Consider the following 72089-nt stretch of genomic DNA (forward strand, 5'->3'; position numbering starts at 1 on the left):
GCATGTGCAAAGGAAGTGGATTTTCTGCAAATGCAAGGTGAATGTGCATGGTTGAAAATGCATGTGAAAGCATGTGAATTAAATGGATGTGAGTGGAAATGTGGCTGCAATGATGAAGTGAATGCATGTGGAATGGATGCAAAGGGAATTAGGCTCGGCAATGATGGTGTTTTTCTGTGGTGAATGGTAATGCAATGTGTTTGCATGTGAATTAAAGTTATGTGAATGATTAGGGTGAGTGTACATGTGCTTTGACAGCTAGGATGAATTAATTAAAGGAAGTGCATGTGATTGCAAAATGTGAATGATTATGAGTGTGTGTGAGTGAATTAAAGGATGGAACTCATGTGAAATGAATGAAATGCAATCTGAAATGGGATAGGAGTGCACGGCAAGGTTGTAGAAATGATTATGGATGCATGTGTTGAATGATTAAAGTGCATGTGCAATGTTTTAAAGGATGGAATGATGGAGGAACAAGTGCATGTGAATGCATGGTGATAGCATGTGCACGGTTTTGGTTGGAATGATGGCAGATTGTGAAAACATGTGAATGCATGTGTTTGATGAATGATAAGTGGTGAATGATATGATAAGTGATAAGTGGTGAATGATAAGTGATGAATGATAAGTGGTGAATGATATGATAAGTGATAAGTGGTGAATGATAAGTGATGAATGATAAGTGGTGAATGATAAGTGATATGATATGTGATTATGATAAGTAATGGGAGCATGTGTATGGTTTTGGGAGAAAGGTGGAGATGCACGGCATAAGGGAATTGGAAAGGTTTAAATGTCCTAAAACTAAAGGGAACAAAGTTCCAACACTTTGGTCTTCAATTTCGTCCAACATTTTGGCGCCAAGCATAAGCTATCCATCCTTAGCCCAAAAGTGCTCCAAAAGTCTCCAAAATGCATCTTTTTGCTCCTTTAGCCCTTTGGACCTACAAACACACGAAACTAGCTTAAAGGACTAAAATAACTAAAGAAACATAACGTAAATGCACGAGAACAAGCCATTTAAGTCGCATGAATATGCTCCTATCAAATACCCCCACACTTATCTTTTGCTAGTCCTCGAGCAAAACAAAACAACAAAAGAACACGAAACTAGACAAAACGAACAAAACACAACCTACACCTTCCAACAATCGTCTCACGGATTTCCAATGCTCATGACAAGTTAAAAATCATTATTCCCACAGATTTTAGCCATCTTTACACTTAAGTACATTCTTAATCATAGTCACCACATACTAGTTCACATTTAAGCATTTAAAACCATTTCGAATGTAGTAACATGCCTTAGAGAATTTCCTCAATTCCTTACTAGAATGCACTCTATTTTCACATAGATTTTCTGACTATACACCCTACACTAGTTATATGTGAGAGATTGATGTAAACATGAAAGACTAGTATCTCACATATGTTATAACAAAGAAAGCATTTTCTGGATTTACGATAATGACATGAATATGATCTCATGAATGGAATGCTACTACTTAGAATGAGAACCAGTGATTCCATAAGCTCATATCAATTCCAAACTCCACATATTGAACACATAACGATCAAGATAGAAGCATAAGGGTTGAAACGGGGCTAAAGGTGTTTGGCTAACAAAGAAAGGATAGGGAAAACAAACGTTCTTTAAGCAATAGTGAGCAAAGTATTGAATTAGGCACTTAGAATTCCCTTTAGAACGCAGAAGTCAACTTTGAACACCCAAGGGGAAGTCACACAAAACTTAGGGCCATATTCAAACTTTTTGGGCCCTTTCTTCAACAATCACACTTGTGAGTCCATTCTCACTTATTTTCACTCTTTTTCTTTCTTTTCTTCTTCTTTTTCTCACATTTTTTTTTCTTTTTTTTTTCCGTGCCTCCTTTAAGACTTAGGCACATACATACACACAAAAATCTCTTCCCCCACACTTATTTTCTGCAACATATTAATCAAAAGGAATTCATTTAAGTCATGCTCACTATACTTCAAGAACAAGGGTATAGGAAAGTCCTACTCTAGGCTAGGTAAGGGGTGATGTGGTTAGCAAAGAAAATAGGCTAAACGAGGCTCAACGGGGTTAAAACTAATATATACGAAATATGGGAAGTAAGGCTATTTGGCTATGGTGGCAACAACACAACTTCATCTTGATATATATTATGCAATTCAATGTCATGCTTTGAATGAAACGGATATAAGTTCTAGCATTTAGTTCTATCATGATACAATTGCATTCTAAGTAGCAACCAAGCAAGGAATAATGAGATCATGCAACAACTTTAGAAAACAAAGAATCACAGAAAATAACTCTCCAAAGAAGGTAATGGCTCGAGTCTCACAGGGTTGTAGCGTTTGTTTGAGTTCCTTCCTTCAAGCATGTTACAAAAACGAATTTTTCTTTTATGATTGCATGTGAAGTCATACATTATAACCATAACCAAGCATATACCAAGAGTAATTCAAACTTTTCTCTATGTTCATAACTCTTTTTAACAGTCATGCAATTACAAACCAAATCCTTATCATTTTGTTGGAAGGTACCCTAAGACACAAACACACAAAAATGACTCAAAACACTCTTTTTAGGCTTTTTAAAACATGTTTTTCAAATTTTTATGTGATTTTCGGAGTTATAAAACAAAACACACTAAAAACACTCTAAAACAACTTAAAAACACCTTAAAACAGCAAGGAACAACATTTGAAGTAATGGGTGATAAAATCCCACGAATTTGCATTAAATATACTTAGTTACCCCCCCACACTTAAATCAAACATTGTCCTCAATGTTTTAAGCATAGATTCACACAAAACATAAGTAAACACACAAAAAAAAACAATTTAAACATACTAAACATGGCAGAATGTAATTAACAAAGAGAAGAGTTTAGAGACGCAAATCTGGTTATAGAGTGTAAATTCCATCTTCTCCTTGGTAATTGCATTGAGGCTTTTGATCTTTGTGATTCCACATGCTTACTCTTGAACTGGTTTCTGCCCATCGTTGATTTTCCTTTGTGCTACTTCTTGAACTGGGCAGCATGATGGTTCTTTTGGTCTCCCCCGAAGGTCTGAGCTTATCCCTTTTATCTGTTTCTTTGTTCAATCTTTCCAATTCGTATTGAAAAGGGTTGGAGGATAACTCAGCCTATGTTTGTCTCCACATGCTTCAATGTATCATTTTCACTTGCCTTACTCGCTCCCCTTTGCAGAAGTGGTCCCTTCTCCGGAAGTGTATCAACCGTTGAAGATGACTACTCGAGAGCAACGCTAGGTAAACAATCAGGAATAGGTTCCAGGCAGTTGGCTCCAGATCAGAAGACTGACTCCAAGTGCCGGCTGATTGCTTCTTTTACTTTGCCATGCGAGTAAGAACAAGGACAAAGAAAAAGACAGGGAAAGAGCATGATATGAGATACTTTTGCTTTTGACCTTGATGATATGAGATACCTTTGCTTTTGAAGAAGCGGTGCATGAATCAGCACATGTATTTCCTCCTGGGTCATCTTTACTCCAGGCATCTGGTATCATCTTTGGGGAAGAAGAAAAAATTGAGTATTTCGAAAGGCTTTGCTGGGAGTGCGCCCTCAGAGGTGAGGGAGAGTTGGGCATTGATAGGAGCATATTCATGCGACTTAAATGGCTTGTTCTCGTGCATTTACGTTATGTTTCTTTAGTTATTTTAGTACTTTAAGCTATTTTCGTGTGTTTGTAGGTCCAAAGGGCTAAAGGAGCAAAAAGATGCATTTTGGAGACTTTTGGAGCACTTTTGGGCTAAGGATGGATAGCTTATGCTTGGAGCCAAAGTGTTGGACGAAATTGAAGACCTAATTGAAGACCAAAGTGTTGGAACCTTGTTCCCTTTAGTTTTAGGACATTTAAACCTTTCCTAATCCCATTCATCAACACATGCATCCACATGCATTCACCCTTTAAACCATTAAATCCACATGCTTTCCTATTCAATTAAATCAGCCACATGCATTCATCATCATAACCTAGCTGTCATTCCACTTCATTGCACATGCATCTTCAAATAAATCAGCCATTCCACATGCATATTCAACCTAGCTGTCATTGCACATGCATTTGATGCGAGAATTATACGCACACAAATTATACCCTCTTTTTATCAATTGTAGTAAGTATGTAAGTAGGGATCGTTCTTAACCGGGGATTAGGAGGGATTGCAAATCACTTGGAAACTAACTTAAAAACGTAAAATAAAGTTTAAAACACTCAACTAGACTCAAAGAATGCGAAACTAAACGCCTAAAACACTAAAACAAACCAAAAGGCTCAAACATCACCCAAAACACTCAAAACTGCATTAAAAACACTTTCTGGGCAGTTTTGAGCACTTTGGTGAATTTGGACGAATTTGTGTAATAAATTGAATCAAAACACTTATAAACACAAACTAAGACACTTTCTAACTAAATTGGACACTAAAGTAAAGGGGGATTTTGTCTTGATGAGATTTGAAATAACGAAACAAGATAACAAACTAGGCAGATTGTAAAAACGAATTTCTTAAAAACAAGATAATGGATGGATTAGTTAGAGGTCCATTCTCCACACATGACACATTTGTATATGAATCGATTCTCCAATTGCTTTTCATTAACTATGATGCTCAACACCCCAAGTTAACCGTGATGCACTAATTAACTCTCAAATTTTCCTTATGTTATTGAATTGGATGATGCATGCGACAATTCAAATCATTCTCCAATGGTTCTCAACATGAATGCATAGAAGAGATACAATGAGAGATCATGATGCTCTATGAAAATTATAAGTGTTGACGAGGCAATTGTAACTATGAATGCATGATACTCTTGCCAAGAATTCAATTAACGCGGTTGTGACTAGCAACCTGATAGGAGCATATTTATGCTACTTAGTTGTGTTGTTTCCTTACACTTAGTGAGTTAATTACTATGTATTTCAGTCTTTTAAAGTATTTTCGTGTGTTTTTAGGTCCTAATGGCAAAAGGAGCAAGAAAGTGCATTTTGAGGCTATTTGGAGCATTTTTGGGCATGGATTGGATAGCTTAATCATGTAGCAATGAGGATGGACGAAATTGAAGACTAGAAGAGCTAGGAAAGGCTACAAATCTGGTGGAAGAAGTTCTACTCCAATGAAGATAAGGAAGAAGCAAGAAACAAGGAACCTTATCCAACCTTATCCAACCTTATCTTATCCTATCCTAGAAACCCTATCCTATCCTATCTCTAACATTATCCTATTCTATCCTATCCAAATCAGATTGGGACCTAAACCTAGCTACTTAGGGAGAATCAATTACACATTTAAACACCTATTTCAGTTTCTAGAAGACTCATCCATACCATTGCCGCAAATCACCATTCCTTGTAGGTTTAGGAATCACAATCCTTTTCCTACTCCTATATCACATGTCCTAGGCCCTTTAGGATTAGGAAATCTGCCTTAAACACAGTTTCTAGAACACCTAATCCTATCCCTACATGTGTGCCGCACCTAGCCTTCTAGAACTCCCTAATTCCTAGCCGAAATTCCTATTCCCATTCCCATTTAATTTCTGCCTTAAGTTAACCTTTTTACAATAGGATTAGGCAATCCTTTTCCTTCACTAAGTGTGCCAAAATAGCCTATATAAACAGCCTTGCCGTGCCATTTAATCACCACCATCCCTTCACACAACATTCATACATCCCTTCAGAAATCAACCCTTGCCGTGACCTTGCAACCACCCATCCATCATTCCCCTACTTCCATACATCCATCCCAACCTCCATACACCACCATAACCCCTTGCCGCACCACCATATATACCTAAAACCATCCAAAATCCAGAAAATCGTCCACAAACTCACCATAGACCTTTGTGCCGTGACCTAGCAAGGAGAAGGAGAAGGAAGACCAAGCCTTGGGCGTTTGAATATTCAAGTTGGAGTGTTGGACGTGTCTAGGTGTAATCTATCTTTTATTTTCAATGTTTAAATCTATATTGCTTTGTTTTGTCATGAACATGAGAGGCTAAACTCGTTTTAGCCTAGGGATGCTTTGAAACCATGAATACAATTATAATATGATTTGATTAATTCCAGTTGTGATTTCATAAATTGTGAATGCAATTTGCTTAACCGTTTGATGGATAACTTATTCTTGTATGTTTATTAGGGAGGCCTACTTAATTTGCATGCTTGAATTTGGGGCTAGAATATAAGGGTGTTTCACATAATCGTCACAAACTTATATTCACAAGTAGTTAAGGTTGTTTTCACAATCATGTTAAGTAAATTCCTAGCATGCGTATCATGATGTCATAGTTACAAGTGCTTTGTCAATACTTATGGTTTCCATTGAACGTAATGATCTTTAACCGTATCTCTATTATGATGTCATGTAGGGGACTTTTTGAAGAATGCTTTGGGTTGTCGTATGATGTCATCCAATCCACTAACTTAAGGGAAATCTGAGGGTTAATTAGTGATGTCACGGTTAATCTGGGGTGTTGAGGTTCATGGTTTATCGGAAAAGCAACTGGAAATCAATTTATGTTAGAAAGTATCATGTGTGGAGAAGTATCCCTTGGCTATCCCATCATCCATTAGTTTTTCTTATTTTCGTCCAAAATCTGTTTTAAAGTTTTAAGTCACTTGTTTTCTTTTAAATTCGTCCAAAATCAAAACCCCCTTTCTTATTTGTTCCAAATCTGTCCAAAAGAGTCTTTTTGAGTCTTTAGAGTCAAAACCAAGTGTATTTTCGTCCAAATTAAGTCATAGAGTCTAAATTGAGTCTTTGTGGTTGTTTTTGGTTGTTTTGAGTCTTTAAAGTTTGTTTTGAGTCATATAAGTTAGTAAGAGTCTTGTGAGTCTGTTTAAAGTGTTTTAAAACATATTTTCACATCTTTGAGTCAATTTTCATTAGATTAGCAATCCCTCCTAATCCCCGGCCTAGAACGATCCCTACTTATATCTATACTACAATTGTCGAAAAGAGGGTTTAATTTGTGTGCTTATATATTTCGCATCACAACCTTCACTACTCATGTTTATAAACTTGTGACGATTAGGTGAAACTCGTTTATAAACTAGCATCGAGTTTATGCATGAAGACTAAGTATGCATCCCTAATCAACATACAAAAACAAGTTTTTAATAAACATGATAATTGAATTACAATCACAACTTAACAAATCACAATTGGAAGAAATCAATTCATATTTCAAACATGTTCATGGCTTCAAACTTTCCCCTAACTAATTAGGGGTTTAGCCACTCATGATTACAACAAACTTAGAGAGTAATAATAAAGTAAACATTGAAATCAAGGAAAGGAAGTACACCTAAAAATTCCAACAACTCAAACTTGAATTGTATGAACGTTTAGGCCTCTTCTCCTCCTTTTTGTTGTTGCGGCACAAGGGGTTTTGGTGAGTTTTGGGGGTTATGGATGATGTAGAATGATGTGTTTAGGGTAGGGATGGATGTAGGGGAAGGCAAGGAGTGTTTTTGGGCAGAAAATATGAAGAATGGTGAAGTATGGCAGTGTTAGAGAGAGGGAATGAATTTCTAGCGTGAATGAATGTGTATATGAGATGGTTTTCTGAATATGGAAGAGTTAGTGATTTGTGGCTGCAATGGATGCTTATTTATAGGTGAAAAGAGGGAACATGACAACTAGGAACTTGGTGGAAAGCTGGAAATGCATGTGGAGTGGCTGAAATTGTAAAGGGAATGCATGTGGAAATGATAGAATGTGTTGATGTGCAATGATGAATTGGGATGGCTGAAAATCTGGAGTGGGAGTGCATGTGGGTGTTTGGTGGCTGAAATGATGAAGGGGGAAGTGCATGTGGCTGCAATGGTAAAGGGGGAAGTGCATGTGGCTGCAATGGTAAAGGATGGTGGTGCAATGATGAAAGAACAAGTGCATGTGGCTGAATCGGTGGTGAATGATTATGAATGATTATGAATGCATGTGGATAAAAGAGGGGATATGGCTGCAAGGTTAAAGGGCTAAGGTTTAAGTACATAGAATGGGCCTAAAATAGGGTGGTTTGCATGGCAAGGGAAGGGGAGAAGGGATAAGCCATGGCAAGGTTATCTAATTGGGCTAGGGCCATTGTTTTGTGCCCTATTGTGCCAAAACCGTCCAACACCTTGGCTCCAAACATAAGCTATCCATTCCAAGCCCAATTTTGCTCCAAAATGCACCTTTTTGCTTCCTTAGCCATATGAACCTAGAAACACACGAAAATGGCATAAAGGACTAAAATAACTAAAGAAACATAACGTAAATGCACGAGAACAAGCCATTTAAGTCGCATGAATATGCTCCTATCAAATTCCCCCACACTTAGCTTTTGCTAGTCCTCGAGCAAAACAAAACGAAAGAAACTAAAAACAAACCAAAACACATTCTAAACCTTCCCACATGTATCTCAGGGATTTCAAACGAACATGACACAATATAGAACATCATTCCCACGACATTTAGCTTACTTTACACTTCAACAAACACTTAATCATAGTTACCACTTATTATTTCACATTTAATCAATTAAAACAACATTTTGAATGTAGTAACATGCCTTAGAGAATTCCCTCAATTCCTTACTAGAATGCACTCAATTTTCACACAGATTCTCTAACTCCACACCCTACACTAGGTATATGTGAGGAGATTGATGAAAATATGAATTCTAACACTCACATATGTTATATCAAAGAAAGCATTTTCTGGATTTATGACAATGACATGAATATGATCTCATGAATGAAATGCTACTACTTAGAATGAGAACCAGTGATTCCATATGCTCATACCAAATTCAAACTCCACAAATTGAACACATAACATCAAGATAGAAGTTGAGGGTTGTAACGGGGCTAAGGGTAATGGTTTAACAAAAAAAGGTAAAGCAAAACAAAGGTTCTTAAAGTAATAGGAAGCGAAGTAATGAAATTGACACTTAAACTCACTTTTAATGGCAGAAATCAACTTTTAAACACAAGGGAAGATTCATGCAACAACTAGGGTCAAATTCACTCTTTTGGACCCTTCCTTCAATAACCAATACTTGTGAGATCATTCTCACTTATTTTTCAACTCTTTTTCTTTCTTTTCAACACTTTTCTATTTTCTTTTTTATTTTTCCACGAATTTTTTTTTTTTTTTCTTTATTTCATTCTTTGGCCGTGCCCTATTATCTTTCCCCACACTTATTTTCTGCAATATATTGATCAAAAGGAGTTCATTCTAAGTCATGCTTCACTATCCTTTAAGAACAAGGGTATGGAAAGTCCTAATCTAGGCTAGGTAAGGATAATGTGGCTAACAAAGAAAATAAGCTTAAAAAGGCTCAAAAAGGGGTAATCCTACAATACATGTGAAAAGGGATAGGCTTTTTGGCTTTGGCTTGACTAACAACTTCATCTTATTGTATGTTATGCAATCAATATCATGCTTTGAATGAAATGGGCATGAGTTCTAGTATTTGGAACTATAATGACATGCATTCCAAGTAGCAGCCAAGCAAAGAATAATGAGATCATGCATCGACTTAAGAAAACAAAAAATCACAGATTATACTCTCCAAAGAACGTTATAGGCTCAAGTCTCTCAAGGATGTAGCTTTAGTTTGAGTTTCTTCCTTCAAGCATGTTACAAAAACTGATTTTCTCTTTGTAATTACATGTGAATTCATAAGCTATAACCATAACCAAGCATAAACCAAAGCATAAATCAACTTCCAGCCATGTTTACAACATTCTTTAATAGTCATGACATTAAAAACCAAATCCTCATCATTGTGTTGGAAGGTGACCTAAGACACAAACAAACACACAAAAACAACTTTAAAACAACTCTTTTTGGGTTTTTCAAAACTGTTTTGTAATTTTTTTTTAAATTTTCGGATTTTCTGAACAAAAGGCATGAAAACACTTCAAAACACTCTAAAAACACTTAAAAACACCTTAAAACAGCAAGGAACAACATTTGAAGTTATGGGTGATAAAATCCCACGAATTTGCATCAAATAAACTTAGTTACCTCCCCACACTTAAATCAAACATTGTCCTCAATGTTTCAAGCATAGACTCACACAATTAACAAACAAACAAACAAAACAACAACTAAACAACCTAACATGGCAGAAACGAAGTAGCAACAAAGAGAAGAGTTTAGGAACGCAAATCTGGAATTGGAGTGCTTTCTAGGTCTTCCTTTGTTGAATGCATGGGTTGCCTCCCAAGTAGCGCTTGCTTTAACGTCGTACAGCCGGACGAAGAACCCAATCACTCCAGATTGTAGCCCACGGCACCCAAGGGAAGCTCTTCCACAACATGCTCCACAAAGTTCTCATAGTATGGCTTCAATCTATGTCCGTTCACCTTGAACTCGTGGCCACTTTTTAAGCTTTGGACTTGGACTGCACCATGAGGAAAAACATTAGTAACAACAAGAGGTCCAATCCATTTAGAACGTAACTTACCAGGGAATAACCGAAGTCTTGAATCAAAAAGCAACACTTTCTGCCCCTTGGAGAACGTTTTGGTACGAAGCATCTTATCATGATAAGCCTTCGTCTTGTCCTTGTAGATGCGAGCATTCTCGTAAGCCTCGTTCCTAATCTCCTCAAGTTCATCTAATTGGAGCTTCCTATGAACTCCAGCAGCGTCTATGTCCAAATTGAAGGTTTTCACAGCCCAATGTGCCTTGTGCTCTAACTCAACGGGCAAATGACATGGCTTACCATATATAAGCCGAAAAGGTGACATGCCAAGGGGAGTTTTGTAAGCCGTACGATAGGCCCACAATGCATCGTCCAAGCGCAAACTCCAATCTCTTCTTGAGGGTCCCACGGTTTTCTCTAGGACTTGTTTGATCTCCCTATTTGAAACCTCCGCTTGCCCATTAGTTTGAGGGTGATAAGGTGTGGAAACCTTATGAGTAACGTTGTACTTCTTGAGCAAAGCTTCAATGGTGCGGTTACGAAAGTGAGAACCCCCATCACTAATTAAAACTCGTGGCATCCCAAACCTAGCAAAAATATTAGATTTCACAAAATCTGCAACAACCTTAGAATCGTTAGTACGGGTGGCTCTGGCTTCCACCCATTTGGAAACATAATCGACAGCTAGCAAGATATAAGTGAAACCAAAAGATGGAGGGAAGGGGCCCATGAAATCAATACCCCAAACATCAAAAATTTCCACAAAGGAGAGAGATTGTTGCGGCATTTGGTCCTTAGGCCCTATGTTACCTGTTCTTTGACACTTATCGCATGTTAAACAAAACATTTTAGCATCTTTAAAGAGAGTAGGCCAATAAAATCCAGATTGTAACACCTTTAGGGCTGTCCTTTGGGTGCCAAAATGTCCCCCACATGCATAAGTATGGCAGAATGTAAGAATGGAATTAAATTCAGATTCGGGCACACATCTACGCACAATCTGATCTGGGCAGAATTTCCATAAATATGGATCATCCCAAACATAAAAACGTGCATCATGAACAAGTTTATCACGTTGGAACTTGTTTAGGGTACTAGGAACTTGCTTAGACACCAAGAAATTGACCAAATCGGCATACCAAGGGGTTCTTACCTCAATGGACAGAAGTTGCTCGTCCGGAAACGTTTCTAAAATGGGGGTGGACTCTTCCTCACGCACCATTCTACTTAGGTGGTCAGCCACCACGTTTTCACACCCTTTCTTGTCTCGGATTTCAAGATGGAACTCTTGAAGTAGAAGCATCCAACGAATGAGTCTTGGCTTAGCCTCCTTTTTGGTGAGAAGATACTTCAAGGCTGCATGGTCAGTGAAAACAATTACTTTAGTACCAAGAAGATATGATCTAAACTTATCTAATGCAAATACAATAGCCAAGAGTTCTTTTTCGGTTGTGGAATAATTAAGTTGAGCATCATTCAACGTCCGTGAGGCGTAGTAGATGACATGCGGCCTCTTGTCCTTTCTTTGTCCTACAACTGCTCCTAAAGCATAGTCGGACGCATCACACATAAGCTCGAACGGGAGGCTCCAATCCGGGGGAACAATAATGGGTGCCGTGGTCAACAACTCCTTGAGTTGGTTGAATGATGCCGTGCACTCCTTAGTGAATTCAAACGCCACTTCTTTTTGTAGGAGACGGCATAGTGGTTGTGCAATTTTAGAAAAATCCTTGATAAATCGTCTATAGAATCCTGCATGGCCAAGAAAAGAACGGACCTCTCTAACCGAAGTAGGAGAGGGTAAGTGACGTATAAGATCTATTTTAGACTTATCAACTTCAATTCCTTTTTCAGAGATGATATGACCCAAAACTATACCTTGTTTAACCATAAAATGACATTTTTCCCAATTCAAAACAAGGTTAGTTTCCATGCATCTTTTCAAGATTAAAGTGAGATTATGCAAACAAGCATCAAATGAGTCTCCAAACACACTAAAATCGTCCATAAATACTTCAATTATCTTTTCAACATAATCAGAGAAGATACTTACCATGCATCGTTGGAAAGTGGCCGGTGCATTGCATAAACCAAATGGCATACGACGATATGCAAAAGTACCAAATGGACAAGTAAAGGTGGTCTTTTCTTGATCATCCGGCGCTATGACAATTTGATTGTAACCCGAATAACCATCAAGAAAGCAATAAAAAGAATGACCGGCTAACCTTTCAAGCATTTGATCAATGAATGGTAAAGGGAAGTGATCTTTCCTTGTTGCGGCATTTAGCTTCCTATAGTCAATGCACACCCTCCAACCGGTTTGAATGCGTGTAGGCACAAGTTCATCTTCTTCATTCTTCACCACAGTGACTCCGGACTTTTTGGGAACCACTTGGACCGGTGAAACCCAACAACTATCCGAGATGGGATAGATGACACCACAATCTAGTAACTTGATGATTTCCTTCTTCACTACTTCCATCATTGGTGGGTTGAGTCGACGTTGGGCTTCCCTTGATGGTTTGGCGCCTTCTTCCATGAGAATTCGATGCATGCACGTGGTAGGGCTTATACCCTTGATATCGGCCAAAGTCCACCCAATGGCTGTTTTGTGCTCTTTGAGAACCCTCACCAACTTCTCCTCCTCTTGTTCCGTGAGTGATGAAGCTATAATGACGGGCAATGTGTCTTGCTCTCCCAAAAACACATACTTCAAGTGATTTGGCAACGGTTTGAGCTCAAGGGTAGGTGGTTGTTCTATAGAAGGAAGCAACTTATTAGTTGAAATTGGAATGGAAATTGGACTAGGGGACTTACCTTGGAGCCGTGGCAATGACTCTAGGGCTGCCACGGTCTCTATTACATCTTCATCAAAGGCCACGGCATAATTGTTCATTTGTATGCCGTGGGTTGCTATGGTGCCATTCATGTGACCCTTCGTTTCCATGCCATTTGTAATGACCGTTTCAAGTGCATCGCCATGTAATTGATCAAGGTGTGCCTGCGCCAAAGAATCAAGAATATCAATAGAGAAACATGAGTGATCATCTTTAGGAAATCTCATAGTTTCAGAAATATTAAAATCAATCACTTCCCCATCGAATTCCATTGTTAAAGTGTCTTTAAACACGTCTATCTTAGTTCGGGCTGTCTTCATGAATGGCCTCCCAAGAAGAATCGGCAAGGATGGAGCATGGGTGGTTTCCTCCATTTCAAGGACATAGAAATCCGCCGGGAAGATCAAATTATTCACCTGCACTAAGACATCTTCCAATACGCCCTTTGGATAGGCATTAGATCTATCGGCCAACTAAATAATCACACCATCATTTTTCAAGTCACCAAGGTTCATTGAAGCATAAATAGAGTATGGCATGATGTTAATTGAAGCTCCTAAGTCTAACATAGCATGTTCGAACTTAGTTTGACCAATAATACAAGGGATTGTAAAGCTACCTGGATCTTTGCACTTTGGTGGTAACTTTCTTTGTAAAACAGCGGAAACGTTCTCACTTACCCTTACTACCTCTTTATGTGACGCCCTCTTCCTTGTAGTGCACAATTCCTTTAAGAACTTAGCGTATTTGGGCACTTGCTTTATGGCATCTAGGAGCGGGATATTGACTTGAACTTTCCTAAACGTCTCAAGAATGTCCTTCTCATGCTCCTCCTTCTTTGTTTGCAAAAATCTGTGAGGAAAAGGCACGTTTAGTGGAATAGAACTTGACAAAGTCGAATTTGGACTTACCTTAGGCGTGTTGGACGGTTTTGGCACAATAGGGGGTTGGGGCAAAGTTTCTTTCACCCTTGCCGTGGCCTTCTTTGCTTGTTCCTCCTCTTCTTGCAGCAACATGTCCTCTTCTTGACTTGTTTTGGATGGCCTTGAGGTGGTTCCGACCTCCTTACCACTTCTGAACATGATTGCCTTGGCAGATTCGCACCCTCCCCTTGGATTGACAACGGTTGAGCTAGGGAGCTTGCCTTTGTCTCGGAATTGTCCTACAAATTCCGCAATCTGCCCAATTTGTTTCTCCAAGTGATCCACCCTTTTGTCTTGGTTTTGCATGGCTTTGGTTTGATCCTCTTGCCCCTGAGACAAATTGGTAAGTAATTTAAGAAGTGTTTCATTGCCCAACGACGTACCTTGATTGTTTTGGGCAGGTTGTGCTTGGTTTGGATTGGGGCCGAATGGCTTGGTGTAGAACCCCGGGGGTTGTTGTCTAAAGCCTCCTTGTTGTTGAGGTTGTTGAGGTTCCCTCCACTTGAAGTTTGGATGGTCTCTCCAACCCGGATTGTATGTGTTGGAATATGGATCATTCCTTGGTTGATTGTGGCTCGGAAATCCAATGGCATTTGCACTCTCCCATCCCCCATTCTCAATCAATTGAGGGCATTTTTCCGAAGGGTGTCCTTGGATAGAACATACACCACATACAATCGGTCCTTGTATCTTCATTCCTTCGGCCATCTGAGACACAATAGAAGTAAGATTAGCTATCTGAGATTGAATATCGGATTGAGAACTTACCTCATTCAAGTGTTGCCGTGGGGGGTCCCTTTGCCCAAGTCCTTCATATTGTTGTGCATTTAGAGCACGGTTTGCAATTAGGGTCTTGGCTGACATAGGAGTTTTGTCCACCAATGCACTTCCCGCCGAAGCATCGAGCATTTGCCTTTCAATGGGAAGAAGGCCCTCATAGAAATATTGAAGGAGAAGCTCCTCCTTCATTTGATGTTGAGGACATGATGCAACAAGGGCTTTAAAACGCTCGTAGTATGCCGGAAAAGATTCTCCTTGACTTTGTTGGATTCCGCTAATTTTCTTCCTCAAGAGAATGACTCTTGAAGTAGGGAAGAACTTCTCCAAGAACGCTCTCTTCATGCTCTCCCAAGAAGTAACGGTCCCGGGTGCCAATTCATAAAGCCAATCCTTAGCCTTTTCCACAAGAGAGAATGGAAAAGCTTTCATCATTAGAATGTTCCCATCGACATTTATGGGTGTCATGCTCGAACAAACAACCTCGAACTCCTTGAGATGCTTGTTGGGATCTTCCATGGAAAGCCCATGGTATTTCGGAATGTGGTGCAACAAGCTTGACTTCAACTCGAATTCATTGGTCTTGCCTTGGGCAGCTGCGGGGTATTGAATGCATAATGGTGCGGCATTGGTCAACCCCGAGGCCGAAAGCTCTTTAATGGTCCGATTGTCCGCTGCCATAACTTCTTCTTCCACACTTTCAAACTCAGATTCGGCCTCTGAACTTGAACTAGGTTCACTAGGTTCGGGATGCCTCCTCTTTCTTCTCAAATCATGTTCAAAATCGTCGTTAAAGTCCAAGATATGTGCATGCACAGTTTGAGAACTCCGCGTCATGCACTAGTACCTAAACCAAGAAAACAAAACAAAATAAGAAAACTAGGTAAATTACACTAAAAACATACGGCAAAAACACAAGGGATTAGCAATTTTGCTAATCCCCGGCAACGGCGCCAAAATTTGATGCGAGAATTATACGCACACAAATTATACCCTCTTTTTATCAATTGTAGTAAGTATGTAAGTAGGGATCGTTCTTAACCGGGGATTAGGAGGGATTGCAAATCACTTGGAAACTGACTTAAAAACGTAAAATAAAGTTTAAAACACTCAACTAGACTCAAAGAATGCGAAACTAAACGCCTAAAACACTAAAACAAACCAAAAGGCTCAAACATCACCCAAAACACTCAAAACTGCATTAAAAACACTTTCTGGGCAGTTTTGAGCACTTTGGTGAATTTGGACGAATTTGTGTAATAAATTGAATCAAAACACTTATAAACACAAACTAAGACACTTTCTAACTAAATTGGACACTAAAGTAAAGGGGGATTTTGTCTTGATGAGATTTGAAATAACGAAACAAGATAACAAACTAGGCAGATTGTAAAAACGAATTTCTTAAAAACAAGATAATGGATGGATTAGTTAGAGGTCCATTCTCCACACATGACACATTTGTATATGAATCGATTCTCCAATTGCTTTTCATTAACTATGATGCTCAACACCCCAAGTTAACCGTGATGCACTAATTAACTCTCAAATTTTCCTTATGTTATTGAATTGGATGATGCATGCGACAATTCAAATCATTCTCCAATGGTTCTCAACATGAATGCATAGAAGAGATACAATGAGAGATCATGATGCTCTATGAAAATTATAAGTGTTGACGAGGCAATTGTAACTATGAATGCATGATACTCTTGCCAAGAATTCAATTAACGCGGTTGTGACTAGCAACCTTCACTACTCATGTTTATAAACTAGCATCGAGTTTATGCATGAAGACTAAGTATGCATCCCTAATCAACATACAAAAACAAGTTTTTAATAAACATGATAATTGAATTACAATCACAACTTAACAAATCACAATTGGAAGAAATCAATTCATATTTCAAACATGTTCATGGCTTCAAACTTTCCCCTAACTAATTAGGGGTTTAGCCACTCATGATTACAACAAACTTAGAGAGTAATAATAAAGTAAACATTGAAATCAAGGAAAGGAAGTACACCTAAAAATTCCAACAACTCAAACTTGAATTGTATGAACGTTTAGGCCTCTTCTCCTCCTCTTTGTTGTTGCGGCACAAGGGGTTTTGGTGAGTTTTGGGGGTTATGGATGATGTAGAATGATGTGTTTAGGGTAGGGATGGATGTAGGGGAAGGCAAGGAGTGTTTTTGGGCAGAAAATATGAAGAATGGTGAAGTATGGCAGTGTTAGAGAGAGGGAATGAATTTCTAGCGTGAATGAATGTGTATATGAGATGGTTTTCTGAATATGGAAGAGTTAGTGATTTGTGGCTGCAATGGATGCTTATTTATAGGTGAAAAGAGGGAACATGACAGCTAGGAATTTGGTGGAAAGCTGGAAATGCATGTGGAGTGGCTGAAATTGTAAGGGGAATGCATGTGGAAATGATAGAATGTGTTGATGTGCAATGATGAATTGGGATGGCTGAAAATCTGTAGTGGGAGTGCATGTGGGTGTTTGGTGGCTGAAATGATGAAGGGGGAAGTGCATGTGGCTGCAATGGTAAAGGGGGAAGTGCATGTGGCTGCAATGGTAAAGGATGGTGGTGCAATGATGAAAGAACAAGTGCATGTGGCTGAATTGGTGGTGAATGATTATGAATGATTATGAATGCATGTGGATAAAAGAGGGGATATGGCTGCAAGGTTAAAGGGCTAAGGTTTAAGTACATAGAATGGGCCTAAAATAGGGTGGTTTGCATGGCAAGGGAAGGGGAGAAGGGATAAGCCATGACAAGGTTATCTAATTGGGCTAAGGCCATTGTGTTGTGCCCTATTGTGCCAAAACCGTCCAACACCTTGGCTCCAAACATAAGCTATCCATTCCAAGCCCAATTTTGCTCCAAAATGCTCCAAAATGCACCTTTTTGCTTCCTTAGCCATATGAACCTAGAAACACACGAAAATGGCATAAAGGACTAAAATAACTAAAGAAACATAACGTAAATGCACGAGAACAAGCCATTTAAGTCGCATGAATATGCTCCTATCAGCATTCACTCTTTAATTCACATGCAAAACATCCCATTCCATCTCCCATTTCAGATTGCATTCCATAATCATTCACTCACCTTTAATCCACATGCATCTTCCATAAATCAAATCAGCCACATTCACCACCACATTCACTCACCACAAACATTCCACATGCATTCATCAACATATCTAGTTGTCACTCACATGCATTTCCTTCATCATTTCCAACCCACATGTCCCTTTAATCATTCAAACATACACCCATTCACCACCAGAAATCATACTTGCCATGAGTTCCCATCAGATTTCCATCATATTCACATGCATTCCATCCTTTAAAACATTGCACATGCACTCCCTTTAATTAATTAAGCCACATGCACTCCCATCCATTTCATCATTGCAGCCAACACATGCTTTCACATGCATTTTCAGATTGTCCCCTTGCACATGTAGCCACTTATTCAAAGCACATGCATTTCCACCCTTTAATCACATGCATAAATCAGCCACATGCATCTCCCATCACCATTCCAGATTTCCTCCACCCTCCTAGCTGTCATGTTCCCCCCATTTCACCTATAAATAACCCTTCATTGCAGCCACAAAGGGGGGGATCCATTCACCACAGAAATAAGGCCTTTGTGCCAGAAATTCATCCATTCCATTCATACACTTCATCCATTGCAGAAATGTAGACCATCAAACCACCCCCTTTGTGCCGTGAGTCTCCCCTACAAATCCAAACACCATCCTTCCATTCCTCCACCACTACCCAAACCATTCACACCATCAAACTATCCTTAGACCTTGTGCTACAACGAAGAGGAAGATAAGAGTGCCTAAACGTTCATACAATTCAAGTTTGAGTTGTTGGAATGTTTAGGTGTTTCTTTGATTTCAATGTTTAATTTCAATACTCTTTGTTTTGTACGAATGGGGAATGGAAGATAAGAGGGCCTAAACGTTCATACAATTCAAGTTTGAGTTGTTGGAATGTTTAGGTGTTTCTTTGATTCTCTTTGTTTTGTACCATGAGGAACTAAAACCCCCTTGGCTAGGGGGTAATTCGAAATATATGTTTATGCTTGCATTTTGATTTGATTACTTCTAATTGCGTTTCATAAGTTGTGGATTCAATTTGTTTAACCGTTTGATTGATAACTTATTTATGAATGTTTATTAAGAATGCGCGCTTAATTTTCATGCATGAATATGACGCTAGAATATAAGTGAGTTTCACCTAATAGTTACGAACTTATATTCACAAGTAGTGGAGGTTGCTTATAAACAATCGCGTTAAATGAATTATTGGCAAGAGTATCATGCATTCATAGTTACAATTGCCTCGTCAATACTTATAATTTTCATAGAGCTTAATGATTCTTGCTTGTATCTCTATTATGCAATCATGTAGGGGACTTGTGGGGAATGTTTTGAATTGTTGTATGCGCTAACCCATCCAATTCAATAACATTAGGAAGATTTGAAGGTTAATTAGTGCATCACGGTTAACTTGGGGTGTTGAGAATTAATGATTTATTGAAATGCAATTGGAAATCGTTTTATTGTGCAAGTATAACATGTATGGAGATGAACCCCTTAGCTAGCCTTCATTCCATTCATTCTATCACATTCACATTTACATTTTGCTTTAATTTACAATCTGTACATTTTAGTTTAATTTCGTATAAAACTCAATCCCCCTTTACTTTAATGTCAAATTAGTTAGAAAGTATCTTAGTTTGTGTTTTTAAGAGTTTTGATTAAATTTATTTCCCAATTTCGTCCAAATTTGTGTTTGTACTCAAATCTGCCCAGAAAGTGGTTTTTAGGCAGATTTGAGTGTGTTTGTGTTGTTTTGAGTCTTTTGGTTTGTTTGAGTGTTTTAAAGTTTAGTTTGGCATTCTTTGAGTCTAGTATAGTGTTTCATATTGTTATTTTACGTTTTTGAGTCAAATCCAAGTGGTTAACAATCCCTCCTAATCCCCAGTCTAGAACGATCCCTACTTATACATATACTACAATTTGACAAAAAGAGGGTTTAATTTGTGTGCGTATAATTCACGCATCAGGCATTTTCTTCAGGTTTGCCCTGCCATAAAAGACGAAGGTCGACATATATAGAGATAATATCAAGTGGTGGTACTTTTTACCCTTGTCGACAAACGTTTTGATCCCGCAATTCCGGCTTTTTGAAATAGTGGCGCCTCTTCGATCTTTGAATACGCCTCTTCGATTTCTGAGCAGGCGACCCTTCGATTTCTGAACAACGCCCCTTCTCTTTCTGAACGACACGTGGTAGTGCAGATGCGGCTCCTTTTGACAAAGCTGCACGCGTTTTCTGAAAAACAGAGAAAGCGTCGCCGAACTTTGCGCTTGTCGGCTAAAGACGTGTAGTTGCGATGATGGCCTCCACGTGTTTTCAGCTTTGTCAGAAATCTTTTGACAAAGTTGAACGCGTTTTCTGAAAAGCCGAGAACGCGTCGCCTAAATTACGCCGGAAATTCCGGTTTTTTGAATTGGTGGACGCGTCGCCTTGGCTTCTTATAGAGCTATCGATCACCACAACAAACACACTCTGAAGAATTCCCATTCTTGAACATCGACTCCGACCCTTTGAAAATTTACTCCATCAACCCTTATCTTTGAACACCTTTGAAAAATGGCAAACTCATCGAACCTTAGCTTGGAATTGAGGCTTACCAGTGATACGGGCGCGCCGCGTCAAGGTAACGTATGGCGCCCTTCTTTCTTATCTTCTAACGGTCTTCTTACAGGTGAAGACTCCGTGATGCAGGACTCCACAACAACTACAATAGTAGCTAGGAACCTCTTCACTCCAAAAGATAGTAGGCTGCTGTCAGGACGGTCCGATGAGTTGGCCGTTCAAGAGTCCCTCGCACTTAGTGTTCAGTGTGCGAGTTCTGTGTCCAACATGGGCCAACGCCTGCTTGCCCGCTCCCGTCAGGTGGAATCATTGATGGCAGAGGTGGAAAGTCTTAAGCAAGAGATCCAGCAGCTTAAGTACGAGAATAGAAGTTTGCACGTGCTTGCCAACAACTATTCGACGGGCATGAAAAGGAAGCTTGATGAGCTGCAAGAGTCTGAAGGTCGGATTCACAGTGACCGTCAAAGGTTTTCGTCTTTCCTCCAGAGGCACCTTTTTCCTGGCTCATCCAGCGCTTGGCCAAGTATTGAGGCCTGGAATGCTTTAGCTCCGATGCCTCCCGCTCCGATGCCTTCCGCTCCGATGCCTTCCGCTTCGATGCCTTCCGCTCCGATGCCTTCCGCTTCAAAGCTTTCTGCTTCGATGCCTTCCGCTCCGATGACTCGTAGTGGGGCTTCACGTAAACAACCTTTGTGAAGCTCCATCTTTCTCCATGTTTAGTATCACTTTTTTTTTTTTTTTTTTTTTTTTGAACATGCTTTGTTTTATTCAGTGCATTGGGTTACCTCCCAAGTAGCGCTTTCTTTTACGTCTTGCAGCCGGACGAAGAACCCAATCACTCCAGGATATGTTCACGAATCGGATGAGAACTCCGAGTCATGAACTAGTACCTAAAACAAGAAACAAAACAAGATTAAGAATCTGGAATAAAAACAAACAAAAATAAAACAATCCAAGGGATTAGCAAATTTTCTAATCCCCGGCAACGGCGCCAAAATTTGATGCGAGATTTATACGCACACAAATTAAACCCTCTTTTCGTCAAATTGTAGTATATGTATAAGTAGGGATCGTTCTAGACCGGGGATTAGGAGGGATTGTTAACCACTTGGATTTGACTCAAAAACGTAAAATAACAATATGAAACACTATACTAGACTCAAAGAATGCAAAACTAAACTTTTAAAACATTAAAACAAACCAAAAGACTCAAACATCACCCAAAACACTCAAAACTGCCTTAAAATCACTTTCTGGGCAGTTTTGAGCACTTTGGTGAATTTGGACGAAATTGGGAAATAAAATTGAATCAAAACACTTTAAAACATAAACTAAACAAATTCTAAACACTAAAGAACAAGAAAGTAAAGGGGGGTTTTAAATTGACGAGAATTGAAATAACAAAACAAGTTAATAAACTAAACAGATTGTAAAACGAATTTGATGGAATGGAATGAATGGATGATAGAATGGCTAAGGGGTTCATCTCCATACATGTTATACTTGCATAATAAAATGATTTCCAATTGCATTTCAATAAACCATGAAACTCAACACCCCGGGTTAACCGTGATGCACTAATTAACCTTCAAATCTTCCTAACGTTATTGAATTGGATGGGTTAGCGCATACAACAATTCAAAACATTCCCCACAAGTCCTCAACATGAATGCATAGAAGAGACACAAGCAAGAATCATTACGCTCTATGAAAATTATAAGTGTTGACGAGGCATTCGTTACTATGGATTGCATGAAACTTATGCCAAGAATTTGTTTAACGCGATTGTTTATAAGCAACCTCCACTACTTGTGAATATAAGTTCATAACGATTAGGTGAAACTTACTTATATTCTAGCGTCATATTCATGCATGAAAATTAAGCGCGCATTCTCAATAAACATACATAAATAAGTTATCAATCAAACGGTTAAACAAATTGAATCCACAACTTATGAAACGCAATTAGAAGTATTCAAATCAAAATGCAAGCATAAACATATATTCGAATCACCCCCTAACCAAGGGGGGTTTAGTTCCTCATGGTACAAAACAAAGAGAATCAAAGAAACACCTAAACATTCCAACAACTCAAACTTGAATTGTATGAACGTTTAGGCCCTCTTATCTTCCATTCCTCATTCGTACAAAACAAAGAGCATTGAAATTAAACATTGAAATCAAAGAAACACCTAAACATTCCAACAACTCAAACTTGAATTGTATGAACGTTTAGGCACTCTTCTCTTCCTCTTCGTTGTAGCACAAGGTCTAGGGATAGTTTGATGGTGTGAATGGTTTGGGGAGTGGTGGAGGAATGGAAGAGGAGTGGTGGAATATGGAAGGATGGTGTTTGGATTGTAAGGGAGAGCACGGCACAAGGGAGTTTTATGGTCTACATTTCTGCAATGGATGAGTGTTTATGAATGGAATGGATGGACTTGTGAAGGGCACGGCCCCAAGGGACCAATTTCTGTTGTGAAATGAATTGTGTATGAATGAGTGTGAATGAATGAGTATTTATAGGTGAAATGGGGGGAACATGACAACTAGGTTGCATGTGCACATGTTGGTTGAATGATTATGAGTGCATGTGGCTGAAATAGCATGTGGAATGGCTGGAAATGCAAGGAGAAGGCATGTGCACGGTTTTGGGAGAGAATGGGAGTGCAAGTGGCTGAAATGTTAGAGGAACAAGTGCATGTGGCTGCATTGTGGTGCAATGATGGAAGAACAATCTGAAAATGCAAGGTATGGCTGGAATGATTGTGTTTGTTTGAATGTGCATGTGATTAAATTAAAGGATGCAAAGTAAATAAATAATGAATGCATGTGTTGAATTATGAAGATGCATGTGCAATGAAGTGGAATGACAATCTGAAATGGGATAGGTACCCACGGCAATGATGATTTCTGGTGGTGTTTTGGGTGCATGTGGAATGAATGATTTCTTGGTGAGTGGATGCATGTGTTGATTAAAGGGGGAATGCAAAGGAAAAGCTAGAAATGCATGTGGAGTGGCTGCAAGGTGAATGAATAATGAAATGGGAAAGCATGTGCAAGGTTTTGGTGTGAATGATTGAATGTGCATGTGGCTGCAATGGAGGAGGAATCCTTCAATTTCGTCCATCCGCTTGGCTCCAAGCATATGATATCCATTCCAATCTCTAATTTGCTCCAAAAAGGCTCCAAAAGGCATCGTTTTGCATACTTTGCCCTTAGAACCTGAAAACACACAAAAGAAGCATAAAGGACTAAAATAACTAAAGAAACATAACGTAAATGCACGAGAACAAGCCATTTAAGTCGCATGAATATGCTCCTATCAATCATTCACATAGCTTTAATTCACATGCAAACACATTGCATTACCATTCACCACAGAAAAACACCATCATTGCCGAGCCTAATTCCCCTTGCATCCATTTCACATGCATTCACTTCATCATTGCAGCCACATTTCCACTCACATCCATTTAATTCACATGCATTTCAGATTGCATTCCATTCATTCCACCCTTTAATCACATGCATCTTGGCAGATTTAACATGCACACACAAGCATTAGCACATGCAACCTAGCTGTCATGTTCCCCCCATTTCACCTATAAATACTCATTCATTCACACTCATTCATACACAATTCATTTCACAACAGAAATTGGTCCCTTGGGGCCGTGCCCTTCACAAAGTCCATCCATTCCATTCATACACTTCATCCATTGCAGAAATGTAGACCATAAACCCCCCTTTGTGCCGTGACTCTCCCCTACAAATCCAAACACCATCCTTCCATTCCTCCACCGCTACCCAAACCATTCACACCACCAAACTATCCTTAGACCTTGTGCTACAACGAAGAGGAAGATAAGAGTGCCTAAACGTTCATACAATTCAAGTTTGAGTTGTTGGAATGTTTAGGTGTTTCTTTGATTTCAATGTTTAATTTCAATGCTCTTTGTTTTGTACGAATGGGGAATGGAAGATAAGAGGGCCTAAACGTTCATACAATTCAAGTTTGAGTTGTTGGAATGTTTAGGTGTTTCTTTGATTCTCTTTGTTTTGTACCATGAGGAACTAAACCCCCCTTGGTTAGGGGGTGATTCGAATATATGTTTATGCTTGCATTTTGATTTGAATACTTCTAATTGCGTTTCATAGGTTGTGGATTCAATTTGTTTAACCGTTTGATTGATAACTTATTTATGTATGTTTATTGAGAATGCACGCTTAATTTTCATGCATGAATATGACGCTAGAATATAAGTAAGTTTCACCTAATCGTTATGAACTTATATTCACAAGTAGTGGAGGTTGCTTATAAACAATCGCGTTAAACAAATTCTTGGCATAAGTTTCATGCAATCCATAGTAACGAATGCCTCGTCAACACTTATAATTTTCATAGAGCGTAATGATTCTTGCTTGTATCTCTTCTATGCATTCATGTTGAGGACTTGTGGGGAATGTTTTGAATTGTTGTATGCGCTAACCCATCCAATTCAATAACGTTAGGAAGATTTGAAGGTTAATTAGTGCATCACGGTTAACCCGGGGTGTTGAGTTTCATGGTTTATTGAAATGCAATTGGAAATCATTTTATTATGCAAGTATAACATGTATGAAGATGAACCCCTTAGCCATTCTATCATCCATTCATTCCATTCCATCAAATTCGTTTTACAATCTGTTTAGTTTATTAACTTGTTTTGTTATTTCAATTCTCGTCGAATTAAAACCCCCCTTTACTTTCTTGTTCTTTAGTGTTTAGAATTTGTTTAGTTTATGTTTTAAAGTGTTTTGATTCAATTTTATTTCCCAATTTCGTCCAAATTCACCAAAGTGCTCAAAACTGCCCAGAAAGTGATTTTAAGGCAGTTTTGAGTGTTTTGGGTGATGTTTGAGTCTTTTGGTTTGTTTTAATGTTTTAAGTGTTTAGTTTTACATTCTTCGAGTTAGTTTAGTGTTTTATATTGTGTTTTTACGTTCTTGAGTCAAGTTATTACTTAATTTCGTCCAAATTTGTGTTTGTGCTCAAATCTGCCCAGAAAGTGGTTTTTAGGCAGATTTGAGTGTGTTTGTGTTGTTTTGAGTCTTTTGGTTTGTCTTAGTGTTTTAAAGTTTAGTTTTGCATTCTTTGAGTCTAGTATAGTGTTTCATATTGTTATTTTACGTTTTTGAGTCAAATCCAAGTGGTTAACAATCCCTCCTAATCCCCGGTCTAGAACGATCCCTACTTGCACCTATACTACAATTGATAAAAAGAGGGTTTAATTTGTGTGCGTATAAATCTCGCATCAGTAATTGCATTGAGGCTTTTGATCTTTGTGATTCCACAGGCTTACTCTTGAACTGGTTTCTGCCCATCGTTGATTTTCCTTTGTGCTACTTCTTGAACTGGGCAGCATGATGGTTCTTTTGGTCTCCCCCGAAGGTCTGAGCTTATCCCTTTTATCTGTTTCTTTGTTCAATCTTTCCAATTCGTATTGAAAAGTGTTGGAGGATAACTCAGCCTATGTTTGTCTCCACATGCTTCAATGTATCATTTTCACTTGCCTTACTCGCTCCCCTTTGCAGAAGTGGTCCCTTCTCCGGAAGTGTATCAACTGTTGAAGATGACTACTCGAGAGCAACGCTAGGTAAGCAATCAGGAATAGGTTCCAGGCAGTTGGCTCCAGATCGGAAGACTGACTCCAAGTGCTGGCTGATTGCTTCTTTTACTTTGCCATGCGAGTAAGAACAAGGACAAAGAAAAAGACAGGGAAAGAGCATGATATGAGATACTTTTGCTTTTGACCTTGATGATATGAGATACCTTTGCTTTTGAAGAAGCGGTGCATGAATCAACACATGTATTTCCTCCTGGGTCATCTTTACTCCAGGCATCTGGTATCATCTTTGGGGAAGAAGAAAAAATTGAGTATTTCGGAAGGCTTTGCTGGGAGTGCGCCCTCAGAGGTGAGGGAGAGTTGGGCATTGATAGGAGCATATTCATGCGACTTAAATGGCTAGTTCTCGTGCATTTACGTTATGTTTCTTTAGTTATTTTAGTACTTTAAGCTATTTTCGTGTGTTTGTAGGTCCAAAGGGCTAAAGGAGCAAAAAGATGCATTTTGGAGACTTTTGGAGCACTTTTGGGCTAAGGATGGATAGCTTATGCTTGGAGCCAACGTGTTGGACGAAATTGAAGACCTAATTGAAGACCAAAGTGTTGGAACCTTGTTCCCTTTAGTTTTAGGACATTTAAACCTTTCCTAATCCCATTCATCAACACATGCATCCACATGCATTCACCCTTTAAACCATTAAATCCACATGCTTTCCTATTCAATTAAATCAGCCACATGCATTCATCATCATAACCTAGCTGTCATTCCACTTCATTGCACATGCATCTTCAAATAAATTAGCCATTCCACATGCATATTCAACCTAGCTGTCATTGCACATGCATTCACTCTTTAATTCACATGCATTTACTCTTTAATTCACATGCAAAACATCCCATTCCATCTCCCATTTCAGATTGCATTCCATAATCATTCACTCACCTTTAATCCACATGCATCTTCCATAAATCAAATCAGCCACATTCACCACCACATTCACTCACCACAAACATTCCACATGCATTCATCAACATATCTAGTTGTCACTCACATGCATTTCCTTCATCATTTCCAACCCACATGTCCCTTTAATCATTCAAACATACACCCATTCACCACCAGAAATCATACTTGCCATGAGTTCCCATCAGATTTCCATCATATTCACATGCATTCCATCCTTTAAAACATTGCACATGCACTCCCTTTAATTAATTAAGCCACATGCACTCCCATCCATTTCATCATTGCAGCCAACACATGCTTTCACATGCATTTTCAGATTGTCCCCTTGCACATGTAGCCACTTATTCAAAGCACATGCATTTCCACCCTTTAATCACATGCATAAATCAGCCACATGCATCTCCCATCACCATTCCAGATTTCCACCACCCTCCTAGCTGTCATGTTCCCCCCATTTCACCTATAAATAACCCTTCATTGCAGCCACAAAGTGGGGGATCCATTCACCACAGAAATAAGGCCTTTGTGCCAGAAATTCATCCATTCCATTCATACACTTCATCCATTGCAGAAATGTAGACCATCAAACCACCCCCTTTGTGCCGTGAGTCTCCCCTACAAATCCAAACACCATCCTTCCATTCCTCCACCACTACCCAAACCATTCACACCATCAAACTATCCTTAGACCTTGTGCTACAACGAAGAGGAAGATAAGAGTGCCTAAACGTTCATACAATTCAAGTTTGAGTTGTTGGAATGTTTAGGTGTTTCTTTGATTTCAATGTTTAATTTCAATACTCTTTGTTTTGTACGAATGAGGAAAGGAAGATAAGAGGGCCTAAACGTTCATACAATTCAAGTTTGAGTTGTTGGAATGTTTAGGTGTTTCTTTGATTCTCTTTGTTTTGTACCATGAGGAACTAAAACCCCCTTGGCTAGGGGGTAATTCGAAATATATGTTTATGCTTGCATTTTGATTTGATTACTTCTAATTGCGTTTCATAAGTTGTGGATTCAATTTGTTTAACCGTTTGATTGATAACTTATTTATGAATGTTTATTAAGAATGCGCGCTTAATTTTCATGCATGAATATGACGCTAGAATATAAGTGAGTTTCACCTAATAGTTACGAACTTATATTCACAAGTAGTGGAGGTTGCTTATAAACAATCGCGTTAAATGAATTATTGGCAAGAGTATCATGCATTCATAGTTACAATTGCCTCGTCAATACTTATAATTTTCATAGAGCTTAATGATTCTTGCTTGTATCTCTATTATGCAATCATGTAGGGGACTTGTGGGGAATGTTTTGAATTGTTGTATGCGCTAACCCATCCAATTCAATAACATTAGGAAGATTTGAAGGTTAATTAGTGCATCACGGTTAACTTGGGGTGTTGAGAATTAATGATTTATTGAAATGCAATTGGAAATCGTTTTATTGTGCAAGTATAACATGTATGGTGATACTTGAAATGATCCGGTAATGGTTTAAATTCAAGATTGGATGCCTGAATCATTAACAACATGTTAGTATAAAAGAAAATTGAAATTGGAGGAGGTGGCTTACTTATGTGCTCCGACATGAACTCAAGGATAAACACATCTTCTTTGAACATTTCAGGAACTTTGCCCTTGGACAGATTTGATGTGAGGATTGGTCCTTGTCTTGTGTCATAAAATTCAACTTCTTTGGAGTTGTTTGCCTCAAGAACGTCCTCTTTGATGAATTCATGATATTCCCTACATTGCACCTTTGGAAGGGCTTCCAAGATGTCTTTTTCACTTTCTTCTTCCTTGGAATTCATGAACCTGCAAGGAATAGGGATATTAGGTGGAATGGGGTTAGAATTAATTAAATTTGGAACAACCTTACTTGAATTAGATGGCGTAGGAGCAATAGGTGCCTCCGGCAAAGGTGTTTCCACCCTTGCCGTGGGTTGGGTGTATTCCTCTTCCTCAAATTGCAACTCCTCATCCACTTCTAGGCTATGTTTGGACATTTTTAGGTCAGCTCCAACCTCCATAGCACTTCCCAAAGTGATAGCATTATGGATTTCAAAATCTTCCTTCGAGTTTTCAATGGTTGAACTAGGGAGTTCGCCTTGGTCTCGAAACTGTCCTACGAACTTGATGCGAGATTTATACGCACACAAATTATACCCTCTTTTTATCAATTGTAGTAAGTATGTAAGTAGGGATCGTTCTTAACCGGGGATTAGGAGGGATTGCAAATCACTTGGAAACTGACTTAAAAACGTAAAATAAAGTTTAAAACACTCAACTAGACTCAAAGAATGCGAAACTAAACGCCTAAAACACTAAAACAAACCAAAAGGCTCAAACATCACCCAAAACACTCAAAACTGCATTAAAAACACTTTCTGGGCAGTTTTGAGCACTTTGGTGAATTTGGACGAATTTGTGTAATAAATTGAATCAAAACACTTATAAACACAAACTAAGACACTTTCTAACTAAATTGGACACTAAAGTAAAGGGGGATTTTGTCTTGATGAGATTTGAAATAACGAAACAAGATAACAAACTAGGCAGATTGTAAAAACGAATTTCTTAAAAACAAGATAATGGATGGATTAGTTAGAGGTCCATTCTCCACACATGACACATTTGTATATGAATCGATTCTCCAATTGCTTTTCATTAACTATGATGCTCAACACCCCAAGTTAACCGTGATGCACTAATTAACTCTCAAATTTTCCTTATGTTATTGAATTGGATGATGCATGCGACAATTCAAATCATTCTCCAATGATTCTCAACATGAATGCATAGAAGAGATACAATGAGAGATCATGATGCTCTATGAAAATTATAAGTGTTGACGAGGCAATTGTAACTATGTATGCATGATACTCTTGCCAAGAATTCAATTAAAAAGTAGGTGGATGTTGTAGGTGAAGTAGGTGGATGTTGTAGGTGATTATGAGTGATAAGTGATAAGTGTATGATATGTTAAGTGATAAGTGAATGATTATGATAAGTGATAAATGAATGTATGATATGATAAGTGGTGAATGATAAGTGGTAGTGTTTTAGTATTTAAAATAGGGAACAAAGCCCTTCCTTGCATGGCAAGGAAGGGAGACACAAGGAAACACACAACAATGTCCTAAGGTTGCTAGGAATGTTGTTTTTGTGTTCTAAAATGCGTAGGAATTTTCAATGATGCTCAAACATGAGGTCTTTTTAGGATTTAACTTTCCTACTTCAAGTCTTCAATTTCGTCCATCCTTTTGGCTCCAAGCATATGATATCCATTCCAATCTCTAATTTGCTCCAAAAGGCTCCAAAAGGCATCCTTTTGCATACTTTGCCCTTAGAACCTGAAAACACACAAAAGAAGCATAAAGAACTAAAATAACTAAAGAAACATAACGTAAATGTACGAGAACAAGCCATTTAAGTCGCATAAATATGCTTCTATCAAATACCCCCACACTTAGCTTTTGCTAGTCCTCGAGCAAAACAGAAAAACAAAACAAAAAGAACAAAACACAACCTACACCTTCCAACAATCGTATCAGGGACTTCCAATGCACATGACAAATTAAAAATCATTATTCTCACAGATTTGAGCCATCTTTACACTTAAGTACATTCTTACTCATAGTCACCACATACTAGTTCACAACTAAGCATTTAAAACCATGTTTTGAATGTAGTAACATGCCTTAGAGAATTCCCTCAATTTCTTACTAGATGTACTCTCGTTTTTCACACAGATTTTCTGACTACACACCCTACACTAGGTATATGTGAGAAGATTGATGTAAACATGTAGACGAACACTCACATATGTTATAATAAGGAAAGCATTTTCTGGAGTTAATAAGCATGTTTAGATATGATCTCATGAATGGAATGCTACTACTTAGACGCGAGAACCAGTGACACCATAAGCCCATACCAAGTTCAAACTCCACAAATTGAAATACACAACACTCAAGATAGAAGTCAAGGGTTGTAACGGGGCTTGGGGTATGTGGATAACAAAGAAGGGATATGGAAAACAAAGGTTTTTAAAGAAATAGTGAGCAAAGCATTTGAATCAACTTAGAATTCACTTTTGAATGAAAACTCAACTTTTGAACAAAAAGGGAGAGTTTAGACAATTTACACCCAGAATTGGTGTTTTGGAACCTTTCTTCAATCACTTATTCTTTTATTTTTTTCTTTTCTCTTTTTTTTTTTTTTTTTTTTTTTTCTTTTGAATCTCAAAACATCAACACTTAAACATTCTCTCCCCCACACTTATTTTCTGTCATAATGTAACTCAAAAGGAATTCAATTAAGTCATGCTCACTATCTTTTAAGAACAAGGGTGGGGATTGTCCTAAACTAGGCTAGGTGAGGAAAATGTGGGTAAACAAAGAATAAAGGCTAAACAAGGCTCAACGGGGTTAAAACTTACAACATATACGAAGTATGGGAAGTAAGGCTATTTGGCTATGGTGGTGGTCACTACACAACTTCTTCTTGAATATGTGTTATGCAAATCAATAACATGCTTTGAATGAAATGGGCATGAGTTCTAGCATTTGGAACTATATGATGAAACGCCTTCTAAGTAGTAACCAAGCAAAGAATAATGAGATCATGCAACGACTTTAGAAAACAAGAAATCACAGATTAAACTCTCCAAAGAACGTTATAGGCTCAAGTCTCTCAGGGTTGTAGCGTTTGTTTGAGTTCCTTCCTTCAAGCATGTTACAAAAACGAATTTTTTTTCTTTTATGATTGCATGTGAAGTCATACATTATACCATAACCAAGCATATACCAAGAGTAAATCATACTTTTCTCTATGTTTATAACTCTTTCTAACCGTCATGCAATTATAAACCAAATCCTTATCATTGTGTTGGAAGGTACCCTAAGACACAAACACACAAAAACGACTCAAAACACTCTTTTTAGGGTTTTTAAAACAAGTTTTTCAAATTTTTATGTGATTTTCGGAGTTATAAAACAAAACACACTAAAACAGTCTAAAACAACTTAAAAACACCTTAAAACAGCAAGGAACAACATTTGAAGTTATGGGTGATAAAATCCCACGAATTTGCATTAAATAACTTAGTTACCCCCCCACACTTAAATCAAACATTGTCCTCAATGTTTTAAGCATATGGTTCACACAAAACATAAGTAAACACACAAAAAAACATTTAAACATACTAAACATGGCAGAATGTAATTAACAAAGAGAAGAGTTTAGGGACGCAAATCTGGTTATGGAGTGTAAATTCCCTCTTCTCCTTGGTGATTGCATTGAGGCTTTGATCTTTGTGATTCCACAGGCTTACTCTTGAACTGGTTTCCGCCCATCGTTGATTTTCCTTTGTGCTACTTCTTGAACTGGGCAGCATGATGGTTCATTTGGTCTCCCCCGAAGGTCTGAGCTTATCCCTTTTATCTGTTTCTTTGTTCAATCTTTCCAATTCGTATTGAAAAGGGTTGGAGGATAACTCAGCCTATGTTTGTCTCCACATGCTTCAATGTATCATTTTCACTTGCCTTACTCGCTCCCCTTTGCAGAAGTGGTCCCTTCTCCGGAAGTGTATCAACCGTTGAAGATGACTACTCGAGAGCAACGCTAGGTAAGCAATCAGGAATAGGTTCCAGGCAGTTGGCCCCAGATCGGAAGATTGACTCCAAGTGCCGGCTGATTGCTTCTTTTACTTTGCCATGCGAGTAAGAACAAGGACAAAGAAAAAGACAGGGAAAGAGCATGATATGAGATACTCCTGGGTCATCTTTACTCCAGGCATCTGGTATCATCTTTGGGGAAGAAGAAAAAATTTAGTATTTCGAAAGGCTTTGCTGGGAGTGCGCCCTCAGAGGTGAGGGAGAGTTGGGCATTTTCTTCAGGTTTGCCCTGCCATAAAAGACGAAGGTCGACATATATAGAGATAATATCAAGTGGTGGTACTTTTTACCCTTGTCGACAAACGTTTTGATCCCGCAATTCCGGCTTTTTGAAATAGTGGCGCCTCTTCGATCTCTGAATACGCCTCTTCGATTTCTGAACGACGCCCCTTCGCTTTCTGAACGACACGTGGTAGTGCAGATGCGGCTCCTTTTGACAAAGCTGCACGCGTCTTCTGAAAAGCAGAGAAAGCGTCGCCGAACTTTGCGCTTGTCGGCTAAAGATATGTAGTTGCGGTGATGGCCTCCACGTGTTGTCTGAAAAGAAGAAATCTTTTGACAAAGTTGAACGCGTCTTCTGAAAAGCCGAGAAAGCGTCGCCAAAATTACGCCGGAAATTCTGGCTTTTTGAATCGGTGGACGCGTCACCTTGGCTTTTTTATTGAGCTATCGATCACCACAACAAACACTCTCTGAAGATTTCCCATTCGTGAAGATCGACTCCGGCCCTTTGAAATTTAACTCCATCCCTTTTCTTTGAACACTTTTGAAAAATGGCAAACTCATCGAACCTTAGCTTGGAATTGAGCCTTAGCAGTGATACGGGCGCGCCGCGTCAAGGTAACGTATGGCGCCCTTCTTTCTTATCTTCTAACGGTCTTCTTACAGGTGAAGACTCCGTGATGCAGGACGCCACAACAGCTACAATAGTAGCTAGGAACCTCCTCACTCCAAAAGATAGTAGGCTGCTGTCAGGACGGTCCGATGAGTTGGCCGTTCAAGAGTCCCTCGCACTTAGTGTTCAGTGTGCGAGTTCTGTGTCCAACATGGGCCAACGCCTGCTTGCCCGCTCCCGTCAGGTGGAATCATTGATGGCAGAGGTGGAGAGTCTTAAGCAAGAGATCCAGCAGCTTAAGTACGAGAATAGAAGTTTGCATGTGCTTGCAAATAACTATTCGTCGGGCATGAAGAGAAAGCTTGATGAGCTGCAAGAATCTGAGGGTCGAATTCACAGTGACCGTCAAAGGCTTGCGGCTTGTCTCCAGAGGCACCTTTTTCCTGGGTCATCCAGCGCTTGGCCAAGTATTGAGGCCTGGAATGCTCTAGCTCCGATGGCTTCCGCTCCGATGCCTCCCGCTTCTGCGCCTTCCGCTCCTATGCCTTCCACTTCTATTCCTTCTGCTTCGACGCCTCGTAGCGGGGCTTCACGTAAACATCCTCTGTGAAAGCTCCATCTTTCTCCATGTTTAGTATCTTTTTTTTTTTTTTTTTTTTTTTTTACATAAATAAAATCAAACGGCATGGAATTTATCTTTGAATGGGCGGTGATACTTGAAATGATCCGGTAATAGTTTAAATTCCAGATTGGGTGCCTGAATCATTAACCACATGTTAGTATAAAAGAAAATTGAAATTCGGGGAGGCGGCTTACCTGTGTGCTCCAAAATGAACTCCAGAATAAACACCCCTTCGAAAGTTATGACCTGTCCCGTGTCATAAAATCCAACTTCCTTGGGAATTGTGGTTTCAAATATGTCCTCTTTGATGCCTTCTACATCTTCTCCAGCCACTACCTTCTCTTGAATCATTCTTCTTGGTGTACAAAGTCCTTTGAAGAATTCAACACCATCTAAAACTTGCTGTGTTGCACCAAGAATTTGAATAGCATTTTGCACCTTTGGGAAGGCTTCCACGATGTCCTTTTTACTCTCTTCTTGGTTGGGAATCAAAAACCTGCTAGGAAAAGGGACACTGGGTGGAATAACATCAGAATAACATGGAATTGGGACGTCCTTACTGGTGGTGGGTGGTTTAGAGGGCTTAGGGGGCTGCGGCAAGGGTTGTTCTACCCTTGCCGTGTGCATGTCTTCTTCCTCCTCCTCAATTAGCAGCTCTTCATCCACTTCTAGGCTATGTTTGGACATTTTTAGGTCAGCTCCAACCTCCATAGCACTTCCCAAAGTGATAGCATTATGGATTTCAAAATCTTCCTTCGAGTTTTCAATAGTTGAGTTGGAGAGTTCACTTTGCTCTTGAATTTGTTTCATGAACTCCATAATCTGCCCAAATTGCTCGTCCAATTTACCCAACTTCTTGTCTTGATTTTGTTCGTCCTGCGTCAAAGAGGTTAGTAATTGAAAATTTTTATCATTATCCATGGACATACTTGAACTTGATTGGAATTGTTGTGGGGGAGGTTGTGGTGGCTGCATAGGTATTGTATTGAACTCCTCATATGGTTGCCAATATGCTTCTTGTTGAGCCTCCTTGGCTTGATTTTGTGACCCCTGCGCCAAAGAATTTATTTCATTAAGATTTTGATTATAATCTATTGGCGAACTTGAATTTAATTGAGCATATTGCATATGAAGTTGTGGTGGCTGCATAGGTCTTGAATAGAACTCCTCATATGGTTGCCAATATGCTTCACGTTGAACTTGTTGATCTTCCCACCATATAGAGTTTGAATGATCCCTCCAATCTCTTTGTGGACATTGATTGGCTTGAAATCCTTGCCTATATGAAGCACCAAATGTAGGGACACTCTGCATTGTGGTCCTTTCGGCATACGGCGACAATTTAGAAGTAAGATTTGCCAATTGAGCTTGAATGCTAGCAAAATCCATATCTTACTTCTCTAGTACCTAAAATCAAAGAAAGAGAACTAAATCAAATATCAAAAGTAACAACAAACAAAGAAAACAACACTAAGTTAGAAACTAAAACGAAAACAACTAAACCAAAAAGAAAAGAACCAAGGGATTAGCAAAGTTGCTAATCCCCGGCAACGGCGCCAAAATTTGATGCGAGTTTTATACGCGCACAAATTAAACCCTCTTTTTGTCAAATTGTAGTATAGGTGCAAGTAGGGATCGTTCTGGACCGGGGATTAGGAGGGATTGTTAATCTCTTGGAAACTGACTTAAAAACGTAAAAACAATATAAAACACTAAACTAGACTCAAAGAATTCAAAAATACTTTAAAACATAAACTAAACAGATTCTAACAAGTTCAAAAGACTCAAAACTCTTAAAAACACAAACTAAATTGATTTCTAACTAATTTGACATTAAAGTAAAGGGGGATTTAGGTTTTGACAAAATTAAACTAAATGAACAAATTGCAATTAAAACAGAATGTAAATATGAATGTGAATAAAATATGGATGATGGAATAGCCAAGGGGTTCTTCTCCACACATGTTACACTTGCATACAAGATTGATTCTCAGTTGGTCTTTCGATAAATTATGAAACTCAACGCCCCGGGTTAATTAGGTCCGCTTAAATTAACCATCAAGTTTTCCTTAAGTTAATGAATTGGATGGGTTAGCGCAACGCAATTCACCACATTCTCCAAAAGTCCTTTACGTGAACAGCACAATAAAGATACAATCAAAGATCATTAAGCATTATGAAAACTATAAGTGTTGACGAGGCATTCGTTACTATGATGAGCATGAAACTCGTGCCAAGAATTCATTTAACGCGATTGTTTATAAGCAACCTCCACTACTTGTGAATATAAGTTCATAACGATTAGGTGAAATTCACTTATATTCTAGCGTCATATTTATGCATGAAAATTAAGCGCGCATTCTTAATAAACATTCATAAATAAGTTATCAATCAAACGGTTAAACAAATTGAATCCACAACTTATGAAATTCCAACGAAAGTTAATCAATTCATATTGCAAATATAAACATAGTTTCGAATCACCCCCTAGCTAAAGGGGGTTTAGTTCCTCATAACTTTGAAATCAAAGAAACACCTAAACATTCCAACAACTCAAACTTGAATTGTATGAACGTTTAGGCACTCTTCTCTTCCATTCCTCATACGTACAAAACAAAGAGAATTGAATTTAAACTTTGAAATCAAAGAAACACCTAAACATTCCAACAACTCAAACTTGAATTGTATGAACGTTTAGGCCCTCTTATCTTCCTCGTTGTTGTAGCACAAGGTCTAAGGTGAGGTTTGGGGAATTATGGAAATGGATGAGGAATGGTGGAAGGGGGACTCACGGTTTGGATTCTAAGGGGAAGATGGGAAGCTCACGGCTAGGGAATAATGGAAGTGTTTGAGGGGTGTTGTGTTGTGAATGAGATGTTTTTGAATGAATGAATGCAAGGGTATTTATAGGAGTAGTGGAGGGAACATATGGCTATGTCATTTGTAGGTGAAGTAGGTGGATGTTGTAGGTGAAGTAGGTGGATGTTGTAGGTGATTATGAGTGATAAGTGATAAGTGTATGATATGTTAAGTGATAAGTGAATGATTATGATAAGTGATAAATGAATGTATGATATGATAAGTGGTGAATGATATGTGGTGAATGATAAGTGGTAGTGTTTAAGTATTTAAAATAGGGAACAAAGCCCTTCCTTGCATGGCAAGGAAGGGAGACACAAGGAAACACACAACAATGTCCTAAGGTTGCTAGGAATGTTGTTTTTGTGTTCTAAAATGCGTAGGAATTTTCAATGATGCTCAAACATGAGGTCTTTTTAGGATTTAACTTTCCTACTTCAAGTCTTCAATTTCGTCCATCCTTTTGGCTCCAAGCATATGATATCCATTCCAATCTCTAATTTGCTCCAAAAGGCTCCAAAAGGCATCCTTTTGCATACTTTGCCCTTAGAACCTGAAAACACACAAAAGAAGCATAAAGAACTAAAATAACTAAAGAAACATAACGTAAATGTACGAGAACAAGCCATTTAAGTCGCATAAATATGCTTCTACCAGTCCACCCAATGGCTGTTTTGTGCTCTTTGAGAACCCTCACCAACTTCTCCTCCTCTTGTTCCGTGAGTGATGAAGCTATAATGACGGGCAATGTGTCTTGCTCTCCCAAAAACACATACTTCAAGTGATTTGGCAACGGTTTGAGCTCAAGGGTAGGTGGTTGTTCTATAGAAGGAAGCAACTTATTAGTTGAAATTGGAATGGAAATTGGACTAGGGGACTTACCTTGGAGCCGTGGCAATGACTCTAGGGCTGCCACGGTCTCTATTACATCTTCATCAAAGGCCACGGCATAATTGTTCATTTGTATGCCGTGGGTTGCTATGGTGCCATTCATGTGACCCTTCATTTCCATGCCATTTGTAATGACCGTTTCAAGTGCATCGCCATGTAATTGATCAAGGTGTGCCTGCGCCAAAGAATCAAGAATATCAATAGAGAAACATGAGTGATCATCTTTAGGAAATCTCATAGTTTCAGAAATATTAAAATCAATCACTTCCCCATCGAATTCCATTGTTAAAGTGCCTTTAAACACGTCTATCTTAGTTCGGGCTGTCTTCATGAATGGCCTCCCAAGAAGAATCGGCAAGGATGGAGCATGGGTGGTTTCCTCCATTTTAAGGACATAGAAATCCGCCGGGAAGATCAAATTATTCACCTGCACTAAGACATCTTCCAATACGCCCTTTGGATAGGCATTAGATCTATCGGCCAACTGAATAATCACACCATCATTTTTCAAGTCACCAAGGTTCATTGAAGCATAAATAGAGTATGGCATGACGTTAATTGAAGCTCCTAAGTCTAACATAGCATGTTCGAACTTAGTTTGACCAATAATACAAGGGATTGTAAAGCTACCTGGATCTTTGCACTTTGGTGGTAACTTTCTTTGTAAAACAGCGGAAACGTTCTCACTTACCCTTACTACCTCTTTATGTGACGCCCTCTTCCTTGTAGTGCACAATTCCTTTAAGAACTTAGCGTATTTGGGCACTTGCTTTATGGCATCTAGGAGCGGGATATTGACTTGAACTTTCCTAAACGTCTCAAGAATGTCCTTCTCATGCTCCTCCTTCTTTGTTTGCAAAAATCTGTGAGGAAAAGGCACGTTTAGTGGAATAGAACTTGACAAAGTCGAATTTGGACTTACCTTAGGCGTGTTGGACGGTTTTGGCACAATAGGGGGCTGCGGCAAAGTTTCTTTCACCCTTGCCGTGGCCTTCTTTGCTTGTTCCTCCTCTTCTTGCAGCAACATGTCCTCTTCTTGACTTGTTTTGGATGGCCTTGAGGTGGTTCCGACCTCCTTACCACTTCTCAACATGATTGCCTTGGCAGATTCGCACCCTCCCCTTGGATTGACAACGGTTGAGCTAGGGAGCTTGCCTTTGTCTCGGAATTGTCCTACAAATTCCGCAATCTGCCCAATTTGTTTCTCCAAGTGATCCACCCTTTTGTCTTGGTTTTGCATGGCTTTGGTTTGATCCTCTTGCCCCTGAGACAAATTGGTAAGTAATTTAAGAAGTGTTTCATTGCCCAACGACGTACCTTGATTGTTTTGGGCAGGTTGTGCTTGGTTTGGATTGGGGCCGAATGGCTTGGTGTAGAACCCCGGGGGTTGTTGTCTAAAGCCTCCTTGTTGTTGAGGTTGTTGAGGTTGTTGAGGTTCCCTCCACTTGAAGTTTGGATGGTCTCTCCAACCCGGATTGTATGTGTTGGAATATGGATCATTCCTTGGTTGATTGTGGCTCGGAAATCCAATGGCATTTGCACTCTCCCATCCCCCATTCTCAATCAATTGAGGGCATTTTTCCGAAGGGTGTCCTTGGATAGAACATACACCACATACAATCGGTCCTTGTATCTTCATTCCTTCGGCCATCTGAGACACAATAGAAGTAAGATTAGCTATCTGAGATTGAATATCGGATTGAGAACTTACCTCATTCAAGTGTTGTCGTGGGGGGTCCCTTTGCCCAAGTCCTTCATATTGTTGTGCATTTAGAGCACGGTTTGCAATTAGGGTCTTGGCTGACATAGGAGTTTTGTCCACCAATGCACCTCCCGCCGAAGCATCGAGCATTTGCCTTTCAATGGGAAGAAGGCCCTCATAGAAATATTGAAGGAGAAGCTCCTCCTTCATTTGATGTTGAGGACATGATGCAACAAGGGCTTTAAAACGCTCGTAGTATGCCGGAAAAGATTCTCCTTGACTTTGTTGGATTCCGCTAATTTTCTTCCTCAAGAGAATGACTCTTGAAGTAGGGAAGAACTTCTCCAAGAACGCTCTCTTCATGCTCTCCCAAGAAGTAACGGTCCCGGGTGCCAATTCATAAAGCCAATCCTTAGCCTTTTCCACAAGAGAGAATGGAAAAGCTTTCATCATTAGAATGTTCCCATCGACATTTATGGGTGTCATGCTCGAACAAACAACCTCGAACTCCTTGAGATGCTTGTTGGGATCTTCCATGGAAAGCCCATGGTATTTCGGAATGTGGTGCAACAAGCTTGACTTCAACTCGAATTCATCGGTCTTGCCTTGGGCAGCCACGGGGTATTGAATGCATAATGGTGCGGCATTGGTCAACCCCGAGGCCGAAAGCTCTTTAATGGTCCGATTGTCCGCTGCCATAACTTCTTCTTCCATACTTTCAAACTCAGATTCGGCCTCTGAACTTGAACTAGGTTCACTAGGTTCGGGATGTTTCCTCTTTCTTCTCAAATCACGTTCAAAATCGTCGTTAAAGTCCAAGATATGTGCATGCACAGTTTGAGAACTCCGCGTCATGCACTAGTACCTAAACCAAGAAAACAAAACAAAATAAGAAAACTAGGTAAATTACACTAAAAACATACGGCAAAAACACAAGGGATTGGCAATTTTGCTAATCCCCGGCAACGGCGCCAAAATTTGATGCGAGATTTATACGCACACAAATTATACCCTCTTTTTATCAATTGTAGTAAGTATGTAAGTAGGGATCGTTCTTAACCGGGGATTAGGAGGGATTGCAAATCACTTGGAAACTGACTTAAAAACGTAAAATAAAGTTTAGAACACTCAACTAGACTCAAAGAATGCGAAACTAAACGCCTAAAACACTAAAACAAACCAAAAGGCTCAAACATCACCCAAAACACTCAAAACTACATTAAAAACACTTTCTCGGCAGTTTTGAGCACTTTGGTGAATTTGGACGAATTTGTGTAATAAATTGAATCAAAACACTTATAAACACACACTAAGACACTTTCTAACTAAATTGGACACTAAAGTAAAGGGGGATTTTGTCTTGATGAGATTTGAAATAACGAAACAAGATAACAAACTAGGCAGATTGTAAAAACGAATTTCTTAAAAACAAGATAATGGATGGATTAGTTAGAGGTCCATTCTCCACACATGACACATTTGTATATGAATCGATTCTCCAATTGCTTTTCATTAACTATGATGCTCAACACCCCAAGTTAACCGTGATGCACTAATTAACTCTCAAATTTTCCTTATGTTATTGAATTGGATGATGCATGCGACAATTCAAATCATTCTCCAATGGTTCTCAACATGAATGCATAGAAGAGATACAATGAGAGATCATGATGCTCTATGAAAATTATAAGTGTTGACGAGGCAATTGTAACTATGAATGCATGATACTCTTGCCAAGAATTCAATTAACGCGGTTGTGACTAGCAACCTTCACTACTCATGTTTATAAACTTGTGACGATTAGGTGAAACTCGTTTATAAACTAGCATCGAGTTTATGCATGAAGACTAAGTATGCATCCCTAATCAACATACAAAAACAAGTTTTTAATAAACATGATAATTGAATTACAATCACAACTTAACAAATCACAATTGGAAGAAATCAACTCATATTTCAAACATGTTCATGGCTTCAAACTTTCCCCTAACTAATTAGGGGTTTAGCCACTCATGATTACAACAAACTTAGAGAGTAATAACAAAGTAAACATTGAAATCAAGGAAAGGAAGTACACCTAAAAATTCCAACAACTCAAACTTGAATTGTATGAACGTTTAGGCCTCTTCTCCTCCTCTTTGTTGTTGCGGCACAAGGGGTTTTGGTGAGTTTTGGGGGTTATGGATGATGTAGAATGATGTGTTTAGGGTAGGGATGGATGTAGGGGAAGGCAAGGAGTGTTTTTGGGCAGAAAATATGAAGAATGGTGAAGTATGGCAGTGTTAGAGAGAGGGAATGAATTTCTAGCGTGAATGAATGTGTATATGAGATGGTTTTCTGAATATGGAAGAGTTAGTGATTTGTGGCTGCAATGGATGCTTATTTATAGGTGAAAAGAGGGAACATGACAGCTAGGAACTTGGTGGAAAGCTGGAAATGCATGTGGAGTGGCTGAAATTGTAAGGGGAATGCATGTGGAAATGATAGAATGTGTTGATGTGCAATGATGAATTGGGATGGCTGAAAATCTGGAGTGGGAATGCATGTGGGTGTTTGGTGGCTGAAATGATGAAGGGGGAAGTGCATGTGGCTGCAATGGTAAAGGGGGAAGTGCATGTGGCTGCAATGGTAAAGGATGGTGGTGCAATGATGAAAGAACAAGTGCATGTGGCTGAATTGGTGGTGAATGATTATGAATGATTATGAATGCATGTGGATAAAAGAGGGGATATGGCTGCAAGGTTAAAGGGCTAAGGTTTAAGTACATAGAATGGGCCTAAAATAGGGTGGTTTGCATGGCAAGGGAAGGGGAGAAGGGATAAGCCATGGCAAGGTTATCTAATTGGGCTAGGGCCATTGTTTTGTGTCCTAAAGTGCCTCAATTTCGTCCAACACCTTGGCTCCAAACATAAGCTATCCATTCCAAGCCCAATTTTGCTCCAAAATGCTCCAAAATGCACCTTTTTGCTTCCTTAGCCATATGAACCTAGAAACACACGAAAATGGCATAAAGGACTAAAATAACTAAAGAAACATAACGTAAATGCACGAGAACAAGCCATTTAAGTCGCATGAATATGCTCCTATCAGAACTCCGCGATCTGCCCAATTTGCTTTTCCAAGAGGTCCAACCTTTGTGGTGTCTGCATAGGCGTTGAATAGAACTCCTCATATGGCTGCCAATATCCTTCTTGTTGAGCCTCATTCTCTTGATTTTGTGAGCCCTGCACCAAACAAATTAATTCATTAAGCTTTTGATTATAATCTATTGACGAACTTGAATTTGGTTGGGCATATTGAATATGAGGTTGTGGTGGCTGCCAATATTCTTCTTCTTGAACATGTTGAGCTTCCCACCACATAGAGTTTGAATGATCACTCCAATCTGAATTGTAAGTATTGGAAAACACGTTATTCCTTGATTGAAGATCAAATATATCAACGCTTTGCATTTGGGACCGTTCCATGAGCTGTGACAAAAGAGAAGCATTATCAAGTGCCATGTTGTTCTTCTCTAGTACTTGAATTCAACAAATAAAACACAAATCAAAAACTAAAACTAAAATACATAACAGAAACGAACAATCCAAGAGATTAGCAAATTTGCTAATCCCCGGCAACGGCGCCAAAATTTGATGCGAGATTTATACGCACACAAATTAAACCCTCTTTTTGTCAATTGTAGTATAAGTATAAGTAGGGATCGTTCTGGACCGGGGATTAGGAGGGATTGTTAATCACTTGGATTTGACTCAAAAACGTAAAAACACAATATAAAACACTAAACTAGACTCAAAGAATGCAAAACTAAACTTTAAAACACTCAAATAAACTAAAAGACTCAAAACAGCACAAACACACTCAAATCTGCCTAAAAACCACTTTCTGGGCAGTTTTGAGTATAAACACAAATTTGGACGAAATTAAGTTGTAACTTGACTCAAGACTCTTAAAAACACAAACTAAATTGATTTCTAACTAATTTGACATTAAAGTAAAGGGGGATTTAGGTTTATACGAAAATTGAAATAACAAAACAAGTTAATAAACTAAACAGATTGTAAAACGAATTTAATGGAATGGAATGAATGGATGATAGAATAGCTAAGGGGTTCATCTCCATACATGTTACACTTGCATAATAAAACGATTTCCAATTGCATTTCAACAAACCATGAATTCTCAATGCTCCAAGTTAATTAGGTCCGCTTAAATTAACTTTCAGATTTCCCTAGATTCATTGGATTGAATGGAATACGCATTACAACCAAATTATTCCTAATCAAAGTCCCTAACTATGGAATACGCATGATAGAGACATTCAACAAAGATCATTAAGTTCAACGGAAATCATAAACATCGACGAGGCATTCGTTACTATGGAATACGCATGAAACTTATGCCAAGAATTCGTTTAACGCGATTGTTTATAAGCAACCTCCACTACTTGTGAATATAAGTTCATAACTATTAGGTGAAACTCACTTATATTCTAGCGTCATATTCATGCATGAAAATTAAGTGTGCACTCTCAATAAACATACATAAATAAGTTATCAATCAAACAGTTAAACAAATTGAATCCACAACTTATGAAACGCAATTAGAAGTAATCAAATCAAAATGCAAGCATAAACATATATTTCGAATCCCCCCCTAGCCAAGGGGGGGTTTAGTTCCTCATAACTTTGAAATCAAAGAAACACCTAAACATTCCAACAACTCAAACTTAAATTGTATGAACGTTTAGGCACTCTTCTCTTCCATTCCTCATACGTACAAAATAAAGAGAATTGAATTTAAACATTGAGATCAAAGAAACACCTAAACATTGCAACAACTCAAACTTGAATTGTATGAACGTTTAGGTGATGCGAAATTTATACGCACACAAATTAAACCCTCTTTTTGTCAATTGTAGTATAAGTATAAGTAGGGATCGTTCTTAACCGGGGATTAGGAGGGATTGCAAATCACTTGGAAACTGACTCAAAAATGTAAAAACACAATATAAAACACTATACTAGACTCAAAGAATTCAAAACTAAACTTTAAAACACTACAACAAACCGAAAGACTCAAACAACACCCAAAACACTCAAAACTGCCTAAAAAACACTTTCTGGGCAGTTTTGAGCACTTTGAGTACTTTGGACGAATTTTGGAAATAAATTGATTCAAAACACTTAGAAACACAAACTAAGACACTTTCTAACTAATTTGGACAATAAAGTAAAGGGGGATTGAGGTTTTGGACAAAATTAAACTAAATGCACAGATTGTAAATCAAAACAGATTGTAAAATATGAAATTGATGAAATGGAATGAATGGATGATAGAATAGCTAAGGGGTTCATCTCCATACATGTTACACTTGCATAATAAAAAGATTTCCAATTGCATTTCAATAAACCATGAATTCTCAACGCTCCAAGTTAATTAGGTCCGCTTAAATTAACTTTCAAATCTTCCTAACGTTATTGGATTGGATGATTGCATACGACAACCCAAAACATTCCCCAAAAGTCCCCTACATGATTGCATAATAGAGATACAAGCAGGAATCATTACGCTCTATGAAAATTATAAGTGTTGACGAGGCATTCGTTACTATGGAATACGCATGAAACTTATGCCAAGAATTCGTTTAACGCGATTGTTTATAAGCAACCTCCACTACTTGCGAATATAAGTTCGTAACTATTAGGTGAAACTCACTTATATTCTAGCGTCATATTCATGCATGAAAATTAAGCGCGCATTCTCAATAAACATACATAAATAAGTTATCAATCAAACGGTTAAACAAATTGAATCCACAACTTATGAAACGCAATTAGAAGTAATCAAATCAAAATGCAAGCATAAACATATATTTCGAATCCCCCCCTAGCCAAGGGGGGGTTTAGTTCCTCATAACTTTGAAATCAAAGAAACACCTAAACATTCCAACAACTCAAGGTCTAAGGTGAGTTTTGGGATAGTGTGAAGTTTAGGCACTCTTCTCTTCCTCGTTGTTGTATCACAAGGTCTAAGGTGAGTTTTGGGATAGTGTGAAGTGTTTTGGAGGGATGGGGAGTGGTTGGAGTGGTGTTTTGGATGATTTTCTGAATATGGACGAATTGAATTAGAATGAATGCAATGGATGCTTATTTATAGGTGAAATGGGGGGAACATGACAGCTAGGAGGGAATGTGGCTGCATGTTTGAATGATTAAAGGATGCATGTGGGTTGGAATTGCATGTGCAATGAATATGTGGCTGCATGTGCAAGGGGACAATCTGAAAATGCATGTGTTGGCTGCAATGATGAAATGGATGGGAGTGCATGTGGCTTAATTAATTAAAGGGAGTGCATGTGCAATGTTTTAAAGGATGGAATGCATGTGAATATGATGGAAATCTGATGGGAACTCCTGGCAAAGATGATTTCTGGTGGTGAATGGGTGTATGTTTGAATGATTAAAGGGACATGTGGGTTGGAAATGATGAAGGAAATGCATGTGAGTGACAACTAGATATGTTGATGAATGCATGTGGAATGTTTGTGGTGAGTGAATGTGCACGGCAATGAGTGAATTTGGTGGTGAATGTGGCTGATTTGATTTATGGAAGATGCATGTGGATTAAAGGTGAGTGAATGATTATGGAATGCAATCTGAAATGGGAGATGGAATGGGATGTTTTGCATGTGAATTAAAGAGTAAATGCATGTGAATTAAAGAGTGAATGCATGTGCAATGACAGCTAGGTTGAATATGCATGTGGAATGGCTGATTTATTTGAAGATGCATGTGCAATGAAGTGGAATGACAGCTAGGTTATGATGATGAATGCATGTGGCTGATTTAATTGAATAGGAAAGCATGTGGATTTAATGGTTTAAAGGGTGAATGCATGTGGATGCATGTGTTGATGAATGGGATTAGGAAAGGTTTAAATGTCCTAAAACTAAAGGGAACAAGGTTCCAACACTTTGGTCTTCAATTAGGTCTTCAATTTCGTCCAACACTTTGGCTCTAAGCATAAGCTATCCATCCTTAGCCCAAAAGTGCTCCAAAAGTCTCCAAAATGCATCTTTTTGCTCCTTTAGCCCTTTGGACCTACAAACAAACGAAAATAGCTTAAAGTACTAAAATAACTAAAGAAACATAACGTAAATGCACGAGAACAAGCCATTTAAGTCGCATGAATATGCTCCTATCATTAGGCACTCTTCTCTTCCTCGTTGTTGTATCACAAGGTCTACGGTGAGTTTTGGGATAGTGTGAAGTGTTTTGGAGGGATGGGGAGTGGTTGGAGTGGTGTTTTGGATGATTTTCTGAATATGGACGAATTGAATGAGAATGAATTTCTGAATATGGGAATGAGTTTTGTGGCTGCAATGGATGCTTGTTTATAGGTGGAGAAAGGGGTGAATGTGCATGTGGCTGATTTGTGGTGCAATGATGAAAGGAAAAGTGCATGTGGCTGATTTGTGATGCAATGATGAAAGGCAAAATGCATGTGGCTGATTTGTGGTGAGTGGGAATGCAATCTGAAATGGGAGAGCATGTGGATTAAAGGGGGAATGCATGTGGGTGCAATGGATGTTTATTTATAGGTGAAAAAGAGGGAATATGACAGTTAGGAGGTTGGTGGAAAGCTGGAAATGCATGTGGCGTGGCTGCAAGGTGTGAATGATTATGAATGCATGTGCAATGTTTTGGGAGAAAATGGGAGTGCATGTCAATGATGGTGTTTGGTGCTGAAAATGAATGTGTTTGCATGTGAATTAAAGCTAGGGTGAATGATGATGAATGCATGTGGATTAAAGAGTGAATGGTGGCTGCAAAGTGAATGAATAATGAAATGGGAAAGCATGTGCAAGGTTTTGGTGTGAATGATTGAATGTGCATGTGGCTGCAATGGATTAGGAATCCTTCAATTTCGTCCATTCCATTTGCTCCAAACATAAGCTATCCATTCCAAGTCCAATTTTGCTCCAAAATGCTCCAAAATGCATCTTTTTGCTTCCTTAGCCATATGAACCTAAAAACACACGAAAATGGCTTAAACTACTAAAACAACTATGAATTAACAATATAAATGCACGAAAACAAGCTAAGTAAGTCGCCTAAATATGCTCCTATCACGTTCTTGAGTCAAGTTATTACTTAATTTCGTCCAAATTTGTGTTTGTGCTCAAATCTGCCCAGAAAGTGATTTTTAGGCAGATTTGAGTGTGTTTGTGTTGTTTTGAGTCTTTTGGTTTGTCTTAGTGTTTTAAAGTTTAGTTTTGCATTCTTTGAGTCTAGTATAGTGTTTCATATTGTTATTTTACGTTTTTGAGTCAAATCCAAGTGATTAACAATCCCTCCTAATCCCCGGTCCAGAACGATCCCTACTTATACATATACTACAATTTGACGAAAAGAGGGTTTAATTTGTGTGCGTATAAATCACGCATCAACCACCTTCCAACCACCAAACACTCATCTACACCCAACCTACACCCCTTGCTGTGCCTCTAACCACCCCAAAATCCATTCTACATCATCAAAACAGCCCAAAAACCACCACCATCCAATCTGCCGCAAGCAAGGGAAAGGAGACAGATTCACTCAATTGTTTGGCTCTTCATTCTGAGTTGTAGAACAATTTTAGGTGTATTCTCTCTTATATTTCAATGTCTAATTCATGTAATCTTTGTTTTGCTCGGAGAATGATTGGCTAAATTCGTTTTGGCTAAGGGTGTATTCGAAACCATGATTATATATGTGAAATAAGTTGATTTCTTCCAGTTATCGTTGCATAAGTCGTGAATACAATTTGCTTAACCGTTTGATTTAGAACTTATTCTTGTATGTTGATTGAGAGTGCACGCTTAATTTGCATGCTTGAATTTGGTGCTAGGATATAAGTTTGTTTCACCTAACCGTTATTGATAGGAGCATATTCATGCGACTTAATTAGCTTGTTCTCGTGCATTTATGTTGTGTTTCCTTAGCTATTTTTGTGTTTAAAGTCACTTTTGTGCATTTTCAGATTATAAGGCCAAAGTGTGCAAGAAGATGCAAATTGGAGTCTTTTGGAGCAAAAGAGGAATGAATGAGTTGAAGACTTGAAGAAACGATGAATTCCTACTCCAACGATGAATTCCTACTCAAACGATGAATTCCTACTCCAACGATGAATTCCTACTCAAACGAGGATTCCTACTCAAACAAGGTTTCCTACTTGAAGTAGGAAAGTTAACCCTAGGTTTCCCGTTTTGGTAACCTTTCCTAATCTTAAACGTCCGTATTTTCTAGCCACTTTGAAGGCAGTTTTTCAGGCTCAAAACTGCCCAGAAAGTGTTTTTAAGGCAGTTTTGAGTGTTTTGGGGCTGTTTTGAGTGTTTTGGTTTGTTTTAGTGTTTTTATTGTTTAGTTTTGCATTCTTTGAGTCTAGTTTAGTGTTTTAACCTTTGTTTTACGTTTTTGAGTCAGTTTCCAAGTGATTTAGCAATCCCTCCTAATCCCCGGTTTAGAACGATCCCTACTTATTCATATACTACAATTGTCAAAAGAGGGTTTTAATTTGTGTGCTTATATATTTCGCATCTGTTATGAATTTATATTCACAAGTAGTGAAGGTCGCTAGTCACGATCATGTTAAGTAGATTCCTGGCAAGAGTATCATGCTTTTCATAGTTACAAATGCCTTGTTGATTGTTGATGTATAATTCCTTCCTAATGCTAGAATATATTTAGTATAATGGCACAAGCAAGGGTGTCGAATCCACAGGGACTAATTGGACCTATGTAATCACTTGTTTTGCAAGAACTTCTATGAAATGAATCAAACTAATCAAATTGAGCAGATTTGTTGTTGTTACTTGAAAGCATAAATAAAAGAAGTAAACACAACTAAATGAATCAACAACTAATAAAATGAGATAGTACCAATGGAGATGAAACTAGGGATTCGGTTTCACCATTGCTCAACTAAGTCCATGTTTGTCAAGTTAGTTTATTCTCAGCCATCTACCTATTCCTTGAGTTTGTTTCACTTAGATATGATCAACCATATGATGTGTGGATTTGATCAAATGTCCCTAATCACGAACCTAGTTGTGATGTGCAACGTTGGTTCATAATCAAGAATATGTAATGCACAAGAAACTTTCATAAAACCAAAGGGAATAACTCGGCAGGATGTTTGCAAAACATTCCCTTCATTCATTCACATATCCACCAAGATTATGCATGATGTGTGCTCTAATCTTGGCTAAACAACCTGTGGTTAATTCGAATGGTGATCAAACATTAAAATCAACTCACAAAGTCACAACTAACTCAGAGAATGAAACAAGAAATAGATGAACAAACTGAGCATTCTAACTTGGTTACATGGCAAACTTTGCAAGGCTACATCGAATCCCTAGAGAAAGATTAGTTACAATTCATGTTTACAGAATGTTTAACATAAAGATACACAACATGAATGAACATAGAATTAAGTAGAAGGGACCCTTGAAGCAAAACTGATGTTGAATTCCTTGAAGAGTGCCTTCGGTGTTGGTGCTCCCAAATGTGTTTGTAAATGAGGGTGGAGAAACTTATGTCGAATGGTTTCTGTGAGTGGTGCATAAATGGAGAGAAATGGACAGTTTCTGTGAAAGGGAGAGAGTGTCGAATGAAATGGAATGGAGAGGGAGAATGAGAGTGAATGGTCAACCGAAATTGGAGCCAATAGAGTGTGTCTAATCGAATGGATCCGAGAGAGGGAATGAGTGAGTCTGCCTTGGTGAATTTCTTAATGTGCTAATCATGGAGAACAATCAGAAATGCATGTGGAAAACTGACATGGTCCATGTGAAAGGAATTCTGAAAAGAGAATGAATGTGCACGGTATGGGCATTAAGGAGATGGAATCGCATGAAATGGTTGGATGAGTGGATTTCTGGCATGATACCTGCAAAGCATGGACATGATTTGCAAAGGTGTGGTTTATTTAATCCAAAACACATGTGGAATGTCTGCAAGCATGAAGTGGATAACCTGAAATTGGTTATAATACTCTGGGAATGGCAGAAAGCTCACGGCATGGACAAAGGGGGTTGGAATCACATGGAATGATGGGATGAAATGGATTTCTGAAATGAAGGCTGCAAGGAGTGGACATAATCTGCAGATATGTGGTTTGTTTAATCCAAATGCATGTGGGAAACTGCAAAGATGAAGTGGACAATCTGAAACTGGTTAGAATAATCTGGAATTGGGTATGGGAGTGCACGGTTTGGACATGAAGGAAATGGAAATGCAAAGGTGATTTGTTTCGGTGGTGGGAGTGCATAAGGGAGCTGGAAATGGCATAGAATGTATGTGTTTCTGAGGTGGTGGACACACGGCATGGGCAATGTCCAAGCATGTGGCTATTTTAATTGACTCATGCATGTGGATTTCTGCAAGGCTGAAATGGAGAAAGGTGATGGAATGCACGGGCAGATTCTGAATCATGCATGTGAATGCATGTTTTGGTGTTGAAACCACATAATCTGATTTCAATGCTTGTTTTGTTTAGAATCACTCAATATGGCCGAATTGCACCACATTCCTTCATTTGCCTTCCAATTGATCTTATTACACCTTGGCTGCACACTAACACAAAACAATGTAAAACGCAACTAGTTTAATCCAAAACAATCACAAAGACACCAAATAAGGAAGATATAAATGCATGCAAAATGTGACTTATCATTGATGCTTATGATTTCCAAAGAACGTAATGATTCTAACTTGTATCTTTATCATGCTGTTCATATAGAGAACTTGTTAGGAATAATTTGTTTGCGATGCATATTCATCCAATTCAATGATTCTAGGGAAATCTGAAGGTTAATTTAAGCGGACCTAATTAACTTGGAGTGTCGAGGTTCATAACTTATTGAATTGATAACTGGAAATTGATTTACGTTGCATATATTTCATGTGTGGAGAAGAACCCCTTAGCTATTCCATCATCCATTGATTCATCACAATTTGTTTTACAATCTGTTTTCTTTACAATCTGTCCATTTAATTTAATTTCGTCCAAACACAATCCCCCCATATTTTGTTAAGTCTTAGTCATTACAATCTGTCTTATTTTGTGTTTTTAAGTATTTGGAGTCACAAACACCTTCAAATTCGTCCAAATCTGCCTAGTTTACATTATTGTTTTGTTTGTTTGATTTTCGTCCAAAACCAAATCCCCAATTGTCTTAGAGTGTCTAATTGGTTCAATTATGTTTTAGATTGTGTTTTTAAGAGTTTTGAGTCAAGTTAGAACCAATTTTCGTCCTAGTTTGTGTTTAGGCTCAAAACTGTCCAGTTTGTGTTTTTAGGCAGTTTTGAGTGTTTTTAGCTTATTTTGAGTCTTGTGAACTTGTTTTGAGTTTTTTTTAAGTGAGTTAAGTGTTTTAAAGGTTAGTTTTATTTATTTGAGTCAGTTTAAAGTGTTTAGCACCCCTAGTTAATCCCCGGTTAGAACGATCCCTACTTACATCATTACTACAATTGTCACAAATAGGGTTTAATTTGTGTGTCACATTCGTAACGCATCAATCATTCCTTGGCTGATTTTGGCTTGGAAATCCAATGGCATTTGCACTCTCCCATCCCCCATTCTCAATCAATTGAGGGCACTTTTCCAAAGGATGTCCTTGAATAGAACATACGCCACATACAATTGGACCTTGTGTCTTCATTCCTTCGGCCATCTGAGACACAAGAGAAGTAAGATTAGCTAATTGAGTTTGAATGTCGGATTGAGAACTTACCTCATGCACTTGTTACCGTGGGGGATCCCTTTGCCCAATTCCTTCGTATTGTTGTGCATTGAGAGCCCGGTTTGCAATGAGATTCTTGGCTGCCATGGCAATTTTATCGACCAACGCACCTCCCGCCGAGGCATCAAGCATTTGCCTTTCAATGGGAAGAAGACCTTCGTAGAAGTATTGAAGTAGAAGCTCCTCCTTCATTTGATGTTGAGGACATGATGCAACGAGGGCTTTAAAACGCTCGTAGTATGTTGGAAAAGACTCCCCTTGACTTTGTTGGATTCCGCTAAACAAAGGTTCTTAAAGCAATAAGAAGCAAAGTAATGAAATTGACACTTAAACTCACTTTTGATGGCAGAAATCAACTTTTAAACACAAGGGAAGATTCATGCAACATTTAGGGTCAAATTCACTCTTTTGGACCCTTCCTTCAATAACCAACACTTGTGAGAGCACTCTCACTTATTTTTCAACTCTTTTCCTTCCTTTTCAACACTTTTCTTGTGACATCCCGTCCCGGGGTTATTTAAAACGCACGTGTGAAATTACCTTATTGCCCCTAGTTCGTTTTTGTCACGTTGTGGGTTGTTTTGTGTGGTGTGGCAGGTGTTGGACCACACACACACACACTCACACACACTGACTCACTCTCCCTCTCCCTCTGTCTCTGTCCCGTGTCTCTCTCTCCCTTTCTTCTTCTTCTTCTTCTTTCTTCGACGTACGGACAAGCACCAAAACCACCAAAACCATCACGGATCGAGGGAACCAACTACACCATTCAACTCGTGAGGTCGAGGCGAGCACAGCCATACCATTTTCAGGTGAGGAATCCTTGGTTTTCACGTCGATTCAACAATGGCCGAATATTGCACTGTTCATGCAAACCTAATCTAGCTTGTTTTAGGAGATTCTAAGCTTGTAGTTGTGTTTGTGAGGTTCCCAGGAGCTTGGGAGTAGTTCGTTGGACGAGTTTTGACGTCGGGAAGGCTAGGTTTGAAGTTGGCCGAACTTGGATCGTTGTTGCAGGTGAGATTCCATGGTTTTTAGGCCTTAAAACTAGTCTATCGTGATTCTACTAGTCCTAAGCTTCATTTTGGTATAAAGATCGTAAAAATTGGTTGAAAAACGAAGGAGAAAACACGGTTGGAAGTTTTCCCAGTTTTCCGGTGCCGTCGCCGGCGCCGGCGTCTCGCCGGAGAAGAAAGGGGAATATTCCGTTAAGTTTAACGGAATATTCCTAACGGCAGTTAATGGTAACAGTTGGATTTAACGGAATATTCGTGACGGCGTCTGTTGACACCGTCAGTATGCCTGGCACGTGGCCGCGCGTGGGGGGCGCGTAGGTCCGTGCCTGTGCTGGCGCGTGGGGGCGCGTGTGGGGTCCAAAAATTTTTCTAAAAATATGGTTGTGATCCTGAGGTTGTGTAGAGCACGTTGGTATATTCAATTGTCCATTTTGAGCAATGTATGAGAAGTTATTACGAGAAGTTGGTTATGTGCTTTAAAGTTAACGTTTTTATAGTTGTTTCGCATTTAGGTGACACGTACCCCGAGGACGAGCGTGCACATGCGAGGCAGGGGGGCTACGACCCTTCTACATACCAGTGAGTGGGCTTTTGTTTTCCGTATATACCTATATACATATTAATTCCCAGAAATTAGTATAAATGCTTCGTTATATGCCATTTCTTTTATATAATTGGTGGTTATGCATGAGTAGTGACATATACGTTTAATTATATATTCAATTATGCATATGCCATATATATTTATATGTTGGTGCTGTGGAGGCATAGGTAAGTGCCAGGTAAGCGTTATTTAACGATTGCATTAAATAGTGGGTAGAGATGCTTAGAGAGCTCATAACCTGCACCCCCGGTGTTAGTGCTCCCGCCCAGAGTAGGGCACAGTCCTTCACGTGTTGTTCACCTCCCGCACCATACGCTCAGCTTGGATCCAAGCTAGGTGCATAGGCCTGTCGTACAGACCACAGTAGGTGGTTCCGACTCGTAGGTGACCCGCGATTATTCGCACAGCCTTCACGTGATCGTAGCACTAGAGCGTATATACATGTTACACCCAGGCCTGTCGTACAGACCCCTTTAGGTGGTTCCGACTCGTGGGCAGGTTTAGATATTGAGATTGAGATTTGAGCTCTAGATGCAGCCGTACAGGTCACATTAGGTGACTCCGGCTGCCAGATTACATGATATTGATATGACTCATACCTGAGCACTTGCATATCATTATGAGATTTTGACATGGCATATATTGAGCATGATTAGTATACCCTTGAGCATGTTGGTATATCTATACATACGTTTATATGTTTATTTTCTGGGAAGTATACAGGTTTTACGGCGAGGGGTTAGAAAGTATTTTATAAATGGTTTTAGAAAGATTTGTTTTTGCCCACTCACGCTTTTGTTTTGCGCCCCTCCAGGTTCTAGTCGCTTAGCCGTTGCGGTGGTTTCCTTTGAGGGCTTTCCGGCGTTCTGACAGACACTCCACATTGTAGGGTCGCCTTCGGGCGTACTACTGTTGTCGTTTTATTTGGGCTGCTATAGACCTGCTCTGAATTTGTATCGCACTTACTAGCACTTATTCTTGTACTAGTATGCTAGTTTTGAATTATTCGTACTTTTTATTACTACTTTATTAGCTTCCGCACGTGCACATGGCTACGTCACCTTTGAGTGATGGCCAGCACGCTCCGATCTCGGTCGGGGTGTGTCATTTCTATTTTCTTTTTATTTTTCCATGAATTTTTTTTTCTTTATTTCATTGATGTGAAAATTATGTTAACACAAATTAAACCCTATTTGTGACAATTGTAGTATATATGCAAGTAGGGATCGTTCTAACCGGGGATTAACTAGGGATGCTAATTAACTCTAAACTGACTTAAAAACACAAAATTAAACTTTAAAACACTTACCTAGACCTATATGACTCAAAACAACTTAAAAAGACTCAAAACAGCCCAAAACACTCAAATAGACTCAAACTAGACTCTAAAGGGTGATTTGGATGAAATTTAACTAACTTAGACTCAAAACACTAATCTGGACAGATTCAAACACTTTTCTAACTAATCTAACACACTTAATAAAATGGGGAATTGATTTGGACGAAATTAATTAAAATGGACAGATTGCAATTTAAACAGATTAGGCACTAAACTAGGTGAATTGAATGGGAAAAAGGCTAGTTAGGGGGTTCTTCTCCACACATGCACATATGTAACATAAATTGATTTCCAGATTTTATTCCTTTTAAATCATGAATGACAATGCCCCAAATTAATTGTGAAAAGCACAAATTAACTCTCAGATTTTCCTAGTTTCATTGAATTGGATGGAATACGCATCGACAATCAAATTATTCTTATCAAATTCCCTACATGAACTACATAATAGAGATAAAATCAAAGATCATTAAGCTTTTTGAAAACCCTAAGCATTGACTAGGCATTCGTAACTATGAATTGCATGATACTCTTGCCTAGAATTTACTTAATACAATCATGACTAGTGATTTCCACTACTTAGGAATATAAGGTCATAACGATTAGGTGAAATTTCCTTATATCCTAGCATCAAATTCATGTGTGCAAACTAAGTATGCATCCTTAATCAACACACAAGAACAAGTTCTCAATAAATCAATTAAGTAAATCCCATCCACAATTCAAGAAACAAAATCTGGAGGAAATCAATTCATATAAAACATATGCCCATGGTTTCGAATTCACCCCTAACTAAGAAAAACATAGTTACACATGTTCATAACAATTGAAAAGCAAATTAAAATAAACATGGAAACGAAACAAGGGAAGAAAGAACTCTGAAAGTCTCCAATGGATGTAGATTGCTTGCGGCACAAGATGGTCCTTTGATGCGTGAATTATACGCACACAAATTAAACCCTCTTTTTGTCAAATTGTAGTATATGTATAAGTAGGGATCGTTCTAGACCGGGGATTAGGAGGGATTGTTAACCACTTGGATTTGACTCAAAAACGTAAAATAACAATATGAAACACTATACTAGACTCAAAGAATGCCAAACTAAACTTTAAAACACTCAAACAAACCAAAAGACTCAAAACAACACAAACACACTCAAATCTGCCTAAAAACCACTTTCTGGGCAGATTTGAGTACAAACACAAATTTGGACGAAATTGGGAAATAAATTTAATCAAAACTCTTAAAAACACAAACTAAGATACTTTCTAACTAATTTGACATTAAAGTAAAGGGGGATTGAGTTTTATACGAAATTAAACTAAAATGTACAGATTGTAAATTAAAGCAAAATGTAAATGTGAATGTGATAGAATGAATGGAATGAAGGCTAGCTAAGGGGTTCATCTCCATACATGTTATACTTGCACAATAAAACGATTTCCAATTGCATTTCAATAAATCATTAATTCTCAACACCCCAAGTTAACCGTGATGCACTAATTAACCTTCAAATCTTCCTAATGTTATTGAATTGGATGGGTTAGCGCATACAACAATTCAAAACATTCCCCACAAGTACCCTACATGATTGCATAATAGAGATACAAGCAAGAATCATTAAGCTCTATGAAAATTATAAGTATTGACGAGGCAATTGTAACTATGAATGCATGATACTCTTGCCAAGAATTCATTTAACGCGATTGTTTATAAGCAACCTCCACTACTTGTGAATATAAGTTCGTAACTATTAGGTGAAACTCACTTATATTCTAGCGTCATATTCATGCATGAAAATTAAGCGCGCATTCTTAATAAACATTCATAAATAAGTTATCAATCAAACGGTTAAACAAATTGAATCCACAACTTATGAAACGCAATTAGAAGTAATCAAATCAAAATGCAAGCATAAACATATATTTCGAATCACCTCATAACTTTGAAATCAAAGAAACACCTAAACATTCCAACAACTCAAACTTGAATTGTATGAACGTTTAGGCACTCTTCTCTTCCATTCCTCATACGTACAAAACAAAGAGTATTGAAATTAACATTGAAATCAAAGAAACACCTAAACATTCCAACAACTCAAACTTGAATTGTATGAACGTTTAGGCACTCTTCTCTTCCTCTTCGTTGTAGCACAAGGTCTAGGGATAGTTTGATGGTGTGAATGGTTTGGGGAGTGGTGGAAATGGAAGGATGGTGTTTGGATTGTAAGGGAAACTCACGGCACAAAGGGGGTGGTTTGATGGTCTACATTTCTGCAATGGATGAAGTGTATGAATGGAATGGATGGACTTTGTGAAGGGCACGGCCCCAAAGGACCAATTTCTGTTGTGAAATGAATTGTCCTCAATGAGAATGAATGAATGAGTATTTATAGGTGAAATGGGGGGAACATGACAGCTAGGTTGCATGTGCTAATGCTTGTGTGTGCATGTGAAATCTGCCAAGATGCATGTGAAAGTGTATGAATGTGCATGGCTGAAAATGCATGTGAAAGCATGTGAATTAAATGGATGTGAGTGGAAATGTGGCTGCAATGATGAAGTGAATGCATGTGGAATGGATGCAAAGGGAATTAGGCTCGGCAATGATGGTGTTTTTCTGTGGTGAATGGTAATGCAATGTGTTTGCATGTGAATTAAAGCTATGTGAATGATTAGGGTGAGTGTACATGTGCTTTGACAGCTAGGATGAATTAATTAAAGGAAGTGCATGTGATTGCAAAATGTGAATGATTATGAGTGTGTGTGAGTGAATTAAAGGATGGAATGCATGTGAAATGAATGAAATGCAATCTGAAATGGGATAGCATGTGGGTGAATGTGTGGCTGCAATGATGAAGTGAATGCATGTGTTGAATGATTAAAGTGCATGTGCAATGTTTTAAAGGATGGAATGATGGAGGAACAAGTGCATGTGAATGCATGGTGATAGCATGTGCACGGTTTTGGTTGGAATGATGGCAGATTGTGAAAACATGTGAATGCATGTGTTTGATGAATGATAAGTGGTGAATGATATGATAAGTGATAAGTGGTGAATGATAAGTGATGAATGATAAGTGGTGAATGATATGATAAGTGATAAGTGGTGAATGATAAGTGATGAATGATAAGTGGTGAATGATAAGTGATATGATATGTGATTATGATAAGTAATGGGAGCATGTGAGGGAATGAATAATGAATGCATGTGTATGGTTTTGGGAGAAAGGTGGAGATGCACGGCATAAGGGAATTGGAAAGGTTTAAATGTCCTAAAACTAAAGGGAACAAAGTTCCAACACTTTGGTCTTCAATTTCGTCCAACATTTTGGCGCCAAGCATAAGCTATCCATCCTTAGCCCAAAAGTGCTCCAAAAGTCTCCAAAATGCATCTTTTTGCTCCTTTAGCCCTTTGGACCTACAAACACACGAAAATAGCTTAAAGGACTAAAATAACTAAAGAAACATAACGTAAATGCACGAGAACAAGCCATTTAAGTCGCATGAATATGCTCCTATCAAATACCCCCACACTTGTCTTTTGCTAGTCCTCGAGCAAAACAAAACAACAAAAGAACACGAAACTAGACAAAACGAACAAAACACAACCTACACCTTCCAACAAACGTCTCACGGATTTCCAATGCTCATGACAAGTTAAAAATCATTAGTCCCATAGATTTTAGTCATCTTCACACTTGAATACATTCTTAATCATAGTCACCACATACTATTTCACAATTAAGCATTTAAAACCATGTTTTTAATGAAGTAACATGCCTTAGAGAATTTGCTCAAATCCTTACTGATGCGAGATTTATGCGCACACAAATTAAACCCTCTTTTTGACGATTTGTAGTATAAGTGCAAGTAGGGATCGTTCTAGACCGGGGATTAGGAGGGCTTGCTAAAACCTTCTAAATTGACTTAAAAACATAAAAACACAATATAAAACACTATTTAATGCTCGAAGAAAGCAAAACTAAAAATAAGAAAGATTAAGACTAAGACTTCAACGAAATAGGGGGGAATTGGATTTGGACGAATTTAAACTAAAATGGATAGATTGTAAAGAAAACAAATTGTAAATATGAAATTGACGGAAATGAATGGATGGTATGGCTAGCTAAGGGGTTCATCTCCATACATGTTACACTTGCATAATAAAATGATTTCCAATTGCATTTCAACAAACCATGAATTCTCAACACCCCGGGTTAATTAGGTCCGCTTAAATTAACCGTCAAGTTTTCCTTAAGTTAATGAATTGGATGATTGCATACGACAACCCAAAGCATTCCTCACAAGTTCCCTACATGAATTGCATAATAGAGAAACAAGCAAGAATCATTAAGCATCATGAAAACTATAAGTGTTGACGAGGCATTCGTTACTATGATTGCATGAAACTTATGCCAAGAATTTGTTTAACGCGATTGTTTATAAGCAACCTCCACTACTTGTGAATATAAGTTCATAACTATTATGTGAAACTCACTTATATTCTAGCGTCAAATTCATGCATGAAAATTAAGCGTTCATTCTTAATAAACATACATAAATAGGTTATCAATCAAACAGTTAAACAAATTGAATTCACAATTTATGAAACGTAATTAAAAGTAATCAAATCATATTACAAACATAAACATAATTTCGAATCACCCCCTAGCTAAAGGGGGGTTTAGTTCCTCATACAAAACAAAGAGAATTGAAATTAAACATTGAAATCAAAGAAACGCCTAAACATTCCAACAACTCAAATTTGAATTGTATGAACGTTTAGGCCCTCTTCTCTTCCTCTTTATTGTAGCATAAGGTCTAGGGATAATTGGTTTGGGGGATGGAAGTGTGGAATGGAAAAGATGGTTTTGGATTCTAAGGGGACTCACGGCAAAGAGAAGGAATGGAAGTGTTTGTGGTGTGTTGTGTATGAAAATGAGATGTCCTTGAATGAATGAATGCAAGGGTATTTATAGGAGTAGTGGAGGGAACATATGGCTATGTCATTTGTAGGTGAAGTAGGTGGATGTTGTAGGTGAAGTAGGTGGATGTTGTAGGTGAAGTGGATGTTGTAGGTGAAGTAGGTGGATGTTGTAGGTGAAGTAGGTGGATGTTGTAGGTGAAGTGGGTGGATGTTATGTTAAGTGATAAGTGATAAGTGATATGATATGTGGTTATGATATGATAAGTGGTTAAGTGGTGATGATAAGTGATAAGTGATTAAGTGATATGATATGTGGTGATGATAAGTGATAAGTGCATGTGGGTTAACTAATGAAGGAAATGCATGTGCAATGACAATGTGTTAGAATGGATGTGTGTTATGCATGGCATGATTGGGATTAGGAAAGGTTTAAATGTCCTAAAACTAAAGAGAACAAGGTTCCAACACTTTGGCTCCAATTAGGTCTTCAATTTCGTCCAACACTTTGGCTTCAAGCATAAGCTATCCGTCCTTAGCCCAAAAGTGCTCCAAAAGTCTCCAAAATGCATCTTTTTGCTCCTTTAGCCCTTTGGACCTACAAACACACGAAAATAGCTTAAAGTACTAAAATAACTAAAGAAACATAACGTAAATGTACGAGAACAAGCCATTTAAGTCGCATAAATATGCTCCTATCACTTACAAGATATGCACTCGTTTTTCACACAGATTTTCTGACTACACACCCTACACTAGTTATATGTGAGAAGATTGATGTAAATATGAATTCTAACACTCACATATGTTATATCAAAGAAAGCATTTTCTGGATTTACGATAATGACATGAATATGATCTCATGAATGGAATGCTACTACTTAGAATGAGAACCAGTGATTCCATAAGCTCATATCAATTCCAAACTCCACATATTGAATACATAATCATCAAGATAGAAGTTGAGGGTTGTAACGGGGCTAAGGGTAATGGTTTAACAAAGAAAGGTAAAGTAAAACAAAGGTTCTTAAAGTAATAGGAAGTGAAGTATTGAAATTGACACTTAAACTCACTTTTAATGGCAGAAATCAACTTTTAAACACAAGGGAAGATTCATGCAACAACTAGGGTCAAATTCACTCTTTTGGACCCTTCCTTCAATAACCAATGCTTGTGAGATCATTCTCACTTATTTTTCAACTCTTTTTTTTTTTTTTTTTTCTTTTCTTTATTTCATTCTTTGGCTGTGCCCTATTATCTTCCCCCACACTTATTTTCTGCAGTATATTGATCAAAAGGAGTTCATTCTAAGTCATGCTTCACTATCCTTTAAGAACAAGGGGTTAACAAAGAAAATAAGCTTGAAAAGGCTCAAAAGGGGTAATCCTACAATACATGTGAAAAGGGATAGGCTTTTTGGCTTTGGCTTGACTAACAACTTCATCTTATTGTATGTTATGCAATCAATATCATGCTTTGAATGAAACGGATATAAGTTCTAGCATTTAGTTCTATCATGATACACTTGCATTCTAAGTAGCAACCAAGCAAGGAATAATGAGATCATACAACAACTTTAGAAAACAAAGAATCACAGAAAATAACTCTCCAAAGAAGGTAATGGCTCGAGTCTCACAGGGTTGTAGCGTTTGTTTGAGTTCCTTCCTTCAAGCATGTTACAAAAACGAATTTTTCTTTTATGATTGCATGTGAAGTCATACATTATAACCATAACCAAGCATATACCAAGAGTAATTCAAACTTTTCTCTATGTTCATAACTTTTTTTAACAGTCATGCAATTACAAACCAAATCCTTATCATTTTGTTGGAAGGTACCCTAAGACACAAACACACAAAAATGACTCAAAACACTCTTTTTAGGCTTTTTAAAACATGTTTTTCAAAATTTTATGTGATTTTCGTAGTTATAAAACAAAACACACTAAAAACACTCTAAAACAACTTTAAAACACCTTAAAACAGCAAGGAACAACATTTGAAGTAATGGGTGATAAAATCCCACGAATTTGCATTAAATATACTTAGTTACCCCCCCCCACACTTAAATCAAACATTGTCCTCAATGTTTTAAGCATAGATTCACACAAAACATAAGTAAACACACAAAAAAAAACAATTTAAACATACTAAACATGGCAGAGTGTAATTAACAAAGAGAAGAGTTTAGGGACGCAACTCTGGTTATGGAGTGTAAATTCCCTCTTCTCCTTGGTAATTGCATTGAGGCTTTGATCATAGTGACTCCACAGGCATACTCTTGAACTGGGCTGCATGATTCTTTTGGCCTCCTCCACTTGTTGATTTTCCTTTGTGCTACTGGGCTGGAGGATTCTTTTGGTCTTCCCCGAAGGTCTGAGCTTACCCCTTTGGTCTGTTTCTTTGTTCAATCTTTCCAATTCGTATTGAAAAGGGTTGGAGGATAACTCAGCCTATGTTTGTCTCCACATGCTTCAATGTATCATTTTCACTTGCCTTACTGGCTCCCCTTTGCAGAAGTGGTCCCTTCTCCGGAAGTGTATCAACCGTTGAAGATGACTACTCGAGAGCAACGCTAGGTAAGCAATCAGGAATAGGGTCCAGGCAGTTGGCTCCAGATCGGAAGACTGACTCCAAGTGCCGGCTGATTGCTTCTTTTACTTTGCCATGCGAGTAAGAACAAGGACAAAGAAAAAGACAGGGAAAGAGCATGATATGAGATACTTTTGCTTTTGACCTTGATGATATGAGATACCTTTGCTTTTGAAGAAGCGGTGAATGAATCAGCACACTTCAATCCGCCGTTTCCTCCTGGGTCATCTGTACTCCAGGCATCTGGTATCATCTTTGGGGAAGAAGAAAGAATTGAGTATTTCGAAAGGTTTTGCTGGGAGTGCGCCCTCAGAGGTGAGGGAGAGTTGGGCATTTTCTTCAGGTTTTCCTTGCCATAAAAGACGAAGGTCGACATATATAGAGATAATATCAAGTGGTGGTACTGTTCTTTTACCCTTGTCGACAAATGTCTCTTCGATATCAGAACGACGCCTCTTCGATTTCTGAGCAGGCGCCCCTTCGATTTCTGAACGACGCCCCTTCGATTTCTGAACGACACCTCTTCGATTTCTGAACGACACGTGGTAGTGCAGATGCGGCTCCTTTTGACAAAGCTGCACGCGTTTTCTGAAAAGCAGAGAAAGCGTCGCCGAACTTTGCGCTTGTTGGCTAAAGACGTGTAGTTGCGATGATGGCCTCCACGTGTTTTCAGCTTTGTCAGAAATCTTTTGACAAAGTTGAACGCGTTTTCTGAAAAGCCGAGAACGCGTCGCCTAAATTACGCCGGAAATTCCGGCTTTTTGAATTGGTGGACGCGTCGCCTTGGCTTTTTTATTGAGCTATCGATCACCACAACAAACACACTCTGAAGATTTCCCATTCTTTAAAATCGACTCCGGGCCTTTGAAATTCAACTCCATCCCTTCTCTTTGAACACTTTTGAAAGATGGCAAACTCATCGAACCTTAGCTTGGAATTGAGCCTTAGCAGTGATACGGGCGCGCCGCGTCAAGGTAACGTATGGCGCCCTTCTTTCTTATCTTCTAACGGTCCTTTTTCAGGTGAAGACTCCGTGATGCAGGACGCCACAACAGCTACAATAGTAGCTGATAGGAGCATATTCATGCGACTTAAATGGCTTGTTCTCGTGCATTTATGTTATGTTTCTTTAGTTATTTTAGTACTTTAAGCTATTTTCGTGTGTTTGTAGGTCCAAAGGGCTAAAGGAGCAAAAAAGATGCATTTTGGAGACTTTTGGAGCACTTTTGGGCTAAGGATGGATAGCTTATGCTTGGAGCCAAAGTGTTGGACGAAATTGAAGACCTAATTGAAGACCAAAGTGTTGGAACCTAGTTCCCTTTAGTTTTAGGACATTTAAACCTTTCCTATATCCTTAGCCGTGCATAACATTCCAACATTCCACTCCTTCATTTCAACCACACTCCCACATATCACCACATATCATTCACCACTTATCATTCACCACTTATCATATCATTCACTTATCTTATCATCCACTTATCATATCATTCACTTATCTTATCATCCACTTATCATATCATCCACTTATCATATCATTCACTTATCTTATCATCCACTTATCATATCATTCACTTATCTTATCATTCACTTATCATATCATTCACTTATCATATCATTCACTTATCATATCATTCACTTATCATAACCATACACTTATCACTTATCACAACAACAACCTTGCACATGCACATACATCCACATGCACTTATTCCACTTCATCATTACACCACATTCTCTCTCTTTCTTTCACATGCATTTCATTCATCATTTCCACCCCCACATGTCCCTTTAATCATTAAAACATGCACACCCTTTAATCACATGCATAAATCAGCCACATGCATCTCCCATCACCATATCAGATTTCCATCATATTCACATGCATTCCATCCTTTAAAACATTGCACATGCACTCCCTTTAATTAATTAAGCCACATGCACTCCCATCCATTTCATCATTGCAGCCAACACATGCTTTCACATGCATTTTCAGATTGTCCCCTTGCACATGGAGCCACATATTCATTGCACACGCAATTCCAACCCACATGCATCCTTTAATCATTCAAACATGCAGCCACATTCCCTCCTAGCTGTCATGTTCCCCCCATTTCACCTATAAATAAGCATCCATTTCATTCATTCTCATTCACTCTTCCATATTCCAGAAATTCGTCAAAACCTCTCCACACCCTTGCAGCAGCCACCAAAACACTTTTCTTCTCCATTGGAGCCACTCCAACCACTCTCCAAACCATTCACACCATCAAACTATCCTTAGACCTTGTGCTACAACGAAGAGGAAGATAAGAGGGCCTAAACGTTCATACAATTCAAGTTTGAGTTGTTGGAATGTTTAGGTGTTTCTTTGATTTCAATGTTTAATTTCAATACTCTTTGTTTTGTATGTTTGAGGAATGGAAGAAAAGAGTGCTTAAACGTTCATACAATTCAAGTTTGAGTTGTTGGAATGTTTAGGTGTTTCTTTGATTTCAATGTTATGAAGAACTAAACCCCCCTTGGCTAGGGGGGGATTCGAAATATGTGTTTATGCTTGCATTTTGATTTGATTACTTCTAATTGCGTTTCATAAGTTGTGGATTCAATTTATTTAACTGTTTGATTGATAACTTATTTATGTATGTTTATTGAGAATGCACGCTTAATTTTCATGCATGAATATGACGCTAGAATATAAGTGAGTTTCACCTAATAGTTACGAACTTATATTCACAAGTAGTGGAGGTTGCTTATAAACAATCGCGTTAAACAAATTCTTGGCATAAGTTTCATGCAATCATAGTAACGAATGCCTCGTCAACACTTATAATTTTCATATTGCGTAATGATTCTTGCTTGTACCTCTTCTATGCATTCATGTTGAGGACTTGTGGGGAATGTTTTGAATTGTCGCATGCATCATCCAATTCAATAACGTTAGGAAGATTTGAAGGTTAATTAGTGCATCACGGTTAACTTGGGGTGTTGAGTATCATAGTTTATTGAAATGCAATTGGAAATCATTTTATTATGCAAGTATAACATGTATGGAGATGAACCCCTTAGCTAGGTTCCCATCCATTCAATTCCATCAAATTCATCTTTACACTCTGTCTAGTTTATTAACTTGTTTCGTTATTTCAATTCTCGTCAATTTAAAACCCCCCTTTACTTTCTTGTTCTTTAGTGTTTAGACTTTGTTTAGTTTATGTCTTAAAGTGTTTTGATTCAATTTATTTCCCAAAATTCGTCCAAATTCACCAAAGTGCTCAAAACTGCCCAGAAAGTGATTTTAAGGCTGTTTTGAGTGTTTTGGGTGATGTTTGAGTCTTTTGGTTTGTTTTAGTGTTTTAAAGTTTAGTTTTGCATTCTTTGAGTCTAGTATAGTGTTTTATATTGTGTTTTTACGTTTGAATCAAACCATAATCTTAAATTCGTCCAACATTGGGTTTAAGGTCAGAAACTGCCTAGTTAGTGTTTTTAGGCAGTTTTGAGTCTTTTGAACTTGTTTTGAGTCCTTTGAGTCTTTGTGAACGTTTTTAACTTTATTTTACGTTTTTGAGTCAGTTTCCAAGTGATTTGCAATCCCTCCTAATCCCCAGTTAAGAACGATCCCTACTTACATACTTACTACAATTGATAAAAAGAGGGTTTAATTTGTGTGCGTATAAATTTTCGCATCAGTAGCTAGGAACCTCCTCACTCCAAAAGATAGTAGGCTGCTGTCAGGACGGTCCGATGAGTTGGCCGTTCAAGAGTCGCTCACACTTAGTGTTCAGTGTGCGAGTTCTGTGTCCAACATGGGCCAACGCCTGCTTGCCCGCTCCCGTCAGGTGGAATCATTGATGGCAGAGGTGGAGAGTCTTAAGCAAGAGATCTAGCAGCTTAAGTACGAGAATAGAAGTTTGCACGTGCTTGCCAACAACTATTCGACGGGCATGAAAAAGAAGCTTGATGAGCTGCAAGAGTCTGAAGGTCGGATTCACAGTGACCGTCAAAGGTTTTCGTCTTTCCTCCAGAGGCACCTTTTTCCTGGCTCATCCAGCGCTTGGCCAAGCATTGAGGCCTGGAATGCTCTAGCTCCGATGCCTCCCGCTCCGATGCCTCCCGCTCCGATGCCTTCCGCTCCGATGCCTTCCGCTTCAATGCCTTCCGCTTCGACGCCTCGTAGTGGGGCTTCACGTAAACAACCTTTGTGAAGCACCATCTTTCTCCATGTTTAGTATATTTTTTTTTTTTAATATATGAAATTTTTTTTTTTTTTTTTCAGTGCATTGGGTTGCCTCCCAAGTAGCGCTTTCTTTTACGTCTTGCAGCCGGATGAAGAATCCAATCACTCCAGGATATGTTCACGAATCGGATGAGAACTCCGAGTCATGAACTAGTACCTAAAACAAGAAACAAAACAAAATTAAGAATCTGGAAAAATAAAAACAAACGAAAATAAAACAATCCAAGGGATTAGCAAATTTTCTAATCCCCGGCAACGGCGCCAAAATTTGATGCGAGATTTATACGCACACAAATTAAACCCTCTTTTTGTCAATTGTAGTATAAGTATAAGTAGGGATCGTTCTGGACCGGGGATTAGGAGGGATTGTTAACCACTTGGATTTGACTCAAAAACGTAAAATAACAATATGAAACACTATACTAGACTCAAGGAATGCAAAACTAAACTTTAAAACACTAAAACAAACCAAAAGACTCAAACATTACCCAAAACACTCAAAACTGCCTTAAAATCACTTTCTGGGCAGTTTTGAGCACTTTGAGTACTTTGGACGAATTTATGTAACAAATTGAATCACAAACGTAAAAACGTAATATAAAACACTAAACTAGACTCAAAGAATGTAAAACTAAACTTTAAAACACTAAAACAAACCAAAAGACTCAAACAGTACCCAAAGCACTCGAAACTGCCTTAAAAACACTTTCTGGGCAGTTTTGAGCACCTTGAGTACTTTGCACGAATTTGGGAAACAAAATGAAACAAAACACTTATAAACACAAACTAAATGTATTTCTAACTAATTTGACATTAAAGTAAAGGGGGATTTAGGTTTATACGAAATTAAACTAAAATGTACAGATTGTAAATTAAAGCAAAATGTAAATGAGAATGTGATAGAATGAATGGAATGAAGGCTAGCTAAGGGGTTCATCTCCATACATGTTATACTTGCATAATAAAACGATTTCCAATTGCATTTCAATAAATCATTAATTCTCAACACCCCAAGTTAACCGTGATGCACTAATTAACCTTCAAATCTTCCTAATGTTATTGAATTGGATGGGTTAGCGCATACAGCAATTCAAAACATTCCCCACAAGTCCCCTACATGATTGCATAATAGAGATACAAGCAAGAATCATTAAGCTCTATGAAAATTATAAGTATTGACGAGGCAATTGTAACTATGAATGCATGATACTCTTGCCAAGAATTCATTTAACGCGATTGTTTATAAGCAACCTCCACTACTTGTGAATATAAGTTCGTAACTATTAGGTGAAACTCACTTATATTCTAGCGTCATATTCATGCATGAAAATTAAGCGCGCATTCTTAATAAACATTCATAAATAAGTTATCAATCAAACGGTTAAACAAATTGAATCCACAACTTATGAAACGCAATTAGAAGTAATCAAATCAAAATGCAAGCATAAACATATATTTCGAATCACCTCATAACTTTGAAATCAAAGAAACACCTAAACATTCCAACAACTCAAACTTGAATTGTATGAACGTTTAGGCACTCTTCTCTTCCTCTTCGTTGTAGCACAAGGTCTAGGGATAGTTTGATGGTGTGAATGGTTTGGGGAGTGGTGGAAATGGAAGGATGGTGTTTGGATTGTAAGGGAAACTCACGGCACAAAGGGGGTGGTTTGATGGTCTACATTTCTGCAATGGATGAAGTGTATGAATGGAATGGATGGACTTTGTGAAGGGCACGGCCCCAAGGGACCAATTTCTGTTGTGAAATGAATTGTCCTCAATGAGAATGAATGAATGAGTATTTATAGGTGAAATGGGGGGAACATGACAGCTAGGTTGCATGTGCTAATGCTTGTGTGTGCATGTGAAATCTGCCAAGATGCATGTGAAAGTGTATGAATGTGCATGGCTGAAAATGCATGTGAAAGCATGTGAATTAAATGGATGTGAGTGGAAATGTGGCTGCAATGATGAAGTGAATGCATGTGGAATGGATGCAAAGGGAATTAGGCTCGGCAATGATGGTGTTTTTCTGTGGTGAATGGTAATGCAATGTGTTTGCATGTGAATTAAAGCTATGTGAATGATTAGGGTGAGTGTACATGTGCTTTGACAGCTAGGATGAATTAATTAAAGGAAGTGCATGTGATTGCAAAATGTGAATGATTATGAGTGTGTGTGAGTGAATTAAAGGATGGAATGCATGTGAAATGAATGAAATGCAATCTGAAATGGGATAGCATGTGGGTGAATGTGTGGCTGCAATGATGAAGTGAATGCATGTGTTGAATGATTAAAGTGCATGTGCAATGTTTTAAAGGATGGAATGATGGAGGAACAAGTGCATGTGAATGCATGGTGATAGCATGTGCACGGTTTTGGTTGGAATGATGGCAGATTGTGAAAACATGTGAATGCATGTGTTTGATGAATGATAAGTGGTGAATGATATGATAAGTGATAAGTGGTGAATGATAAGTGATGAATGATAAGTGGTGAATGATATGATAAGTTATAAGTGGTGAATGATATGTGATGAATGATAAGTGGTGAATGATAAGTGATATGATATGTGATTATGATAAGTAATGGGAGCATGTGAGGGAATGAATAATGAATGCATGTGTATGGTTTTGGGAGAAAGGTGGAGATGCACGGCATAAGGGAATTGGAAAGGTTTAAATGTCCTAAAACTAAAGGGAACAAAGTTCCAACACTTTGGTCTTCAATTTCGTCCAACATTTTGGCGCCAAGCATAAGCTATCCATCCTTAGCCCAAAAGTGCTCCAAAAGTCTCCAAAATGCATCTTTTTGCTCCTTTAGCCCTTTGGACCTACAAACACACGAAAATAGCTTAAAGGACTAAAATAACTAAAGAAACATAACGTAAATGCACGAGAACAAGCCATTTAAGTCGCATGAATATGCTCCTATCATCCTTCTCCTATGGAAGCCACGGTGCTCCTTCTTCTGCCTAGGACTTGCGGCATGGTGCTAGATTTATACGCACACAAATTAAACCCTCTTTTTGTCAATTGTAGTATATGTATAAGTAGGGATCGTTCTGGACCGGGGATTAGGAGGGATTGCAAATCACTTGGAAACTGACTCAAAAATGCAAAAACACAATATAAAACACTATACTAGACTCAAAGAATGCAAAACTAAACTTTAAAACACTAAAACAAACCAAAAGACTCAAAACAAGTTCAAAAGACTCAAAACTGCCTAAAAACACTAACTAGACAGTTTCTGACCTTAAACCCAATTTTGGACGAAATTAAGTTGTAACTTGACTCAAAACACTTTAAAACACAAACTAAACAGATTCTAAGCACCAAAGAACAAGTAAGTAAAGAAGGGTTTTGATTTGACGAGAATTGAAATAACGAAACAAGTTAATAAACTAGGCAGAATGAAACTCATCACCCTGGGTTAATTAGGTCCGCTTAAATTAACCGTCAAGTTTTCCTTAAGTTAATGAATTGGATGGGTTAGCGCAACGCAATTCACAACATTCTCCAAAAGTCCTTTACGTGAACAGCACAATAAAGATACAATCAAAGATCATTAAGCATTATGAAAACTATAAGCGTTGACGAGGCATTCGTTACTATGATCAGCATGAAACTCGTGCCAAGAATTCATTTAACGCGATTGTTTATAAGCAACCTCCACTACTTGTGAATATAAGTTCATAACGATTAGGTGAAACTCACTTATATTCTAGCGTCATATTCATGCATGAAAATTAAGCGTGCACTCTCAATAAACATACATAAATAAGTTATCAATCAAACCGTTAAACAAATTGAATCCACAACTTATGAAACGCAATTAGAAGTAATCAAATCAAAATGCAAGCATAAACATTTATTTCGAATCCCCCCCTAGCCAAGGGGGGTTTAGTTCCTTATGGTACAAAACAAAGAGAATCAAAGAAACACCTAAACATTCCAACAACTCAAACTTGAATTGTATGAACGTTTAGGCCCTCTTCTCTTCCATTCCTCATTCGTACAAAACAAAGAGTATTGAATTTAAACATTGAAATCAAAGAAGCACCTAAACATTCCAACAACTCAAACTTGAATTGTATGAACGTTTAGGCACTCTTCTCTTCCTCTTCGTTGTAGCACAAGGTCTAAGGATAGTTTGATGGTGTGAATGGTTTGGGGAGTGGTGGAGGAATGAAAGAGGAGTGGTGGAAATGGAAGGATGGTGTTTGGATTGTAAGGGAGGGCACGGCACAAGGGAGTTTTGATGTCTACATTCTGAAAATGGAGAGTGTGAATGAATTGTGTATGAATGAGTGTGAATGAGAATGAATGCAATGGATGCTTATTTATAGGTGAAATGGGGGGAACATGACAGCTAGGAACTTGGTGGAAATCTGAAATGGTGATGGGAGATGCAAGTGGTTGTTTTATGCATGTGATTAAAGGGTGGGAGTGCATGTGCTTTGACAGCTAGGATGGATTAATTAAAGGGAGTGCATGTGGCTTGGCTGCAAGGTGTGAATGATTATGAATGCATGTGCAATGTTTTGGGAGAAAATGGGAGTGCATGTCAATGATGGTGTTTGGTGCTGAAAATGAATGTGTTTGCATGTGAATTAAAGCTAGGGTGAATGATGATGAATGCATGTGGATTAAAGAGTGAATGGTGGCTGCAAAGTGAATGAATAATGAAATGGGAAAGCATGTGCAAGGTTTTGGTGTGA

The sequence above is a fragment of the Pyrus communis genome, chromosome 15 (genome assembly GCF_963583255.1).
Source record: "Pyrus communis chromosome 15, drPyrComm1.1, whole genome shotgun sequence".
NCBI classification, from domain to species: domain Eukaryota; kingdom Viridiplantae; phylum Streptophyta; class Magnoliopsida; order Rosales; family Rosaceae; genus Pyrus; species Pyrus communis.